This window comes from Glycine soja, chromosome 1 (genome assembly GCF_004193775.1).
Source record: "Glycine soja cultivar W05 chromosome 1, ASM419377v2, whole genome shotgun sequence".
In the NCBI taxonomy this organism is placed as follows: Eukaryota; Viridiplantae; Streptophyta; class Magnoliopsida; order Fabales; family Fabaceae; genus Glycine; species Glycine soja.
The window spans coordinates 37,443,782-37,515,870 of record NC_041002.1 but is presented as its reverse complement, the minus strand read 5'-3'; the positions used below and the strand labels follow the sequence as shown (position 1 = coordinate 37,515,870).

Below are 72,089 nucleotides of genomic sequence, written 5' to 3'. Positions count from 1 at the left end.
TCTCACATGTTTTGCAACTACCCTTTGTCATTTTATAGGCCCCACATGTCAAACTAGTTGTTATCTAGCTGTTTTGATAACCGCGTGACTTCTTTTTGAAGTAGACACACTACTTTAACTTTACATCTATCAGTTCCTTTTTTATCAATCCATTTTGAAGATGTCATTTTGAGCAACTTTCTGATGGTGCCTCAAAAATACATTCTGATGTTGTTGAAGAAGGATCTGTTCTGATGTAGGTTCTTTCTGATGAAGATAACATGATATGACAATGTAGAAAATTCAGCTCTATTAAGCCAAATACTTCATCCAAAATTTTAAGATAAGTTCCTAAACAAATATAGAAATCAATTCTTTCATTAATCTTCTATTAAATTCAGTAATTTTTAATGTTTTGGGGCTAGAACAACAACCTTTATTTCTTAAGTTTTCCAATTCAAATGGCCACCAAGTAACTCAAAATGCACTCAAAACAATTTCAATTAAATAGTAAATCTTTGCAACACATTTCAAATAATTGAATTAACAAATAAATAACTACTAATAGTGACTTTTGATGCATAAATGGTACTGATGCATACCCTCAAAAAGGTGCAAACATGCCATTAAATGTCATACAAGTAAACAAACACATAATATCATGATGTAAACACAATATTCACATCATTCTTCATCATCAACATTTCATATAGGTGAAGTGAATAGAATAACAAAAGAATGGGTCATTAAATTATGTTTTTAAAAACTTAAACTCCTTTTTAAACAAAACAAGTTATTCTTAAGACAGTTCAGGAAGTGTTTGTTTGGAATGAAGAATTTCTACTAGCTTAGTACTAAAACTTAATAGTTTATGGAAAATAGTTGTTTGCTTAAAATGAAACTTTAATCCATTTGTTTAGTTAAAGATGTTTGTTGAGACTCAAAGTTTATGTTTCTTAATATTGTTTGACAAAATTTTGTTATTGAAAACAACTAATAAAGTTAGTGTGCACAAAATAGTAAAAGGGTAAGGGAAGAAGAATAATGAACACAAAAGATTTTTATATTGGTTCATGTCAACTTTAGGCTATATCTAGTCCTCACCCTCCGAGTGAGATTTCCACTAATGACAACCTAACAACTTACTCAAAGCAAAAACAATCACAACCTATCTGTTGGATTGACTACTTGTTGGATTCTTACAACCACTAGCTACCTGCTAGATTTCCAACTACCAGTTACTTGCTGGAATTCACAACTCAAAGGTGTTATGCAGATCGCAACATAAAACACGAATTCTCCTTATAAAAAGGAATTTTCACTTAGGAAATTATAAATCTCATATTTTCTACTTTTACAATGTATAACATATATGAGTTTCATGGAAGTGGATCACTCTCAAGTAAAGAGGCTTGAAGAAGAATGCAGAATCCTTACAACAAGGGTAGCCATTGAAGTAATTTTCCAAGTGATGAACTCTGTAGGTTGTTTAAACTTCTCTTCAAAAGATCCCTTAAGGTTTTTTTAAACACCCTGTGGAAGTAGCCGTTATAAGTGGGGCCCTTAGCTTTGCACCTTGAAGAAGTTTGAAATGTGCCAATTGTACATGACTTGACAAAAATTTGAATTAATTTTGAAGTGTCCATTTTGAGGAACAATTCTGATGAGCTTTTGAAGATACATTGAAATTGTATTATGATGTTGCTAAGGAAAGACCTATTTTGATGTAGGTTCTTTATGATGGAGACTTCATATATATATATATATATATATATATATATATATATATATATATATTTGTAGGTAGCTCAACTACATCATACTTAACACCTCTGCTAAACAAAAATCATTATTAAGTAGCATACTACAATATAACTAACATGTGCAGGTTGTTGTTGTAGATGCAATTGGCTTTGATGTTTTGATGATGATCATGATGATGTGTTGCAATTGATGCAAATGGGCTTTTCAAGATTAAAATTCAAGACAATACTTCAAGATTACAAGGCACAACATCAAGATGATCACTAGAATATTAGGAAGGGAATTCCTAATTAAATTAGCAAAGGTTTGGCCAAGTGATTTAAAATAAAAAGTGTTTTTCAAAGGTTTTACTCTCTGGTAATCGATTACCAGAGGATGTAATCGATTACCAGTGGCCAAATACATTTTATAACAGCTATAAAAATTTGAATTCGAAATTTTAAAAGCTGTAATCGATTACACAATTTTGGTAATCGATTACCAGCAGTTAGTAAACGTTTTAATTCAAATTTTAAAAGCTGTAATCGATTACACAATTACTGTAATCGATTACCAGACAGGAATTTCAGAAAAATAATTTCAAGAGTCACAACTTTTCAAAGGCTTTACTCATGACCACCAATGGTCTATATATATGTGACTTAAACACGAAATTGCTCAGAGATTTTTTCAGAACAACAAAGTGTTTATCCTCTCAAAAAGCAATTTCATTTTATCCTCTTAAAGAATTCCTTGGCCAATTCAATTGCAATTCATTAAGGAATTAATTGAGTGCTCAATCTGTAAAATCCATCTCTTTCAAGAGAGATTTGTTCCTCTTCTTCTTCTCATTCTCTAAGGGATTAAGAGACTGTGAGTCTCTTGTTGTAAAGAATCTCTAAACACAAAGGAAGGGTTGTCCTTGTGTGTTTAGAACTTGTAAAAGGAATTTACAAGTTAGTGGAACTCTCAAGCGGGTTGCTTGGGGACTGGACGTAGGCACAAGGGTGTGGCCGAACCAGTATAAAACTGAGTTTGCATTTTCTCTTCCCTTAATCTCCTTTATTTATTATTGCTTTATATTCATAATTCAAGTTGCTTCATTTGAATTAATATTTAAGAAGATTGTCATTAAGGGAATTCATAACTTAAGTAAAAAGTAAGATAGATTTTTAATTAGGAGAAAAGTTTGGAATATCTTAATTCAACCCCCCCCTTCTTAAGATATCTGAGGCCACTTGTCTAACAAGTGGTATCAGAGCTTCATTCTTGTACAAAGTTTAGAAGCTTCAAGAAAAAGATGGCCTCAGCAAATTCCTTATTTCCAGAAGGGAATTCTATCAATAGACCTCCAATCTTTAATGGAGAGGGTTACCACTACTGGAAAACCCGAATGCAAATTTTTATCGAGGCAATAGATCTAAATATCTGGGAAGCCATTGAAATAGGGCCTTATATACCCACCACAGTAGAAAGAGTTTCAATAGATGGTAGTTCATCAAGTGAAAGCATAACCATAGAAAAACCTAGAGATAGATGGTCTGAAGAGGATAGAAAACGAGTACAATACAACCTAAAAGCCAAAAACATAATAACATCTGCCCTAGGAATGGATGAATATTTCAGAGTTTCAAATTGCAAGAGTGCTAAGGAAATGTGGGACACTCTTCGATTAACACATGAAGGAACTACAGATGTTAAAAGATCTAGGATAAATGCACTAACTCATGAGTATGAATTATTTAGAATGAATACAAATGAAAATATTCAGAGTATGCAAAAGAGATTTACACATATAGTAAATCATCTAGCAGCCTTAGGCAAAGAATTTCAAAATGAAGATCTTATAAACAAGGTGCTAAGATGTTTAAGTAGAGAATGGCAACCCAAAGTAACGGCTATTTCTGAATCAAGAGATTTGTCTAACATGTCTCTTGCCACTTTATTTGGTAAGTTGCAGGAACACGAGATGGAACTATTGAGATTGCACCAAAATGAAGAAAATGACAAGAAAAAGAAAGGAATTGCTCTTAAAGCATCATCCTCAATTCAAGAAGAAAGTGATCAGGATAATGATGCAGATGATGATGATGATCTAAGTTTCTTTGTAAAAAGGTTCAACAAATTTCTCAAAGTAAGAGGAAATCAGAGGCGACCAAATTTTAAATCAAAGAGAAGGACAGAAAATTCATCCTCTACTCTAAAATGCTTTGAATGCAATCAACCTGGACATCTGAGGGTTGATTGTCCCATCTTCAAGAAAAAGATGGAAAAATCTGAAAAGAAAAATCATAGTGAGAAGAAACTAAAGAAAGCATACATCACATGGGATGAAAATGATTTGGAATCCTCTGATGATTCTGAAAATGAAGAGATAAATCTTTGCCTTATGGCAAAAAGTTACGAAAGTGATGAAGAGGTAACATCTTCAAACAACTTATCTATTTCTTTTGATGAATTGCAAGATGCATTTGCTGATTTGCATAAAGAATCAATTAAACTTGCAAAATTAGTTTCATCATCAAAGAAAACAATTTCAAATTTAGAAAATGAAATTTCAAAATTAAACAAAGAATTAGATCTTCTTAGAAATGAAGTTTCAATCTCTAAAACAAATGAAAAAGTTAATATCTCCACTATAAATGACAAGAAAATAACAGATTCTTGTAGTTGTTGTGATAAATATGTAAAAGAAATTAAAGAGTTAAAAAAATTCACTTGCAAAATTTTCATATAGTAGAAATAATTTAGATGTTATATTAAGTAAACAAAGATATGTGTCTAATAAAAATGGACTAGGGTATAAATCTGAAAAACTACAAAAGGTTCATAAAAACTTTTCCACTTCCACACAAAAATGTAATTCTAATTCTATCACTTGTTTTTACTGTGGAAGAAGAGGACATGGCATATCAACTTGCTACTTCAAGAAAAATTACAGTAATATTAAAATGATATGGGTCCCAAAAGGATCCTCAGTTAATACTAACATGCAAGGACCCAATAAAATTTGGGTACCTAAGTCAAAAACTTGATTATGCAGGTATCTTTGAGAAAGAAGTGGTACATAGATAGCGGATGCTCAAAACATATGACTGGAGATGCATCAAATTTTACACACATATCTCCAAAGAAAAGCGGGCATGTAACATATGGTGACAACAACAAAGATTCTTTAGAACATATGAACATTCATGAACAAGATTCCAAAAGAAATGACAAAGGAAACAATGAAGATCCTCCAGAAGAAGGCAAATCCAATGATGTACTCCCAAGAGAATGGAAAACTTCAAGAGATCATCCCCTCGACAACATAATTGGTGATATCTCAAAAGGGGTAACAACTAGACATTCTCTTAAAGATTTATGCAATAATATGGCTTTTGTATCTATGATTGAACCTAAAAATATAAAAGAAGCCATAGTAGATGATAATTGGATCATTGCCATGCAAGAAGAACTAAACCAATTTGAAAGAAACAATGTATGGAAATTAGTAGAAAAACCTGAAAATTATCCTGTCATTGGAACAAAATGGGTTTTTAGAAATAAATTAGATGAACATGGTATAATTATTAGAAATAAAGCCAGGTTAGTAGCAAAAGGGTATAATCAAGAAGAGGGAATAGACTATGAAGAAACATATGCTCCTGTTGCAAGATTAGAAGCCATTAGAATGCTTTTGGCATATGCATCCATAATGAACTTTAAACTTTATCAAATGGATGTTAAGAGTGCCTTTCTAAATGGTTTAATTCAAGAAGAGGTATATGTTGAACAACCCCCTGGTTTTGAAATTTCTGATAAACCAAACCATGTTTATAAATTACAAAAGGCTCTTTATGGTTTGAAACAAGCCCCTAGGGCATGGTATGAACGATTAAGTAATTTTCTTCTTGAAAAAGAATTCTCCAGAGGTAAAGTGGATACCACATTATTCATAAAGAGAAGGCATAATGATATTTTGTTGGTTCAAATATATGTTGATGATATAATTTTTGGATCCACTAATGATTCATTGTGCAAGGAGTTTTCCCTTGATATGCAAAGTGAATTTGAAATGTCAATGATGGGAGAACTAAAGTACTTTCTGGGATTACAAATCAAGCAAACTCAAGAAGGTATATTCATCAATCAATCCAAATACTGCAAGGAATTGATCAAAAGATTTGGGATGGATAGTGCAAAACACATGTCTACACCGATGAGCACTAATTGTTACTTAGATAAAGATGAATCTGGTCAGTCTATAGACATAAAACAATATCGAGGTATGATCGGATCTCTTCTTTATTTATCTGCTAGTAGACCTGATATTATGTTTAGTGTATGCATGTGTGCTAGGTTTCAATCCAACCCCAAACAATCACATCTAAGTGCAGTAAAGAGAATCATGAGATATCTATTAGGAACAATCAATTTAGGATTATGGTATCCTAAGAATTCAACATGTAACTTAATAGGATATTCTGATTCTGATTTTGCCGGATCTAAAACTGATAGAAAAAGTACAAGTGGAACTTGTCAATTTATTGGATCGGCTCTTGTCTCATGGCATAGTAAGAAACAAAACAGTGTTGCTTTATCTACTGCTGAAGCGGAGTATATCTCTGCCGGTAGTTGTTGTGCACAAATTTTATGGATGAAGCAACAATTATCTGACTATGGCATCATTCTTGATCGCATACCTATTAAGTGTGATAATACTAGTGCCATAAATCTATCCAAAAACCCAGTTCAACATTCAAGAACTAAACACATAGAGATTAGACACCACTTTCTTAGAGATCATGTCTTAAAGGGAGATTGTGTATTAGAATTTGTTGATACTAAGAATCAACTTGCTGATATTTTCACTAAACCTCTCCCCAAGGAAGTGTTTTTCTCTATTAGAAGAGAATTAGGTCTCTTAGATGTAAGAGATTTAGAAAAATAGGAATTGATTGGTTGATTGATTGGTTGATTGATTGGTTGATTTACTTTTTACCTTTTGATTGTAGATTATTTTGGTTGATCTTGTTTGAATTCTTGTTTTTATGATAGAATTTATGATTTCTTGTGTATATAGCAATTGAATGATTGAATTTAGTGTATTAGTAGTGAAAATTAGACATATAGGATGTATTTGAGCATAAATATAGATATTCTCTTAGAAACTAGCCTAGGATAGGCTCTGGTAATCGATTACCAATCAGTGTAATCGATTACACATGAACAGGCAGCCTGTAATCGATTACAACATCCTGTAATCGATTACCAGAAGGCTTATTGGGCCTGTAATCGATTACCAATACCTGTAATCGATTACAATGCGTCATCTTCTATAAATACTCACGAAATCGGAGCTCGTGCGCAGCCAAAGCTTCCTCCACGTTTTCCTCCATACCTAGAACTTCAAACCTTCGATTCTCACTCGATTCTTCACCAAATCACGTCCCGTAAAGCCCAATCTTCCTCTTTTTCACTCCTTTTTCACTTCCACCGATCAAAATCCAGAAAAACTTCATCAAATGGCAGAGCCATCAAAGAAGAGAAAGGGATCATCTTCCACCGCCACCGCTGCTGCCCATCGCCGTCACGGCCCATCCGGAGCACCCACAGCACCTATTCCTCCTTCTTTGTCATCTCCAAGATCATCAACATTGTTTTCATCCGATGATCAACGTCTACGGTACCTTTCTCAGTTTTCTTCTAGAATAATCTTAGACCCTAAGTACCTAGACGTAGAGTTCTTTAATGATGAAACGTTTGATTGCTATCAAGTGTTTCAAAATTCTGGTCTTGTTGATTTCATGTCATTTAAATTGCCATATTATCCTGAACTTGTAAAGGTCTTCTACTGCAATTTAAAAATTCAGGATGGTATTATTATGTCTGAGGTGCATGGTACTTCTATGGTCATTGATCAGTCACTTTTCTTTTCTTTGACTCATTTACCCAGTCAAGGTGCACCTTTTGAGGGCACCATTGTTGATGACTGGAAATTCGATTATTCGAGTCATGATGCTCGTCGCATGGTCTGCAATGATCAAGCTGACATGACCGGTAGATTGTTGGCCGGGTCATTAACTTTTGATAATCGCATCATGCATTATATCATTGTTAGAATTTTGCTTCCTCAGTCTTCAAATTTAGCACAAGCCTCTGAGGAGGATTTGATTCTTATGTGGGCTTTTCTAACCGGTCGTCAGATCGACTGGGCCCATTTGGTTCGGTACCGAATGCATAAGGCATTACGGGCCAATGCACCTCTTCCTTATCCACATTTGATTACTCTGTTTTTGCGTCATTTTCAAATTCCGCTTGATGATGAACCCTTTGTTCAAGTCAAGCGTTCCTTTGCAATTGGTGCTGGAGCAGTGACCTCCTTTGGGTATCGTAAAGATCGGAATGGACAATGGCTGAAGAAGGATGCACTCCCTCCTCAAGATGAACGTACTCCTTCACCTCCTCCTCAACGTGAGGATTCCGCTCTCATGAATGAAGTCCTCTCCGAATTACGGGGTCTTCGTTCGTATGTTGGTGACCGCTTTGACTCGTTAGATTCACGCTTTGCCGGTATGGACATTCGTCTTACACAGCTTGAAGAGGATGTCGGATACATTCGTCAGAGTTTCGATCTTCCACCACCTCCTCCGTCTTCTTAGCTTTTAGATTCTGATTATTTATCTTTTATAAGCCGTGTATTTTGACTTTTAGTTTCTTAGAATTTACATTATTATGCTAAGTACTTTGCTTATTTATCTTGTGTTTTTAAATTTCAGTCTTGGATATTTTTGTGGTTGTTGACATTTTATGTTATTTGAATTCTGGTTTGATTATTTCTTGATTATGAGTTTGGCTTATTGTATTTAATACTCTGATACTTATATCTTGCTACTCCATTGTTATAACTGTGTTGATTTCCGAGTTCTTTGGCTTTTTGATGTTGCCAAAGGGGGAGAAAAAGGTTGTAGCAAAAGCTTAAGAAAAAGCTTAACAAACTTAGAAATCAAGTGATCATGTATTCCGCAATATAGGGGGAGAAAAACGGATGCACATTTTATCTATATACAATTGTTTGTTGCTTGCTTGAATCTTGATTTCAGGTATTGTATTGTCATCATCAAAAAGGGGGAGATTGTAGATGCAATTGGCTTTGATGTTTTGATGATGATCATGATGATGTGTTGCAATTGATGCAAATGGGCTTTTCAAGATTAAAATTCAAGACAATACTTCAAGATTACAAGGCACAACATCAAGATGATCACTAGAATATTAGGAAGGGAATTCCTAATTAAATTAGCAAAGGTTTGGCCAAGTGATTTAAAATAAAAAGTGTTTTTCAAAGGTTTTACTCTCTGGTAATCGATTACCAGAGGATGTAATCGATTACCAGTGGCCAAATACATTTTATAACAGCTATAAAAATTTGAATTCGAAATTTTAAAAGCTGTAATCGATTACACAATTTTGGTAATCGATTACCAGCAGTTAGTAAACGTTTTAATTCAAATTTTAAAAGCTGTAATCGATTACACAATTACTGTAATCGATTACCAGACAGGAATTTCAGAAAAATAATTTCAAGAGTCACAACTTTTCAAAGGCTTTACTCATGACCACCAATGGTCTATATATATGTGACTTAAACACGAAATTGCTCAGAGATTTTTTCAGAACAACAAAGTGTTTATCCTCTCAAAAAGCAATTTCATTTTATCCTCTTAAAGAATTCCTTGGCCAATTCAATTGCAATTCATTAAGGAATTAATTGAGTGCTCAATCTGTAAAATCCATCTCTTTCAAGAGAGATTTGTTCCTCTTCTTCTTCTCATTCTCTAAGGGATTAAGAGACTGTGAGTCTCTTGTTGTAAAGAATCTCTAAACACAAAGGAAGGGTTGTCCTTGTGTGTTTAGAACTTGTAAAAGGAATTTACAAGTTAGTGGAACTCTCAAGCGGGTTGCTTGGGGACTGGACGTAGGCACAAGGGTGTGGCCGAACCAGTATAAAACTGAGTTTGCATTTTCTCTTCCCTTAATCTCCTTTATTTATTATTGCTTTATATTCATAATTCAAGTTGCTTCATTTGAATTAATATTTAAGAAGATTGTCATTAAGGGAATTCATAACTTAAGTAAAAAGTAAGATAGATTTTTAATTAGGAGAAAAGTTTGGAATATCTTAATTCAACCCCCCCCCCTTCTTAAGATATCTGAGGCCACTTGTCTAACAGTTGTTGGGTTAGTGTTACGTCATTGGTTCTAAGTTCATAAAGTCTCTTTAATATTCATTTTGATGTTTCACATCAGATTCTCTGAAGGACATCTTTTAGCTTTCAACTTCTTGCATCTTCAAATGTTGTGAACATCATTCTTCTGATGAACCTTCAATGTATCTGATTCATATGGAAGATGCGATATTGTCAAACTTAGTTTTCTAATGAGCCCTCTATGAATGTGGTAGCATATGAAAGACATGATGTTGCTTTGTATGTCATTTTGATGTAGCAAACTCCATTGTTCTGAAGAGCCTTCTATGTTAGTGACTTCATATAGAAGACATGTTGTTGCCACCCCATTCTAATGTTCAGATCCTTCATGGTCTTGTGTTTAACACACCAGTCTAGTATGATCATCTCAAACCATTCTTTGACTTTATTCTAGTTTAACGTCATTATGATATTTTAATTCTCACAATCCTTCAGCATACTATTTTGATGTTATTTTTTCATGTAGCCTTTGATATATTTTCTAAGTAAGGCTTTCTTGATGACTTTGCAATATGCCAAGATAGAATCCTCAAAGGGAAACACTAGCTTCATTCATTTCTTTTTAGGCTTCTATATGACACCCTCTACCCCGACATATGTATAAATAAATAAAACATAAAAATATTGATCAACAAATTCATGTAGGTAAAAGGTTCACATTCACTTCACTATTATCAAATAAAACTTATTAAAAACATATTCAGCTCAAAATAAAGCTGTCAAAGTTTACAAAAAATGTTTTGTTAAATCAGTGAGGCAAAATAAAATAAAATAACACCATGCAATTAAAATAAAAACTCATCCCCAATGTCACATCCTATCAGAGCATTGTGCCCCAACGTCCTCTGGCACGAGGTTCTTTAAAGTCATCCACCTATTCATCTGCTCCCACGAACACAAGGTTTGAGATCATCACATGATCCAAACACAAATAGCACACAAGGAATGAATTATCACAAAAAAAAAAAAACAAAACAAATGAACAAGACATAATCAAAATAAATTATGGAAATATTTATAACATAACTCAACTTAATACAACCCACATCACTTCACCACTTTATCTTTAAAATTTGTTGTTCAATCACTAATCACATTACACATGAATCACACATTCGAGTCAAGACGCAATAACACTAATCAATTTCATAATAAACAATTAGCAAGTGTTATGCAACAATTATGTGCGGAAATGAATCTCGAACCACATATAAAACTTTCACAATAATTCAACGGTTAACGAGTCTGGAATCATAGTTTTACTGAGACAGTTTCGAGTTTCTGCGAGAAAAGAAAAATTATGATGCAAAGGGTATTTATCTCAGCTCCGACATGATTTAGTAATTCCCAACTTTGAGAATGTTCAAAAATGAGTTCCGAACCTGGTGCTCAAATTTCACGACAATACAACTGTGAATGAGTCCGAGATCGTCATTTTTCTAAGACATGTTTGGTGGTATGCGGGGAAAAAAGAGATTTTTGGGAGGAGGAGGAGAAGGGAAAATGAAATTGAGAGGAAGAGGAGGCGTAGAGAGTATCGTTCTCAAAACTGACCTAAGATGCCTCTATTTATAGCTAGGGTTCTATTTTATTTCTTATCAAATGAATAAATAAAATATCATTTTTATTTTCCTTCAAACCATTATTTTAATACATTTATTTCTCTTTTTTTTAATTATAAAATCTCACCATTTTCTAAAACTCTATTTTTTTTACTAAAAAACCTTTTTAATTTATTTACGAAAAATGAGATGTTACATTCTCACTTGATTCACACTTGAGACATTCATTCCGAACTTGTTTTGAACTTATCAAAATGCTTGCTCTGATTTATTCTTCATATATTTCACTGAAACACTTAACAAATATGTTGTTAGTCATCACAACATTCTCCATCGCCTTTTCAATTTGCATTGCTAATGGTTTGTCATGATTAAAACCTTAGGGTGTGGATTCAACAATAAGTACACAACAATAACAATTAAAAACAAGGAAGCCATCAATTTCAACAATAATTCATGAATTTCTTATTAATTTCATCATTAAAACAATATCAAATAAGTCACAATTTTCATCTATTGCTTACCCTGTTTTTCCTAACACTTGGGCCAAAATTTTGAATCATTAAAATTATATTTTGAACACTTCAAAACATCCCTAAATTACTATTTTTCCAGCTGTAACAATTTCTCTAGATTTTAAACAAGAACATAAGGGAAATGGCTAACAACTTAAACAGATTTCACAAACAGGTTTCAACAAAGCATTTAGAAAATAAGATTTACTAGAGATTGTTGGATCAAGTGGTCTTGGAATAATTAAGAAGGGGGGGTTGAATTAATTATTAATGTGTCTTGACTAATTAAAAAAATTTATCCTTCTTAATGTTACTAGATTTAACTAGGCTTTTACTACTAACTTAAGAAAGTAAAGAACACAAACAATAACTTAACCAAAAGTAAAAGCGGCAATTAAAAGTACACAACGAAAATTAATGAGTGTAGGGAAGAAGAAGACAAACACAAGATTTATACTAGTTCGACAACAACCCATGCCTACATCTAGTCCCCAAGCAACCAACGGTTCTTGAGATTTCTTTCAACCTTGTAAAATCCTTTACAAGCCAAAGATCCATAAGGAATGTACCCTCCCTTGTTCTCCTTGAACAACCAAGTGGATGTACCCTCCACTTGAACTGATCCACAAGAGATGTACCCTATCTTGTTCTTAATATAACAACCTAAGTAGATGTACCCTCTACTTGTACCACAAAGGATGTACCCTCCAATGTGTTACGACAAAGAATTCTTAGGCGGTTAGTCCCTTGAATTCTCTATGAAGGGGATACAAAAGATATCTCAGGCGGTTAGTCCTTTGAAATCTTTTGTATAAAGGGAAAGGGAAAAATATATCTCAGGCGGTTAGTCCTTTGAAATCTTTTGTAAGAAATAGAAGATATCTCAAGCGGTTAGTCCTTCGAAATCTTTTGTCAAGAGGGAGAAGGGAAGAAACAAAAGAATTCTCAGGCGGTTAGTCCTTTGAATCTTTTGGCAAGAGAAAGAAGTGAATGAAGAAGAAGAGTAGCACAAGTTTTTGAACAATGAGCTTTTCTTGGAAGAGAAAGTATTGAACAAAAACTCTATGAAAGAAATTTGTTAATCTTGAAAAGAATCAGTCTTTTTTAGTATTTGAAATTCGTGCCATGGTCACATATTTATAATCATTTGATGACTCAAGTTAAAGTTTGTGACTCTTGGCAATTTCTTTAAAAATTGTGACTCCTTTGAAAACTAGTTACTTAAAGGTCGTGACTTTTTTTTTTAAAAAAAAAAACTCTTCAGAAACAAGTCACTTTAAGAATTATGACTTTTGGTAATTTATTTTTCGAAATCAGTCACTGGTAATCGATTACCATCATAGTGTAATTGATTACACATCAATAGATGTGACTCTTCATGTTTAAATTTAAAAATCAAAATGTTTAGAAACTCTGGTAATCGATTACAAGTATTGTGTATCGATTACACAAGTTTAAAATGATTTGAAAATGTTTTATCACTAGTTGTGACTCTTGAAATTTGAAATCTAATGTTTTAAAACATTGGCAATCGATTACAGCTTTGTAAATCAGTTTGAAAAACAATGTTGGCTAATGGTAATCGATTACTACCTTCTGGTAATCGATTACCATAAAGTAAAACTCTTTGGTAAAAGATTTTGTGAAAAATTCTTGTGCTACTCAATGTTTTAAAAAACTTTTTTTAGTACTTATCTTGATTGAGTCTTCTCTTGATTCTTGAATCTTGAGTCTTGAATCTTGATCTTGATTGTTCTTGAATCTTGATTCTTGAAACTTGATTCTTGAAGCTTTTTGACTCCTGATTCTTTGGAATTTGCTTAACTCTTGATTCTTTGGCATCATCAAAATAATCTTGGAAGTCATTGCTTCCATAGAGATTATTCAACAACTTAAACAGTTTTCACAAACAGATTTGAACAAAGACATTGAGCATTCAAGGTGTGTTAAAATGAGCCTTATGGAAAAATAAGTTAAAGCCTCAAAGAGAAAGTATAAAAACTTGTTTTTTTATATTAGTTCACTCAATTTCTTGAGCTACATCCAGTTTTTTTACAAAATCTTTGAAGGGTTCCACTAATCAAACTTATTACAAATCAAGTATTTTACCCCTACCACTTCTAGCTACAATAAGTATTCTATAGGCCACTTTTGGCATGCCCTTAATCTCCCCCTAAGATGAAAAAAAAAAACAAGTTCTTCTATCACTAAGTCATTCCTCGCTTTCTAAACAATTGTTTGAATGAATACAACTAATTCAACTCTCACAAAAAGGATAAACAATTAAGTTTGGTTACAACATAAAAAGTTTGCATAACAAAGAAGAGCTATCTAAGAACAACTGTTTTAGATCATCCAGTCATTTCTGCAAAGTCTTAGCACTTAAAATTTTTGATAGCTTCATTTTTTATTTCAGTGCCTTGATCCTCTATATATAGGCTTCAGTGAAAGTATCCATTGTGGAATTAAAGCCTTCTCGAAAATATCCATTGTCATACAACTGTAATCTTTTTGCAACGTGTTTGCACATGGTGGATGAAGAAAGGGGGACAATAGTTTTATGCTTTTCGTGACACGTTCCACTACTTGTAGTAGCAATGGATTTGTAGAGAATATTTATTTCTGTTGAGCTATTTTTGTACACATTTAAATTCAAATGATGAGAAATTCAAAATTATGAGGAAAATAAAATATTTCAGAGTTTCTTAAACATGTATCAATCTCGTGAAGTGAACAAGAGTACAAACTCATCATTGGACGCTAACTAACTCAGATAAAAATAATTTGTTCAAGTTAGTTAGCTTCTTTTAAATGTTCAACCATACATAAAATATTGAATGCTGGTTTTCATGAAGTCCTTACAAAATTTAATACATTTTTTTATCATCAAAACTATAAAGTTTTGAGGGGTCAGAGGCCATCCAATGTCTTTGGTTCTAGTTGACAAACTATGTATGTCAAACATCTATTCACCAGTTTGGGGGAAAATTGAAGTGACAAAAATACCACAAGAAAGGAGATTGAATTATGTTTTCGCAAACTTTTAAATCCTTTTTCAAAGAAAATAAGTTTATGATAGTTCAGAAAGAGACATTTCATAATGAAGAACTATCTTGAGCTCAGAACAAAAATGCAAGTAGTTATGGAAAATGAGTTTTTGTAGTTTAGAGATATATTTCAAAAAGAGTTGTTTGTTTGTAAAGACTTAAGTGGAAATGTTCACTTTTAAGAGTGTTTGTAAAGCTTCTTTTTGCTTTAATGATTACCAAAAATAGTAAACATATCAACCCACAAAATTAGTGTAGAAAGAGAGTAAGGGAGAATGATGCAAATTCTTTTATACAGGTTCACCCCAACCTTATGCTACATCTAGTCCCTACCCTTCAAGATGAGATTTCACTAACACAACCAGTCACTATAGGACCAACACATCACTAGATTTCTACAACCTTCCAACACTCCAACTAGACTTCATACCTAGCCACAACTAGATCTGCAACACCACTGATAAGAACCTTTGCGAGCCACTATTGGACATTCAACAACAAAAGGGTTTTTATGTTTTTCATTGGACAGACACAGATGTTCACCTCACAAGAAGGTTTCCACTCAAAAAATTACTATCTATTGTTTCACCTAGCCCGTTATTTTTTTTTACTTGGGAAAAAGACTGAAGTAGGAAAAAAAGTACAATACCTTGATTTTTAGTTGAAGTATGATTTCAAATGTGTTGCATTCCAGGTCCTCGAAATGACTTTTCCAACAAGCTTTTCAAGTTAGTACGCTCCATTTTGTAGTGTTATAGTGATTTTGAGGGGTTTTTCCCCGTTCGGAGCAAGATTTCCTTTAACATGATCTTTCCTTGCTTCTTTTCTCATTCTCCATACGATATCACCAACTCGGAACTCCATGCTCTTCAACTTTGCTCATGCTTTCAAGTTGCTCTCCTTTTGCAAGCTTCTTCTTGAATCTGAGCGTGATTTCTCACCTCATCAATCATATCATGTTCCAAGGGTAGATTTTCATTATTAAGTGTTTCTTCAAATTGAGCTCTTGTTGTTGAGGGTTCATCAACCTCCACTGGAATCATGGCATAAGTACCATAAGTCAGTTTGAAAGGAGTTTCTTTTGTTGTTGATTGCGGAGTCCAATGGTATGCCCATAGTATGCTAGGCAACTCAGTCCAAAGACCTTTTGTTTTGCAACCTTTTTTATTCATCTTTGTCAGGATGACCTTATTTGCCACTTCTGTTTGCCCATTTGTTTGTGGATGTTCAACAAAAGACACCAAGTGTTTGATGCCGAGCTGCCATTGGAACTGTTCATATCCTTTCTCTGTAAATTTCATGCCATTATCTATAACTATGGAAAAGGAAAGGCCATGTCTACAGATCAATGATCTGCATGTAAAATTTTTCACCTTCTGAGTAGTGATTTTGGAAAATGATTCTGCCTCAATTCACTTGGTGAAGTAGTCAATGGCTAGAAATAAGTACTTCACTTCACCTTTTTACAACAGGAAAAGGAACCAAGAATGTCCATGCCTCAAAATGCAAAGGCCCATGTTGAATGAATGTTATGTAATTTCTGCGGTGGCATATGGTGAAGGTTGTCGAACTCCTGACATTCTTTGCATTTTTTTTGAAAATTCTGACAATCAGTGTGCATTGTTGGCCAATAATAAGCAGCTTCGAGAACCCAAGCTACCATATTTCTTCCTTCTGAATGCATGCCATAAATGTCTCTGTGAATCTTGTTTATGACATATTGGTTTTCATCATCATTCTAACATTTCAATAACAAGGAAGAAATTCCTCGTCAAAAAATCTCTCAATCAATGACAATATAATGGGCTGACTTGAACTTTACTTTCTTCACCTTGATTTCATTTACAGGTAACTGATCATTCACCAGATAATTCCATATTGGGTTCAACCAGAATCACTACCAATCTTACTTGCAAATATATCAGATTTATCTATGCTTGGTGTAAAAAGTGTCTCTTGTATGAATGTTCTATGTTGCCCTAACTTCTTGAAACTTGCTGACTTTGATAACACATATGCTCTACCATTGTTTTCTTTGAAAATGTGCTTGAGCTCGTACTCGTCAAAGCTATTGAGCAAACAAATCGTTAGATGATAGTGCTTCTGCATTTGAGTATATTTGGCTTGAAAATCTCCATTCACTTGTCTAGTGACAAGCTTGGAGTCAATTTTGCTCCTAATTTTATTTACTCCAATTTCGTTCACTAACTTTAACCCTACAATCATAGCTTCATACTCAACTTGATTGTTAGAAGTTTTGAAATCAATCCTTAATGATTGCTCAAGTGAGATGTCTCTAGGTCCTTAAAAGGAAATTCCTGCTCTGCTTCCTTTGGGATTAAAGGCTCCATCAACATAGAGCATCCACCAATCGCTTTTGTCACTGCTGCTCAATTTAGGAGGAGGCTTTGCCATGAAGTCAGCTAAACATTGAGCTTTAATGGGTCCTCTAGGCTCAAACTTAAATCTAAACTCAAGTAGCTCTATAAACCATGCAACCATCCTAATGGAAGCTTGCTTGAGAAGCTTCTGTGGAGGTTGGATCTTTGAGCTTCAAAGGTGATACATGGAGAAAAAAAATGAAGAAACAACAATGGACGAGAAGGTTAAGCTGAAAATTAATGGAGGTTTAAGGAGCATCTACTTGAAGCTCTTGTGCTCTGATTACCACTTGATGGAAGCTTGCTTGAGAAACTTCTATGGAGGTTGGATCTTTGAGCTTCGATGAGGTCCTTCAATGGTGATTTTCAACCATGGAGATGCAACAGAAGATAAAGGAGAAAAGGTGAGAGGAGGCGCCATCCACTAGCGAATAAGCCATGGAAGGAGGAGCTTCACCACCAAGAGAGTGCCTTGGATAAGAAGCTTAGAGATGAAGCTTCAATGGAGGAAAAGAATGAGAAAGGGGGGGGGGGGGGCACAAAATTGAAGGAGAAAAAGAGGGAGAGAAATTGAACTTTGAAGTGTGTCTCACAAGTTTCACATTCATCAAAGTTATAACAAGTGTTACACATGCTTCTATTTATAGCCTAGGTCACTAACTAAATGAAAGCTTCCTTGAGAAGCTAGAGTTTAGCTACAACCACCTACTAAGCTCACCTCCTTGAGACGCTAGAGCTTAGCTACATACACCCCTTTAATAGCTAAGCTCACCCCCATACCAAAATACATGAAAATGCTTATCTATACACATCCTTCTAATACCTAAGTTCACCTCCATGCCAAAATACATGAAAATATAAAAAAATCCCTACTGCAAAGACTACTAAAAATGCCCTGAAATACAAGGCTAAAACCCTATACTACTATAATGGCCAAAATACAAGGCCAAAAAGAAGGAAAACACATTCTAATATTTATAAAGAAGAGTGGACCCAACCTTGGCCCATGGGCTCAGAAATCTATCCTGAGGTTCATGAGAACCCTAGGACATTCTTTAGCCGCTCTAGCCCAATCCTCTTGGAGTCTTCTATATAATACCCTTGGGGGTAGGATTGCATCACATCCTTTCGATGAGCTCTGGCTTTCGTAGGACTTGTTTGATAGGGTGGTTAGTTTTGACCTTAATCTAATGACTTTGGAAGTATCTGTGTAACCTCCTTGTTGAGTTCAACAGGGATAATGCAAACTTTTCAATCATTTGTTACCTTTTTTTGGCCCTTTGTAAAACTCTACTAGTAAAGTAGATCGATAGTTATCTTTTACTGTGTTCCTATGTCAATACTCAACTAATAGTTGTATTGGAAATAAATAAAGTAGGAATTTAACACTTGGTATAGGTCAACCTAGGATTAGAGGGTTCATAAGAAATTCTTGAATTTTGTAAACATTTTCTCACATTCTTCATCCCAAACAAAGTCATTATGTGATTCCTTCAACAATTTGAAGAATGATTTTGCCTTTTTTGCCATCTCGGGCAAGAATTAAGAGAGAGAGAGAGAGAGAGAGAGAGAGAGAGAGAGAGAGAGAGAGAGAACTCCAAAAATGCATTTTTTTAGTGTTCAACCTCATGTGATTTCTAAGCTCTGCAAAATTTTTAGCTAATTCACAAGCATGCTAATCAGAAAATAGTGACTTCACTACCATATCGTATACATAAACTTCTACATTTTTTTGGATAACCAAGTGGTATAGTCTACTTCACGAATGAAGTTGTCCTTCAACAATTAGTCAATTTCTGCTTCTATAACTTTTCTCCTTTCTTCACCAAGTTTGTGTTTTCTTTGAGCTACAGATTATGCATTAGAGAATTTTCAAGCTTGTAGCAAATGAAGTTGGGGTCCATGCCTGGCATGTCGAACACACTCTAAGCAAATAGGTGGGTATTGCTTAGCAGCACTTGTTCTACTTCTTTTCATACTACATCCTACGCTTGCTTGCTAATTTTTGTGCATTGATGTGATTCCTTGCCAATTTGGAAGGGCTCAATTTCCTCTATAGGTGTTGGTTGTTGATCTTCAGAATCTAATAAGGGATCGAGATTCTCCTAAGTGGTGATAACAACATTGATGTTGGAAATCTATGTCTTTCCTTTATCTTCCTTTTCACCATGTTGTACGACTCAACTTTGCAACTCTTTACATAGCATTCATGAGCGTCGACCTGATTAGCCTTGATAAAGGCAATTTGCCCTGTTGATGAAGAAAATTTCATTGCTAAATGAGATGTAGAAACGATGGCTCATAATTTGTTCAAAATAGGCATGCCGAGTAAGACATTATATAAGATATCTGCATCCACCGAAACATATGGAACCGTCAATGATTGGGAAAGCTTTCTTGAGCCAAAAGTAGTTGACAAGTCTATTTTTCCTCTAACATAAACTCGTTCTCCTATAAAACCTATTATAGGTTTCTCATGAGGTTGTATAAGATCATGAGAAGCATCTAATTTTCCAAAGATGAACCAGTATAAAATATTAGCAAAACTTCCCTTACCAATTAGTTTTTTCCAAACTACCCAACCAGCTATTACGATTGTAACCACCATAGTGTCATCTTGTGTTGGATCATTTCCTATGAATTTTGCATCCGTAAATGTGATGAGTGGTAGAGATTGGGTGGACGATCTTGAGGGCTCACAGATGTCATTTTCTGGCAGAGTTTGTACAACCTCCACTAGTAAAACTATCGGCAATGGTATTGATCATACCTTGGACAACCCCAAAGGGATTTTCTTGTTGTCTTTGCTTACCTTCTCTTGTAGGTTATTGGTTATTATTGTCCCAACCTCCAACATATCCACCTTTGAAGCCACCTCTACCTTCTCCTCTATAACTGCCACGGTTATAGTTATGCCCTCTGACCAAATCGTTTAAACATGCTCTTTGAACCAATTCTTTAGTTTTATCCTTTAGAACTATGCATTCTTCGATAGTATGACCATAGTTTTGATGGTATTTGCACTGTTTGGTATGATTAGTTTGACTATGAGAATTCATTGAGGGTGGCAACACAAGTATTTTTGCGTTGAATGTTTCCTCTAAGATATGTGCTCAGGTTTCAGTGAGCAGGTAATTTTCAAAAGGATACTTGACATGTAACAAAGTGGGTAACATGGTCGATTTTTTTTTGCAAGGTGAATAACAGGTAATCACTACCCAAGTCCACCTTAACTTGTTGCCATTCATAGTTGGGGGACACGAGGTCACTGACCTAGGACCAAAAAATATTGTCTAACAAATTCAAAGAATAAAATTTCCACAATTATGATATTGTCTCACAAATTTAGTCTTTAAATGTGCAAAAAAGTGCGACAAATTAATCTTGCGGACAATTTAATGACAAATTGGTTCCTAAACTTTACAATTTTATGTCAAATTGGTAATATAAAATACAACTTACTGTCAAATTGATCATGGAAGGTTACAATTAAATGACAAAATGGTCTCACAAATTGAACAACAGGATTAATCTGTTGCACTTTTTGTATATTCGAGGACTAAATTTTAATTTTTCATCTTTTTGGAACCAATTTGTCACCACCTCACAATTTCAGGGACCAAATGAATGCTTACCTTGTTTTTTTTTTGGATAAATGTCCACTTTAGTCCTTGTAGTTTGCATTTGGTGACAATTTGTCCTTGAACTATGTAAATGATCATTTAGTCCACAAAAAATGCAAATGTACCAACAATTTAGTCCAATTGTCAAATTATCTTCATTTTTGTTGATATTTTAGTGATGTGGCGCATGAAAGACGATGTGGAAAATCCATGTGACAGAAGTGAACTCCACGTGGACCAATTTGTTAGTGTCGGTGGTAAATCTTCATTTGCTACCCTTTGCAGTATCGGTGGCCTATGGTGATGATGTGTTGGTAGATAGTGGTGTTTCATTTCTGGTCATTGTTTGAAGAGTATATATCCTTGTGTGTTGAAGAAGAGAAGTGATTTCATAAGCTAAGGTTGCAATGTTGTTACTCTGTTGCACCATAAATGCTTGAATGATAATGTTGTGTTTGAATGTTTTTTTCCTGGCACACTGAAGATACTCATAAAAGGTGTGTTTGATGTTGTTAGTGAGCCATTAGTCGTCAGCACAAACGAACAAGTGCTTGATGGTGAGGATGCATGTGTAGATGACTATATTGGAGATTATGAGCTAAATAAAATTAATAAGATAACAAAAAACATTGATGCTCATTATAAAGACAATGATGGTTGTGGCACCCTCTACCCCGACATACATATAAATAAATAAAACATATAAAAATATTGATAAACAAATTCACCTGAGTAAAAGGTTCATATTCATTTCACTATTAACAAATAAAACTTATTAAAAACACATCCTGATCAAAATAAGGCTGTCAAAGTTTACAAAAGAAATTTTGTTAAATCAGTGAGGTAAAATAAAATAAAATAACATCATGCAATTAAAATAAAAACTCATCCCTAATGTCATATCCTACCAGAGCATTGTGTCCCAGCATCCTCTAGCACGAGGTTCTTTAAAGTCATCTATCTAGTCATCTGTTCCCACGGACACAAGGTTCGAGATCATCACAGGATCCAAACACAAATAACACACAGGGAGTGAGTTATTACATTTCTAAAAAAATACAAATATAGAAAGATGTAATCAAAATAAATTTTGGAAGTAATTATAACATAGCCCAACTTAATAAAATTCACGTCACTTCACCACTTTATCATTTAAAATTCATTTTTCAATCACCAATCACATTACGCATGAATCACACACTCAGGTCAAAACGTAATAACACTCATCAATTTCATAATAAATAATTAGCAAGCATTATGCAATAATTATACTAAGACTCAAGCCTATATGCAATGTGGTACCATGTCAGTGAAAAACCACCCTAGGGCGCTTAGGAATACATAACAAGACACAACATACAATGGGTATATTAGGTCACTCTCACTAAGTAAAATCATAAGGTGACCAGTCAGGGTTACTCTATTTTGCGAGAATTCTCCAACCATATGGGATCAACATAGGCTTAAAGGAGTACTCAAACCAAGTGTCTTTACCTGCAAGGCCTAGATTTTGAAGAATCCGTTAGGACCTCACCTTCCTGATTCAGGTCTAACCCTTAAAACAATTTTTGCACGCAAACACTGCTCATGAATTATACAATACGCACGACCTTACACTCGTGTTTCAAACATGTTTAACACATTGTGCTACAATTTAACACTTTAGGTTCCTAACTAGGAATCCTACACTTTTTCTTTAACACTGTGCATAAACACTTTTGTCAAGGTAAACACCAATCGGGTTATTGTATAATTCACAACTCACAACACAAGTATTGTCACATCAAGTGTTAACCACACACTTATTCACAATCAAATCTCATATCCACAATTTAACATCTCTTAATGTCACAATCCACCATCACACGATTATGTGTATCTCACAAATTAACACATGTTTAACTTTACACTTATACTCAATCTCAATAACAATATTATAATCCCAAAGTAACATGTTATCTCACAATTTATCACATATTCAATTTATCATTTACACATAATTTTAATCATAATTTCATGATCTCAATATTACAATTTATCATGCTCACATAGTAAATCTTATCCAAAATAGAATCAATTTATACAAAAATGTTTCTCACAACATATGGAGTAAAACCCCTCAAATAATTTCACATAATCATATCAAAATCAATGAATCAAAATCATAGGTAAAAAAAAACACGAAAACACCAAGTATCACTCAATTTATCAACCAATTCGCATCAGGACATCAATTGGTTCGTCAAACACAACAATATCGTATTTATAATCATAAAGGAAAAATTATAATTCAATAAACATCCCAAAATAAACCCAATTTAATCCTCTAAAAATCCCTACACATGTTCATTCTAACCCCAATAGCGATAAACTCATTCCTTACCTCTAAGCGGGTTCACATGTGTAGTTCGACAATGATAGTACCGTCTCTAGCAGTTCCCTAAGATTTCTCATGCTTTTCTTTTGTTTGCTCTGTTAGAGTTTCTAAGCGTTAGAGAGAAGGAGAATGATAGTATCCTCCATTTTACTGCCAACGTGAGAGACTAATTTCTCTCTACATTATTTCATAAATCCCAATGGTTTTAGACTGTGTGAAAATGGACTCTGGAGGTGGTGTCCAAATTTCACAACAATCTAACGGTTAACGAGTCTGGAATCATAGTTTTACTCGGACAGGTTTTGGGTCTCTGCGGGAAAAGAGAAAACTAAAATGCAAAGAACATTTCTCTCACCTCAATTTTTTTTTTGTAAATTCAAACGGTGAGAATGTTTGAGAATGAGTTTTGAACTTGGTGCTCAAATTTCACGACAATCCAACGGTTAATGAGTCTGGGATTGTCATTTTACTGAGACAGATTTGAGTGTATGTAGGAAAAAGAAAGGGTTTTTGGAGAAGAAGGGAAAACGAGATTGAGAGGAAGAGGAAATGTAGAGACGTATCGTCAGTATAAAAACTGACCTAACGTGTCTCTATTTATAACTAGGGTACTCTCAGCCTATTATTTATTTTATTTTTCTTTATTTTTATTATTTTATAAACAATAACTCTATTTTATTTCCTATCAAATGAATAAATAAAATATTTTTTCCTTCAAACTATTATTTTAATTAATAAAGTTATTTCTTCTTATTTATTTAATTATAAAAATCTCATCATTTTTTTAAAACTATTTATTTTTAAAGAAATAAAATCCTTTTTAATTTATTTTACAAAAAATGAGATGTTACAATGATGGAGTGGGTAATGTGGAAGAAAGAGATGTAGTGACTAACAAATCTGCATAGGTGAGGTTGTTCATCCTTTGTATGATATTGCACTTGATTATGGTGGTCTTAATGTTGAAAAAAAGGAGATGTAACAATTGAAGTAATGACTGGTTTTTCTAGTGATGTTGGGGATGATAATCAAGATGGTGAAGAGAAAAATGAAGATTAGAAAGGATAATGATGGAGATTGTATGATAACAGGGAAGAATCTTTTGATGATAAGATCAATCTGAATTTTATCATCAATGTTTTAGGTGAGTGTTCACTTTTATAAATATTGTGGATGATTTTGTTATTTAGTTACAAATGTTGAGATCAATTTGTTGTGCATAACAACATATTACAAAAACTCTTTAGCAAAATAGTTGTTAGCTTTGTGAATTAAAAAATCAACCATTAAAAAAAAGTATCATTGACATTTTAATCTAGGACATTATTGGCTAGCATGATGCATCACATTGATTTGCCTTGTCTTCAATGTGGATTTCACCTCCACGAGATGGATTTGTCACACTGTTCTTTGCATAAACAGAAGTAGCTTAATAATTGAACTAAATTATTGATATATATAATTTTATGTACTAAATTAATCATTTTTATGACATAAAGCAATAAATTATCATCAAATGAAGACTACACCAAACTCTTTTCACTGTTATTCGATTTTTTTTTGTTACTGCCAGGGGATATTCTCGAGCAACTGAGAAATGGGAGTGCGAAATTCTAGGTTGTTTCTTCCCCGGTTCCTTCAGTTGCTGCTTCTCCTAACAATAACATAAGCTGGTTTGGAATTGAGAATCGTAGCACTCTCTTATTCGCTAGAATTGGCTCATCCTTGTGAGTTTTTCGTTTCCCTTTTGGTTTGTCTTTTCTTGTGCATCTGTAATGAGTTTTTTTTTTTCTTGGTTGAAATATTTTTTTAATATATTTACGTGACATTCATTTTCAATTCATTCCTTATGTGAAAAAAAAAAATCTTAATTTAGGCTAAAAAATATTTCTGAAACTTCGGTTTTTAACCGTGTCGGATGATGTCCTGTGATCCATATCCATGTAACTGACCTCATTTAGTGGGATAAGACTTTGTTGTTGTTATTGAAATTAGTTCCAAGTACTGTCATTTTTAATTTAATAATCCTCTCTGGATATTGTCATTGTAGTATAGTAGTTAATTGAACGTAGGAAATAAGGTGTGTATTTCAGTAAATAGTTTAATTAACACCGAGCGTCGGGATTGCATTAGTAGTGTCAAGTTTGAGTCCGAAATATACAGTTAAATATTTGGAGGGAGGGAGATTTTTGTTGTTCATAGGAATTTTACTGGGCATGAGTAAGATTGTCTCCTGTGGTACTTCTTGTCTTCATCAAAATTAATCTTTTTTTAGCAAGAACTTATATGACATGAGAGCTTATTTTGATAAGCTTCACTGTCAAGTTGATTGAAATTAGCTAAAAGGAAGCTTATGGAAAGGTCATAAGCCACTTTCTTAAGCCAAATAAACTTTGCATAAGTCCTTTCAATCTTCTTCTAAATTTTAAATGAGTGTGATATAGTAAGGACCAGAAATACTATAATTTTTAGTTCTGTGACAGTTCCTATACTCCACAATAACTCCTTGTTAATGTCATGGTGTTATAAAGGCAATTGGCAATATATGGTGAAAATGACATTGAAGATGATTATACACAAATCAAAAGCTTTTTCTGTATAGGAACCAAAGTGAAAATTAGTGTCATTAATAGGGGTAAAAATATTTTAAGTTTTAACTTATTATGATTATTATTGCTGGAAAAAAATGGTCTACTTATTTGTCTCAAAGCTTTAGTCAATAGTCACTGGAAATTTATATGTTAAAATTTCATGAATTTATCATTGTAAGGGGCTTTTAGAATAACAGATTTGGTTGATAGGGTTGAAAGGGAAATATAAAAACAAGATGTTTCTAAATTTTATATAGGTTCATTAATATTGTGTTTTCTTATTTTTTCTTGTAATTGTATCTTTATCAATAGCGGATCATATTTGAATTCTTTTCTCAATGCTTTAAAATTTTGATGAGTTTCCCCCTCTTTTTGTCTTCACAGTGGTGGACACTCTCCAGCACTGAAGAAACTTGAGCGTTTTTCAGTTCAGAAGGTTACAGGGGATGGGTGGTGTCTGTTTCGTTCATTGGTATCATCTTTGGTGCATTATGTTCTAATCACTTTTGTGGTTTCTTGTTAGTAATTTGTGGAATTCAATATGATATCTGCTCTGGCCATCAGGATGCAAAAGTTTGAAAGAATTTAGATAGTATTAACTGGATATTCATATTAAGTTTGAGGTTACTGGTGAAGGACTCTTGTTTTTGAAAGTTGAAACTTTCAAACTGGAATCTAATCCTTGTGGTCATGAATTTTCTAGCATTGATATTTTACTCTAGTGCAGCAATAATTTCTGTCTGTTATAAGTGTAGTGTGTGTATTGTAGTGCTGATAACATAATTGGCCTTGAGATACAGAAGGTTCTTTGGATGACACTAATTGATCTAGAGAAGTTGGATAGTGAATAATCAATAAGCCTGGATATTGTTTGCAAGATAATAATTCATGATTAGTTGTCTTGTCTTTTATGGAAGATCCCTTATTTTTTATTTATTTGTATGAGTTGTTATGTCAAATTCTTTTTCCATATAAATCTGTTAAATATAAATTGCCAAGTCCTTCACTAGTTTAAGTTTTTCATATTAATTTTAGTGGTATGTGGTAACGTTTGGTTCAATAACATTACGTAAAAGGAATGGCTTACAATAAGGGAACAGGTCTCAATCAACGTGAGGAGAGAGAAAATGCAAGTATGTTGATACATTGGCAATCATGTTATCAAAGTAGACTCTGAGTAGACAAACTCGAAGGAAACTCGGTCGAGTTTATCACCTAGTAAATGAGTCGGTAAATTAAAAAAATTAGACCAAAACGTAAGTCATTTTGAATTATTTTTTGTTTGTTTAGTACCTTTATTTAGTGTGTTGTTCTTAAATAAAAAAAAATTCTCACTTCTAATAACTTGAAACCCTTGTTCTCTAATAACATCAAACCTTCGATGGGAATGCTCTTCCACTACTATAACATTTGCAAGTTATTATCTAGTAGTGATGCATTTCTAAACTTGGTTATTTAAGTATTGTGAAATTTATGATTTACTATTTTGTTTTATTATACCGTTAAAATATTTAATTTGTATGTTATTTATAGATATTTTGTTATTATGAGTGGACTCTCATGAGTATATGAGTTGAGTCCAAGAGTCGAGTCTATAGAATTTTTACGAGTCTACGTAAATTCTCGAGTTTGATAATCTTGTTGGCAATAGGTCCGCGAATACCCTTACTTTTGTTTGTTTTGCTCTCTATTACAGAATTACATTATGTGACACAGCTTGGGTATGATAGTTTTGGCTGCTTCTGCTATTAACTGAGCTACTTGTCTTCCTACCATGTTGTTTCTTCCTTTTTCATGCCTTATAACCTTCTTTTCCTTTCTCGTTGTTTTTCTTTTCTTTTCAATGTTTTTCATTGCCCATGATAGCACAGATAGATGAATTAAGAATGGCAGTGAAAGAAGCTATATGTGAAAATGAAGGTGAACGTAAATTATATGAAGAAGCCCTCATTGCCATCACAGTTGATGAGCCTCTAAAACGGTATGTTTTGGAAACATTGACAGAAAATGAAGATCTTAAAATATATTGTTAGTTTGTATTAAATGTCATGATTAAGTGTGTTATATTGTAGTTACTGCCAACGGATTGTGCGACCTGATTTCTGGGGAGGAGAATCAGAGCTACTGGTTAGTGCTTCCTTTTACTTCCTAAATCTTGCTAGTTTTACTTAGTTATATCTTTTATCTTTTAAGGATAATACTTTTCATAGTTGGGTCTCTGGAGTATATATCACTTTAAGTTAAATTTTTCTTGGGGTTTTGTTTAACTTTTTGTGTAATTTCAATGTCATTTACATGTTTTCCTTTGTCACATTAATTTATAATTTATGTTAAGATTTGGTGAGTTCTGTTCTGTCAGATCTTGTATTGTGGATAATTTTATGTTTTCCACATGCATTCTAAAGATGACAATTGAATGAATTCAAATTGAAGTGGAAGTTAATAGACCCAGTGAGGAAATATTTCAGATATTGAAGTGTATTGTATATTGTTCTGGCATGTATAAGTCAACGACTTTTGCACACAAGGTTAATAGTTTCACCTTGAATGTGATTACAGCTGGAGCTTCAAGGTTAATCAGGGATTGGAACCCATAAAACTTTTATATCATCAGAGAATGGGAAAATAGTATTTTATCTTATGCATTGCACGTGATAAATATTTTTTTTATATAATTAAATTTCATAGTAAATAAATATGTTTGAATATATAAATTATATTATAATTAAAATTCATAATAAATAAATATCTTTGAATATGTAAATTATATTTTATATTTACAATGAACAATTTAAATTGTGATATAAAGTTATTTTTAACTATTTACAAAATTTTTAAAAAAAACTATTGAAATTGAATTTAGAGAAAGAGATAAAAGAGGTTAAGTTGAAAGGGATAGGTGGTTGAGAAGATCAAGTGTACAAATAAGAGGGTAGTTTGAGATGATTGAATGAAATTTTTAGGCTAGTTGGGGGTAGAGTGTGAAATGCATATCCAAGGGAGAGAAAAGAGAGACAATTGAGAATGTCTAATTAGATAATGGAGACTGAAAGTCTCATTCTCCTAGTCATATATTCTAATTTATGATATAAAAGCAGATTAATTCAACCTTCTATTTTTCGCTTCTTACACAAAATCCACTTTGTTCTCATGACCTGCACAAAACCCTTCATTTTTAAAAATATGTTATACTTAAGTCCAATTTTTAATGATGTACTTAATCGAACTGTTAGCCAATGGTCAACAGTTATTTTATGTCAAATTGACAAAAACACTTAAATACCCATATTTCAATTTTTAACTCATCACACAAAACCCCTTATAAATAAATTCATCTCAATCTAATTGCTATTATTACATTGACACAAAGTTCATGACATGTGATTGTGTATATTTCATTCAATTAGAAGTGAGTTGTCTAATATCATGGGGTTTGATTACATCCTGGGGTTGTGATCAATGTCCTATTATTGTTTAGCTTTAATTTTGCAACTAAAGCACTAAGTCTGAGCCTGTACTGAATGTTGTTTGAAATTATGATTTTGAGCAAGCCTATTCATTCCAAGTAGGGATTCATGTTTTTTTCAATTTGGTTTCCTTCATCTTGGAAAAATATGCAATTCCTTTCCATATTAATCCATGCATATTCAATCAAAACATTCAAACTCCCATATCCCCAAAACATTTAAATCCCCATTCCTGTTGTTGTTTATAATCCTTGCTTCACCTATCAGAAAGAAGATAAATGAAAAAGAAAATCTCTTTTTTCAAAATGAGATCCCAATAACCCCAAAACTGGAGCCATCAGTGGCATATTCAATGAAAAAAAATAAAGGGACAGCACTAGTGAGGACTGAGGTGAGTGGTGCTGCTGAATTTGGAGGGATGAGTCTGCTGCGTGCAGGGGAAGGAAATGCATGCACGAAGAGGGAAAGAAGAAAACATGTTTAGTCTTCAATTAACAAAATGATATTGCTGGTTTTTTATACAAACAACTTTTTTGAAAATAATGAAAAAAAAATTCTTATACAATATTCTTAACAGAGTTAAGTTAGTTAGGGTTTTGAGTAGGTTTTGAAAATAGTGGTTTTTGTGTCAGAAATGCAAAATAGAGGGAAGGTTAAAGTAATTTACTCTAAATTTTAATATCATATTTGATATTTAACCATTGAGCATAAATGATATTATGTTACTTATTTAGTTGGAGTTTCTGAGAACAACACCCGTTGGAACCTTTCATCATCACTTCTTTGGAGGAGTTGGACATACTTTTTCATTGGCTTTAGGTTAAATGTTTCCACAGATACTGACGAATGACAATATTGTGGCTGGTACTGTCAAAGTTATGTAAGCAGCCAATCATTGTGTACATACCAGAGCATGAGTTATACCTTAAACAATTCTTACTGGGTTGGCATTTATCTATTTTACTTGGGAAGGAAGAATTTGTAGTTAGTGTGCTCATGTCTTTCCTCTGATTATAGTCAAACTGTACTTGCTACAAGGCAGGTCAATTTTTTTTAATGAAATATTATGTGTATGTAAAAGAGTTCTAACAGATCATAGTAGAAGATAGTTTGAGAGAACAAACTTTAGAAAGAAGTGAAAATGATTATTTACCACTCAACTTTGAGTTACAACTCAGTATTTATAGGCTTAGATAGTTAGTTATAACTAACTAACTCAGAACATAAAACTAATTCCTAACTAACTGATTTAACTGAGAGTGCAGTTGAATACTGCAACTCTCTATACATTACTCTAATAGTATGAAAAATATATCTACAGATAGATAAAGGTGCTCATAACTTAGTTGTTGGTAAAATTTAATGTTTGGGGTTGATTGGCCATAAATCTTGTATTTTGGAAATAAAATGCAGAGAGGTGATTTAGAATATTAGTGCATTTGTAATGATAGGCTGTCTAGTGTCTAAGAGTAAAAGATTCTACCATTATAGCAAGTGATTTTCTGCTTAATGCTCAATGTGGTATTGTGTGGAGTCCTGTTCTACGCATATAATAAATATTAGTTGGAAGTGCATAATTTATTTGAAGATGACTAGATAAGATGCTACTTATAGGATATGTAAAAGAGATTGAGAAGTGCAAGTATGTGTTTAACTAACATTGGATGGACATAAACATTGTTTGACCTATGGAAATAAAAGGCAGGATTGCAGTTTCCTTAGGCTGGATTTGGCCTTGAGTAGAAAGACTTCTAGGCTTATTGATTATAAGATCTGAGATTTTGGAAGTCAAAGCTTAAAAGGATGTTTTAAACAGACATGACAGCTGAACAATTGAGGCAGCAGCAAAATTTAACTGTTATGTAGCTCTCTAGGTTTTGTGAAGCTAAAGCAAGAGTTATTAATTAGAGTTATGAAAAAACAAAAGGAAAGAGTTCGAAGAGCAGATATATGCCTTTGAACAACCCCCATTGGCACAAATGTGATGAGTAAAATAGAATGGGAAACAGAGGGAGAAGGTGAGCAATAAGGAAACTTGAGCCTTTAGGCACTCAATTGCCTCTGACTTTTATGTCCACAACTAGAGTAAATTGGAAACTAAATGTGAAAATGTTGGCAAAAGACTGATACTGTCAGACATGGATCCCTTCATAGGATAGCACTGGAGCAAAGTGAGCATTTTGAATCTCATAACGTAGGACATTATTATAGCTCACTGTTTGACCAATATGTTTTTATTGGGCAATTATAGCCTGGCCTTGTGCTTCCAAAAGAGGCTAAAATTTATAAAAAATAGTCCATGGTTTCTAATCTGTAGCTGTGAAGATGCTTTTATATTCTAACCATACTGATAAAGGGTTTCCACTGATCAGACTTTGACTTGATTGATCCTTCTAATGGCCAGTTTGATTTTCGAATAGGGGATCCTAATCATTTTTATTGTATTTATTATTTCATTCAGTAAACTCACAGAATTTGCTTGATATTAAGCCGTGTTATGATTGTATTCTTGTACCTACTTTATAAAGCTTTGTACTAGCTCATATTTGAGTATATCCTTTGATCTATGGGTTATAAGGTTGTATAACTTATCCACTAAAATTTCCTGCTGTCTCCTGTAAACCACATGCAGCATTTAGGCGGTGGTTTTGGATCTGGTTTTATTCCCATTGCAGATTATGGAAGTGAGTTTAGAAAGGGTTCTAGCCGAAAAGCTGTGAGGCTATTGTACAGCGGTAAGAACCATTATGATCTTCTACTATGAGGAACCATATCAACGAAGGAAAAAGAAGAAAAAGAGTGGGAGATTCAAATGCCATTTTGTAGCGATTGTGTTATGTTAGAACCCACATATTTTATCAAGGGATTTAGCTTAGTTGGATGAGCTGTGAATTATTGTAAACCACATTATCTTCGATTCCCGTGGATTAAAAAAAGATTCCAGATATTTTTTTTCTTTTCTTTTTGTTTTACCCTTTTGGTTAGAATCCACCGTGAATCCCTTGTTTTTGGTACTTAAACGAAGTATGTCAAAAACAATTTGAGGTTTTCTTTGAATAGGAAGCAATATAGTGGCTGTTCTGTTTTCTAGTGAATGCCTTTTTAAGTTTTGTTAATTCAATATAAAAAATGTTATTTTGATGGTGGAGGTTTTATTATTTATTTATTTAACTTGCGTGATATTCTTGAGTTACTTAGGATTAGACTATTGGAGAGTCAATGCTTTTTTTTTATCTCTTCTTCAAAAAGTCATAATCTTAAGTATCAGCGAGAAAAGAATGAAGCCTATGAAATGTCGAATACCCTAGATAAAAGAGTGGTGTGATGTATTATTGTTAGGAATTAGAGTATAAGGAAACAATGAGATAAAGACAGTGAGATAGTGCAAGGATAACAGAGATAGAGAGACCACGAGAGGTATCATGGCTAAAGGGCATAGACCCGACCATAGAAGTGATAGACTCAAACAGAGGCCTTAGTAAGGGTAAAGATAGAGTTAGACGGCAGATTGTTGGAGAGAAGAGTCTAGATCATCCGTAGAGTTCTTAAAGCATTCATTGAGATACTGTTAGCCCATATTTTTTATGAGCTAAAAATATGCTCTAAATACGAATTTTGCCAGATTATGCTCGAATCGAAAAGAAAGAAGAGTCTATTGAAATGGATTCACAGGTTCAAGGAAGTATTTACGAAGTATAAGGCTAAGACAAGAAAGAGGGCTTCGAACCATTGGGCGAATCGAGCTGGCATATGGTCGAATCGAAGTCAAGGCAGCAAGATTTCTGGACTTAGCGCACTTTCTGACAAAACTTCACAAAATCAGTTCGACTTCGAGCAATATGGATAACCGTTCTAAGGAGCAGTTATGTGCATGCAAGGTGTACGTAGCAGGACACTTGGCATTAGGATAGTGTTCGACCGTTAGGGCAGTTTTATTTTCGAATGTCTATATATAGTAGTTTGTTAGTCAGATTTCAGGGTCGCAAATCATTTCTACAAATCCTTATATACTCAAAGTACCCAGCGCAGAGAGAAACGAGTACGCAAGGAGAATGTATGTTTGTGAACCATTTTAAGTTCCTGTAAACTTTACATTTCGAATACAATGCATTTTTCGTTTCACTTTAGAATTCCTATCTTTTAAATGGTTCATTCGATCGAATGAACTCGTTGATCCTTTAAATTCTGCAATTTACCTTTCCCTTATCAGTTTAATTCCAGCATTTTGATTCTTCCAATGAACTCGTTGCAATGATGAACATTCAAAGCTTTACATTTAAATGCAAACACACAAATGACATGCTCCTGAGATTCACTAGTTGGTCTCGCAAGCAATTAACTTAGACTAGCGGTTGTTTACGAAATTCCAGCGTAAACAAATTGGCACGCCCAGTGGGACCGGTCAATTGTGTGTTTCTGCTTTAAATTATTATTAAAGTTTTATTTAGTGCAGTTGGTTCATTGCATTCTTAATTGTTTTGATCTTGTATGCATTTAAGAAGTGGGAAATCTGTTCCACACTTAACAGAATTTAAAACTCGTACAAGGATGGCTAGACCACCCCCAAGTAATCGAAACAATGACCTTCCAAATATGGAGGGGCAACCAACGCAGACATCTGTCAGTAATGCCAATATAAATTCTGGCATAGGAGCAATTCCTGAACAAACTGTTGGCACGATAAGTTCGACCGCTTCGACGGTTATGAATCAGACAGGGGTAACTTCTCCCATGACCAACATGACGTTGGCAAGTTCGACCACGTCAGCGTCTGCTTTTGCCCCATGGAATAACCCTAGTTTAGGGAATCCCAGTGGAAGTCCCTTTCGACCGCTTCAAAACCCTCTATATGGCATGCCTACATCTTTGATGGCAGGGTTGCAAAACTCTCAACCAAATATAGAGAATCTTAATATGTCCTCTCCATCAGGGTCTGTAGCGGGTAATCAAGGTAGGGTAATTCCTCAACATTTAACCAATACATCCGTTTTGTCACTCAGACAGCAAATGGATGAAAGTAACCATGATATGGTTAACATGTTAACACAACAAATAGGAACTGTCATTAACCCCTTAATTCAAAATACAAATGATAGTTACCAAATGTTAACGAATCAAATAAGTCGAATTGCTGACTTTTTTGGGGCACCACCTATACAGCAACCACCAATTCGACAGATCCAAATACAGGCGCCTGTCCAAGAGATATAGATGCCTAACAATCCAGGGATGCAAATGGCTCAAGCACCACAACCAGTGGCACGCATAGAGCCACCAGCCCAACAGGTCGAACCAAACCCTGGTATAGTATTGGTAAATAGAAACCAAAATGCTGATGAAGTAATAGGGAATATTCAACAAAACCGTTTCGATAGGCAGAATAACCTGGCCCAAATGGTCGAAACAATTTTAGTACAAAATGGTTTGAACTTGGGCTTACACAGGCCGAATTTTGTGTCTCCATTATCTGAGTATGTGTTACAGACAGAATTACCAAGGGGTGTGAAAATCCCTAAGTTTACTAAGTTTGCAGGAGAGACAAATGAGTCTACTGTCGAACATATTGCTAGATATTTGGTCGAGGCAGGGGATTTGGCTAATAATGAAAATTTAAGAATGAAATATTTCCCTAATTCCTTAACTAAAAATGCTTTCACATGGTTTACAACTCTTCCTCCTCATTCTATACATAATTGGAACCAATTGGAGAGGATTTTCCATGAGCAATTCTATATGGGACAGTCTAAGATAAGCCTTAAAGAGTTAGCCAGCGTTCGACGTAAGGCACCTGAATCAATTGATGATTATTTGAACAGATTCAGACTCTTAAAGGCAAGGTGTTTCACCCAAGTCCCTGAACATGAATTAGTCGAAATGGCTGCTGGTGGCCTAGACTTAGTTATTAATTTGGTCTCCAAATTATTTTAAAGATTTAATTTGGTCCTCAAGTTTTTTTAAAATGCATTAATTTGGTCATTTCCGTCCAATTAAATTGACGTTGTTAGGATTGTAAATTCCTACATTTTTTGTTAGTGATTATTTTTAACCACCACTATATTTTTTACCACTCTTCACCACCTCTTTTTCCTCATTGTGATGATGGCAGCAACGCTCCCTCTTCTAGCCATCAAGCAAGACCGTCGTGCACTAGTTTCCATTGTTGATGCATGGCAAATGGAAGCCACTGTCGACGCAATCCGCCATCGAAAACAAAGAGAGAGAAACCATATTCAGATCGGGATATGGAAACATTTGGGTCTAACTATGTGCTCCATCTCGGTGGTGAACCTTGCTAGGAATAGTGCCTCATCGAACCTATTGGTGAAGGTGAAGTCAAACGTGCCATCGAATTTGTGTGGGTTGTGCGGCGGACAAGAGAGCAGGGATTGGAGGATCTCGACGTTGATGATGTTGTGAAGACAGAGGCAACGGAAAGTCACGACCTCGTGGTCGGTGCCAGCTAAGGCGCATATGACAGAGAGTGGTTAGAGGTGCGAAGGAAGAAGAGGTCACACAAGAGGAGGGAAAAAGTGAGGTCCATAGGCGTGTGGACTAGAGGTGCTCTCCACCTAATCTTTTTTTTAAAATAATAATAAATATAGTGGCGGTTAAAAATCATCACTATTCATATACAAAAACTATTGGAATTTGCAATCCTAATAGGGTCAATTTAATTGGATGGAAAGGACCAAATTAGTTCATTTTAAAAAAAAAACTTGAAGACCAAATTGATTTAAAAAAAAAAAACTTGGAACCAAATTGAATCTTTTAAAATAATTTGAGACCAAATTGATAATTAAGTCCCTTAATTTTCACATTTTAGAAAAAATAAGCATAGCTACAGTAATAGCTCTTAAGGAGTGTTACAAAACCTGTCTAGGCTTCCACAATAAAATGTTTGATTACAACAAATCAACTTACAAAATGAGGATATGAGCAATTAAGCACAAAATACACTGACTTTGCAAAGCAAAGGTTATGAATCTTTAATAAAGGCTTGAGAGATTTTAAAAGTTTAAGGTTTGGAGTTTTTTTTTGTGTGTGTGTGGAAACAACTAATTGTAAATATCATAAAGACAAAATAAGTTACAAAAAAGAGGATATAGGTACTAGTGGTACTAATCCATGTCACAACAATTGCTCAGCAAGCCACAATTTAAGCCCACTCTTATATCCTTTCTCCCCATACAAAAGTTTGAGTCAACATACCCCCCTATGTAACCAAAGAAAACCTTCAATCCCAAAAACAAACCACCCATGTACATATCCAACCCTTATCCTATTGGTCCCATGATGTTCACCTGACGTACAAGGTTTGGTGTATTCATTCTACTTCTTCAATCTTCAAGTCTTCTTTATATAGCTCTGGAGATATATTTGTTGATAGAGAGAGCTTCATCTTCATATTTTTGTTTTGAGAATCCACAAATGCATGGGAACATATTCATGTTTCTCCTTTGTATGTGTCTTCATCAAAGTAAAGAGAGACAAAACAATTGTCTAGTTTATCATAAAAAAGTGTTTGTATATCTATAGTTAACCAGGACCTTCACATTGTAGTGATTGACTGGTCTAAATTCCCTTATAGAGGTGGGATTATCTTTTTTAGGAAATATGACCATTAAAGTTTCAACCAACCTTATGTCAAATCCCTTATTTCAAAAGCCTTCTTTACTAAGCACCAAACATCATCACCAACATTGGCCCATTACATCTTAAAGAAGATGGGTTGAAAACCATCTAGACTTAGGATTTCATACTTTTGAATGCCTTGAAAACCTCCTCTTTTCTCACCATTTTAACAAGAGCTAGTTTGTCTTCCTTTGATAGCTTGTTGGGGTTGGTGTATATAGATTGGAGAATTTCCATAACTTTTTTTTATACTCAAGATAGATCATTGAAGTACCTTACACCTTTCTCCCTACGTATGTCCTCATTTGTACACCTAATTCCCAAGGGCAAGAAGAGTCAATGCATTTTCTTATGCTTCCTCCAAATCACGGTTTAATCATGGAAAATGATGTATTTATGCTTCCTAGAAGAATTCATTTAGCCCTAGATTGTTGAAACCACAATGCCTCTTCTCGAAAAAGGATATGTTTATACTTTCTTAATAGGTTTTGTTGAGTATATAGAAAACTTACAGAGTCAATATTCTCCACAACTTTCTAGATACCTCACAAACAAGCTTTAATAGTCCTTTTCTTGACATAAATATTGTGAAAGATAGTTTTATCAAAGACTATTGAATCCTCCATGACATTAAGAATGGATTGAACAACATCATATGGACTTTTCTTCCAAGCATCATGGGCCATGGTAGATTAGTTGATATGATCACATTAAGTTTTCCTATAAATAGAAAGGTCACCTTCTCTATAGGTAGGTTAATCTACAACACAATAGTAAGTGATTATGGTTGGAGTGGTGTCATACTAAGGGCTCAACATTTGCTTAATTGAAGTGCACATGACAAGAATGATTTCTCATCCCTCTATCGATCAACCTAGAAATCAAAGTACCTCTACAATCTCTTTGCTATGTGGAATAACTCCCAAAGTAATTCAGGTCTAACATGTTACAAACATTTATAGTTGTTGCAAACTTGTTGGCCCTCAAGGTAGAGAAAACACCTCCTTGTTTTTCAAAATCCAAAATGATCTAATTAAAGTCACCTATCAATAACCATGGATTAGAAATTGGTTGATACAAGCTCCCTATATACTCCTAGATTTGACAACGGGAGGAGTATATCAAACTTGCATAAACTTTGTACACATTCGTTATTAGTTACCCTTGGCAACTAAGATAAATACATATTCAGGCAACAATTCCAACAAACCAATGGTAAAATTATTAACAGTATTCTGTAGTCCCCTAATATCACTTGCATACCTATAACCCTCCTTTAACCTAATAACCTTAAATCTTGTTTTATCCCATAAATTTTTGGTTTTAGCAAATTGGGTATGGATTCCATACAAAAAAAGGTCTGACTTATGTTTCATGATAATGTTGTTCTAGTACATATGACTCTTCTTATTTGCCTAGCCATAAACATTATAAGAGAAAATTTCAAAATAATTAAAAAGTTATCATGATACATAATGGAAATGAGGGACCAAGACACTTGAGTCATTAATACCATGTCCTCCTCATCCTTTAACTCGTCCATGTCGATGACCACATAATTTGATCGAAGAACTCTTTTCACTCCTATAAGGTTAGACAAGTTGTCCTATTCTAGCAACAAAAACCTATTTGCTAATAATTCTTGGACATTCATTGTTGTTTGAGTGCCAAATAAATGTGTCCTAATATCATTGTTTTTTTGCCACAATAGTTAGTAGTGTTGTAATGTTAGTAGAGTCCTTTAGAATCATGATTATATGAGCAAAATGGACCCCATTATTACGAGTGTTCCCCGTAGGCACATTGATTTGCAAGGAAATAAACTTAACTCTCTTACCAACTTTTATATAATTGCGAAATCTTTTATTTCTTGTCGTCATCTTTCCTTGATCATGGGCTTCCTTTTTAGCATTAATTGAGACATTATTCACGATAATTGTCATAGCTTTCTTTATTGTCTCTTGATTTGTATTAAAATTAATATGTTATTCTTTGAATCAACTCCCTTTGACTGACTCTCCACACTATTAATCATTAATTACAAAATTTGCAAGTTGGTGGGATTTATTTTCTCTTTTATGATGAGTTACCACCCACCAATTCCATAAAGGTCATGATTACCTTAATTGGTTGTTGTCATGTGATCAATGTTGGGGTTTATAGGTTGACTTTGGGATTTCAATGTCATTGTATTTTGTTTAGTTGCTTAAGGAGTTTTGGTAATGTATTTCCTTCAATGGATGCATAACTTTTGTTGTAAGGCCATAAAGATCACATCGTTTACAAATGAGATGCAATCCTTCAAATTCTACGTGAAATAAGTGATTTTGAACCATTTCCTACCCACAATAGGTTGATCTAAAATTATTTCCACAAAATACTTTGTCAAATTTCCCACTATTTTTGTTAGAATCAAGATGACACTTTCATTGCAATATTCCATACCCAAACTTGGAAAGTGAATCCAAACCAAGGTGTTATCAATATGAATATAAGACGAAATAAAATTCGATAATGAAGACCTCATTGCCAGATAGTGATTAAAACATCATCCAAGGACCACCCTCAATGGCCTTAACTGTAATAATTTCTGGTCCTAACATTTTGAAAACACTTGTCAGTTTTGGAAGCCAAATTGAATGGCTGTTAATGGGTGGTAATGACCACTAATGAATTGTAACAGTCAATAATGAGTGGTAATGACTACTAAATACATTCTTGATGGTAGAATGTCTATATATAGCACATGAATTGAGCTCATCCCTTTTCGAAATCAGTTTGATACACCATCTAGAGAAAGAAAGAAAGAGAGCTTGGAAGAACCAAAAATAAAAAATTCTTCATGGCAATGGCTGGAGGTATGATTTTATTTTATTTTCCACATTTTGTTAATAACCTATGTTTCTTTTGTAGTTTGTAACATCACAGGTTAAAAGGTTTAGTCTAACATTTGGTATCAGAGCCACAGTTGCCTCTGCCTTGTCCATTTTTGGTTTTCGGTATTTTTTCGATTTGATTTCGTTTATGGTATGAAGGGCCTTGTTTCTTAAAATAAGATTAGAAATCTATTTTTTTTATTTCCTTAATTTTGGCTTTTGAATCATGTAAAATGGTGTCCAAATGACTTAAAATCGACTGGGTCTGCATATGGGTCGGGTTTGACCCGCTAGAGGTTGAAGATGATGAATAGTGTTTTTAAAAAAAAACGAACAAAAAATCCTACGTTTTGTGCTAGCTGGGTGTCAAACCCTTGACTCCGAGAAGACTGTAGTATGTGCAGACCACTAAACTAGTAAAGCTTTTCTAATATGTAATCATTTTTCATATCTTATATACTCATTTTGCTTTACAATTTTTGGAATTTTGATTTATTTTATGCATGAATATATTCTGGAAAATTTTATTCTATGCATATATATATGAAATCAAATGCATAATATTATGTTTCAATTATAAAATTATATGAGAATCTTATTCATAATTATATTGTATCTTGATTTTGAAATGCAAAATACCATTTATTCTCATATAATAAAGTTTTATGTCTAAGTGATCTTTATAATTTTGATTAATTATGGATTAGCCACATCATCTATATTTGATTAAAATTATATATTAAGTTGGTTAAAGATCATATAAGGAATTAGACATAATATTATAATTAATTATACTTATATGATGAATTTTATCCCACAAGAATTTTTTATTATATCTGTATAATTAATTGGGATAAAATAACGTTTTATTTTTCATGATTTACCCACAGGCATCATGATGTATGTATAATTTGTCGATTTTATCATAAAGTAAATATTTACGATAGAAATTAAATTATTTTCATGTTGTACCCATAAAACATGAATTTGAGCAAGTAATTTGATTATTCTATCATAAGGTTTAATTGTTTATTATTAAATTAAAAATTTAGCCCACATGCAATTTTTATGTCACAAGATTCAATTTTATGGTATGTTTACATTGGTAAAAGATACAATTAAGATTAGTATGCCTCAAATTTTGACATAAGCCTTTGAATTTTGCAGCTTCTCAAACTATTAGTTTTTCTGATATTCAATGTGATGTTCCCGAACTCAAAGGAGATAACTATAAGATATGGAAGGAGAGAATTCTTCTACAATTGGGGTGGATGGACATAGACTATGTTATAAGGAAAGACGAACCACTTGTAATCACTGATGAAAGTAGCCTAACTGACGTTGCGCTATATGAGCGGTGGGAGCGATCCAACCGACTTTGTGTGATGTTCATTAAGACCAAAATCTCGGCTGGGATACGTGGTTCTGTTGACCAGTATGAAAAGGTCCGAGACTTGCTTAAGTCCATTGATGACCAGTTCATCACTTCAGATAAGAATTTAGCAAGCACCTTGATCATGAAGTTCTTTTCTCTTCGGCTCACCAATGTGAAAGGTGTGTGTGAGTACATCATGAAAATGCGAGATATTTCAGCTCAACTTAAGAAACTGGAGGTTGATATGTCTGAGTCCTTCCTAGTGCATTTCATTTTGAACACCCTTCCGCATGAATATGGGCCATTTAAGATATCCTACAACACACATAAAGATAAATGGTCTATCAATGAATTAATGACCATGTGTGTTCAGGAAGAAGAAAGGCTTGTAATGGAAATGGGTGAGAGTGCATTGCTGACTACTGCTTATGGGAAGAACAAAGCAATTAAGTCTCAAGCTAATCAGAAGGGGAATGGTAAAATACCACCTCAAGCTGATATTAAGAAGGTGACAAAGTGTTTCTTTTGCAAGAAGAAGGGACACATGAAGAAGAATTGCCCCGGGTTCTAGAAATGGCTTTAGAAGAAAGGTAAATCAATCTCATTAGTATGTTATGAATCAAATATGGTTAGTGTTAATATTAACACCTGGTGGATTGATTCTGGATCTACTATTCATATTGCAAATTCTTTACAGGGTATGCAAAACCTAAGGAAACCAGTGGGAAGTGAGCAAAGCATTTTATCAGGCAATAAGCTAGGCTCACATGTGGAGGCCATTGGAACTTGCATTTTGACTTTAAGTAGTGGCTTTATTTTAAAATTAGAAAGGACCTTTTATGTACCAAGTTTTTCCCAAAACTTGATTTCTATTTCAAGACTTGTACCGTTTGGATATTCCTTTAATTTCAAAGACACATCATTTGAGTTATTTTATAATTCTGAATGTGTTGGGAATGATATCTTGTCTGATGGTCTTTATCTTCTTGGTTTACAAAATAATGTCACTTATAGTTCTATGCATGTTCAAACTGGTATTAAAAGGTGTAATATTAATGAGAATTCCTCTATGTTATGGCACCGGAGATTAGGACATATCTCCATTGAGAGGATTAAAAGGTTAGTGAAAGATGGGGTACTCAATACTCTAGATTTTGCTGACTCTAAGACTTGTGTGGACTGCATTAAGGGTAAGCAGACCAACATGTCTAAGAAAGGTGCTAACAGGAGTTCAAGCATATTAGAAATAATTCATACTGATATTTGTTGTCCAGATATGAATGCACGTGGTCAGAAATATTTTATCACCTTTATAGATGATTATTCACGATATATGAATGTTTATTTGCTTCATAACAAATACGAAGCATTGGATGTCTTCAAAGTCTTTAAGGCTGAAGTTGAGAACCAATGTGACAAGCAAATAAAAATAGTGAGATCGGATAGAGATGGAGAATACTATGGCAGATATACAGAGAATGGACAAGCACCTGGTCCTTTTGCAAAGTTTCTTCAAGAACATGGGATTGTTGCCCAATACACTATGTCTGGTTCTCCAAATCAGAATGGTGTGGCAGAAAGAAGGAACCGGACATTATTGGACATGGTGCAGAGTATGCTTAGCAACTCCAATCTTCCTAAATCCTTGTGGGCTGAAGCACTAAAGACAGCAGTGTATATATTAAATCGTGTTCCAACCAAGGTTGTCCCAAAGACATCTTTTGAGTTGTTTAAAGGTTGGAAACCGAGTTTGAAATATATGCGCGTTTGGGGTTGTCCGTCTGAGGTGAGAATATATAACCCACAAGAGAAGAAACTTGACCCGAGGACCATTAGTGGGTATTTCATTGGATATGCCGACAGGTCTAAAGGTTATAGGTTTTATCATCCACATCATATTACTAGGATTGTGGAATCAAGAAATGCCAAATTTATTGAAAATGATTTTATCAGTGGGAGTGATCAATTGAGGGACTTAGGTTCTGAAATTGATTATATAGAATCTCAACCTTCCACATCAAATGAAAGATTGGTTGTAATTCATACCCCTCAAGTTCAAAGGGATGATGAACAACACATGATTGACATTCCACAAACTGTTGTTGATAATCCAGTAGATCAAGTTGATAATCAAATTCATGAAAATGATGAACAACCAGTTGAACAACATGATCCCTAAGAAAATGTTGATGCAACATTAAGGAGGTCTACTAGAGTAAGAAAATCAACTATTCCTAGTGATTATATTGTATATTTGCAAGAATATGAAAATAATATTGGAGCTGAAAATGATCCTGAAACTTTTGATCAAGCCATGAGTTGTAAAGAGTCAAATTTATGGTATGATGCCATGAAGGATGAGATGAATTCCATGCAGAGTAACAAAGTTTGGAACCTTGTAGAGATGCCTAATGGGGCAAAGGCCATTGGATGTAAATGGGTCTTTAAGACCAAAAGGGATTCATTAGGCAACATTGAGAGATACAAGGCAAGACTTGTTGCTAAGGGATTTACTCAAAAGGAAGGAATAGATTACAAAGAGGCTTTTTCTCCAGTATCTAAGAAAGATTCTCTTCGTATAATCTTGGTATTAGTTGCTCATTTTGACCTTGAGTTGCAACAAATGGATGTGAAAACAACTTTTCTTAATGGTGATTTAGAGGAGGAGGTTTATATGAAACAACCTGAAGGTTTCTCCTCTAATAGTGGTGAGCATTTGGTTTGCAAGCTTAATAAATCTATATATGGTTTAAAACAAGCTTCCCGTCAGTGGTACCTTAAGTTTCATGGGATAATTTCTTCATTTGGTTTTGATGAAAACCCCATGGATCAATGCATATACCACAAGGTCAATGGGAGTAAAATATGTTTCCTTGTTTTATATGTAGATGATATTTTACTTGCAGCCAATGATCGAGGTTTGTTACATGAGGTGAAACAATTTCTCTCTAAGAATTTTGACTTGAAGGATGTGGGTGATGCATCTTATGTCATCGACATTAAGATTCATAGAGATAGATCTCGAGGTATTTTGGGTTTATCACAGGAAACTTATATTAACAAAATTCTAGAGAGATTTCGGATGAAATATTGTTCACCAAGTGTTGCTCTCATTGTGAAGGGTGATAGGTTTAATTTGAACCAATGTCCAAAGAATGACTTTAAGAGGGAACAAATGAAAAACATTCCTTATGCTTTAGTTGTTGGAAGCCTCATGTATGCTCAAGTATGCACAAGGCCTGACATTGCATTTGCAATTGGAATGTTAGGAAGATATCAGAGTAATCCAGGTATTGACCACTGGAGAGCTGCTAAGAAAGTGTTGAGGTACCTTCAAGGGACCAAAAATTACATGCTTATGTATAGACAGACAGACAATCTAGATGTGATTGGTTATTCAGACTCAGACTTTGTTGGTTGTGTTGACTCTCGTAGATCAACATTTGGGTACATTTTCATGATGGCTGATGGAGCTATTTCATGGAGGAGTGTTAAGCAGTCTTTGACTGCTACTTCTACCATGGAAGCTGAGTTTGTCTATTGTTTTGAGGCTACATCACATGGTGTATGGCTTAAAAGTTTCATTTCTGGGCTGAAGATAGTTGATACTATTTCAAGGCCTTTAAGAATTTTTTGTGATAACTCAGCTGTTGTCTTTATGACTAAGAATAACAAAAGTGGAAGTCAAAGTAAGCACATCGACATTAAGTACTTAGCCATTAGAGAAAGAGTAAAAGACAAGAAAATGGTCATTGAGCATATAAGCACTGAGTTGATGATTGCTGATCCTTTAACTAAGGACATGCCGCCGTTTAAATTTAAGGATCATGTAGAAAGAATGGGACTTGGTTCCACTTTATGATTGTATACTTATATGTTAAAATTGAAACTTTTATATTATGATATTTTCTCATATTTGGGTGCACATTGATTTATTTGAGAAAAATTATGTTTTGGACCAAGAATAAACATTGGGTTTATTCATTAAGTTTTATTACCGCTTTGAGTATACTGCTTGGGAAATTGAACATATTGTAATACATGGATGATATTACTCATTATAAGAGGAACTATCACTATGATTTGTATATTCATTTCTTAAGAAGATTAAGCATTAAGTCAAAATGTTTGGACCAAGTGGGAGAATGTAATAATTTCTGGTCCTAACATTTTGAAAACGCTTGTCAGTTTTGGAAGCCAAATTGAATGACTGTTAATGGGTGGTAATGGTCACTAATGAATTGTAACAACCAATAATGAGTGGTAATGGCTACTAAATGCATTCTTGATGGTAGAATGCCTATATATAGCACATGAATTTGGTCCCTGAGCTCATCCCTTTTTGAATTCAGTCTGATACACCATCTAGAGAAAGAAAGAGAGAGAGCTAGAAAGAACTTAAAACAAGAAATTCTTCATGGCAATGGCTGGAGGTATGATTTGATTTTATTTTCCGCATTTTTTTAATAACCCGTGTTTCTTTTGTAGTTTGTAACATCACAGGTTAAAAGGTTTAGTCTAACATTAACTTTATCTTCCACCAAATCAATTTTCATAATCAGAAAACCATTACCAATATCAACAACATTGATAGCTTCCTATGATTTTCAAACTACTTTGAGACAATATCTTTTAGAGATGAAACCTATTATCTTCCTAAGTAATTTAACTATTTTATCTTTCAAAGCTAACTAGAGTTCCTTAAGGAACTTTTCATTTATCAAACATTTAGGCTTCAATATATCACCATCCCCAAACTCAATCTTAAACACATTTTGATCAATGAAATCAATGCAATCATGTCTTGGTAAAGGTTGTTGAATAACTAATAGCTTCACAACTTGAAACTTTAGGAAAATGAGTATTTTCCCCATCGTCTAAAAGCTTTAGGATGAGGAGCATTCACACAAAGTTTACTTACAAGTTACAATATAAAAAATATATAAATTTAAATTTTATATTTTATTCTTTTTTATCCAACTATCACTCTTGAATCTTAACACAAAAGTTAATTTTATAGTTATGCTTATGAAACATATATTTAGAAGATAAATAAAAGAATTTAATGCCTATGCATTATTAGAGTGAAAATTTTACATTGCCAATTAATTAGAAAATACTATTGTTATGACTTTCATATATGATTATTTATAATTGGATAAAATTATAAAATTAATTGAAACAATCAATACATACCCTCTTTCCTCAAATACTACCTTTGGTCTTTATTATAATGTTCAAAACATATCCTATTTAAGGTAATTAATTAATTCATCAACATTAAGAAATTTGATTAATTTAGTTGATAATGACATAATGTTAAGTTTGTCTTTAATTATTTTAATAAGCAGACAAGATTTGTTTCTCAAAGTAAATAAAAAAAATAGTTTTTTAAAAGCAGTTTAGACAAACACTAAAAAAAAATCAAAAAGTTGCTTATTTCATTAAAATAAATACTTTTTTCAATTAATAAGTTTAAACAAACTCACCATATATCTCAATTAATTTGATTGCTTTTAAAAAGGGTAACTTGCATTTATAATTAATTTAAAGTTTTCTAAAAAATATACAAAAAAAATCATATTTTTATTATGTAAAAGAAATGTATAAAAAGTATATAACAAAAATATGATTCTGTTGATAAAATACACACTGAAATTATATTTCTAATATTTATTTTTACACCCTATTTATTTTTTTACACCCTTTTTACACAATAAGAACATAATTCCCTTGTGTATTTTGCCACAAAATCAAATTTATGTAAAATGAGTATTTATGGAAAAAAAAATGTATTTAAAACCGACATCAGTAGTGTGAATAGCGGTTTTGTCAGTGCCAATAGTAGCTCGCAATGAAATTCGGCCTCCAAAGTACTCTAAAACTTACCCTTAACAATTGTCCCCGTGATAGATCACCATTCCCGAAATCCCACGTGGCATCACCACACGACGACACACAAACACCGCATTTAACACTAACATCCAACCAACCAAACACTGCAATAAAAGAAACAAACAGTGATGAAAATCTACAACCTTTATTTCCATTTATCATTTCATTTGTTGTCTGTTACGTTAACGTCCCTGCCTCCGATTCTTTCCATTTCTTACTTTCTTTCTAGTTTCTCCCTTCCCTCTCACACAACACAAGAGAACACGAATAAAACGCACTGCACGTGAATCGCAATTATTAGGGTTTACACACCCTCGCAGATGGTTTGAGATTGCGAATTCGACGACGATGATGGAAGGAGCGAGCAATGGAGGGATGCTGTACCACGAGGTGCAGGAGTCGAAGCTCTGCGCGGTGCATTGCGTGAACACGGTGCTGCAGGGCCCGTTCTTCTCGGAGTTCGATTTGGCCGCGCTTGCCTCCGATCTCGACCGCAAGGAGCGTCAGGTCATGCTCCCAGCGCTCGCGTCGGCGGATTTCGAGTCGCACAATGTCTCGCTCGACGGGGATTTCAGCATCCAGGTTCGATTAGGGTTTCTCTTTCCCCAATTTGTTTCTTTTTTTTACTCTTTGGCACCGTTGATTGTAGCTGAGTCCGTGAGAATGTGATGAGCTTCTCGTCGTTTTTGGATGGTTCGGATTTTAATTGAATAGAAACGGTTTCTAAGGGTTCTTTTGTTTTTATATAGTAGTTTGAGGATTTTTGTTTTTTGGTGCTCTTGTGGTGCTAGCTACTCCTTCAATTGTTAAATATTAGCTTATTGACTGTGGTGCTTGCGTGAATATATGTTTTGGTTTGGCTGGAGTTGACTTCATGGATGCGAAGCCTTATGCTTTGTTAGGATAAGGAGGAATTGAGTTTTGTGAAGAGTTATTATGTGTAGGGATGCCTGGAGCTTGGTTTATGCACTGCTTGTTTGACATTGGATAGGATGGCCTTGTGCTGTGTGGTGCAACGTGAAAACAGAAAAAGACTCAAAATTCATGCATTAATCATCATTAATAATAAAAACTCATGGTACTTAAAACAAAATATAGTACTGAAGCAAAATATAAAGGAGAAAGTCAAGGAAAGAAAAGGCAAAGTCTTAAACAATATTGTTGCTGCCATCAAGAAATAAAAAAACATGCAAAAAGAAAATAAAACAAAATTGCTGCTGCCTGCAAGCAATAAAAAATAGAAAACAGTATAGGGCAAACAGATAAAGGGGAGAAGATATAGCAAAGAAAGGGGAATGGAAGTTTAAACTTCGTATGCAGAAGAAAGGGAAGAAAAAATAGGATGCATTGATGTTAATAATGGTGAAGTAATTTTTTTGTTTTCGGATTTTCTTTCTGATAATTGTTAATGGTGATTAATCCTGTGATAACATAGACAATGCATGTCTCTAGAATCACAATCCCATTTGGAGGCTGCTATTGATACATTTCCATTTGTCTGACCTCAATTTCCATTTTGCTTGGCCTTCTTACATACAAATAATTTGTTTTAGTAGTACACCTTTGGCTCTGGTGTTTCACTGTGTAATTAGTACAGTAAATTTACTACTTCAACAGTTTTATTATTGATATTTTGATGCTGTTATGCTTGTGCACTATTGACAAATTTTGGTTCTGTTTGGATGACATGTTAGAATTATGTTTTTAATTGCAGTTCTAATTCTGTCAGTAATTGACTTATTGGTTCAAAATCATAAATATTATGTTGGGGTTGTGTAAAGAATATGTGCATAGACTTAGAATTCTAAATTTACTTTCAATTTTATTAAGATATTGGAAAAGGAGTGAATATAAATAATTAATTAATTATAGGATAGAATGAATAGGAATGAATCATTTTGAAGATTGTGGTGTGAATAAGAAAGAAAAATTATACAAGATGATATGAATAATTACAATAATTATGATAGTGTTGAAATTTCAACAATTGAAAGAATAAGAATTTAATACATTATCTCAATTTTTATTCTTAATCAAATAGGAATGGAAATAATTATAGAACTAATGGGAGTCATCAAGATCAGAGGAAGATTAATATGTGAGTTTTTTTTATCAACAAAGAGATCAAGAGATGATTTATAACATAGGAAATCCATACCTTGTCAAATCCTGTTGAATGTCTTTGAACTTTGAAGGAGTAGGATTTGAGTGAGACATGTCTTCTATGTTTAAGTTGAGCACAATTTTAAATCCTGTTGGAAAGGACTTGGACTAGTTATTTTGTAATTCTATGGAATTGATATAGGGAATGATGATTCTAATTCTAAAAGTGTTTCCAAATATAACAATTTTGAAGGTCCAATTCCACGCTCAATTCTAGACATCAAATAGACACTTAATGTCTTTTTGCACTAACAGCTGTCAGAAGTAGAGAAGGGATGTATCATAGGCTATGGATATATGTTGGAAATGATATTTGATCCTTTTTTTTTAACATGCTTTTGTGTTTTGCATCTATAAGGTTTTGCTTTTGAAGCCTCCTCCCTCTAGTCACTTTTATCTCAATTGTATTTGTACCCCTCCTTGCCTCTCCCTCCTTAGAGAAGACAAAGCATAGAACTACTTTAACTGCATTGGTTCATTTCCATAGAGAAGTCAAAAAATATTTTACCTCTAAATTTTCCATAGACAAAGCATAAAAATATTTTGACTGTATGGTTAGGGGTGTATATATCCAATAGCAATACAATCCAAATCTTTTGATGTAATGTGTTTGACGCACCACCAGGAAATTGTTGTTTTATCAGATTATCAAATGAATAATTTTAAGATTAAAGTTTGTTCAAATAAATGGTTTAGTTAAATGATGATTGATCTGAGCATGCCAATTAACTAAAGAATCCTAAATCTTAGTTCTTTGGACAAAACTTGAGTAAGTTCTGTAGGTGTTTGCAGTGTTATTCTCCAACAAAAGTATACCATAAGTATTATATTTTTTCAGCCATGAAAGTATTAAAAAGGAGGATGAAATAGCTGAAAAACTAATACATGTTATGTTTTTATTTGAAAACAACATCACAAGAGCTTAAAGAACTTTATCTATGTTTTATTTATTTGTTCTGTTTGGGTCCAGGGCTGTGGGTATGCAAATAGTGGCTTCAATGGGAGAAAGGGGATGGGAAAGAGGTGTGGGGTGCAATATGGGGATCTGAATCTTCTCACTCTACTTGTGTGTCTCACAACTCTACAAAGTGTGCTATCTAAAGGGGACATTTAACTTTTTTTTTTCTTTCAGTTTACCAGATAAATAATGTAATTAGGTTTTTAAAAAGATATTTCTAACATTTGATTCCTAACTGTTTTTATAATCCTATTGTTCCAGTTGATTTATCATATATGCATTATTCAGTCTTTGGATTTCATTTGATCTTTTCCTTTCAAAATCCAAGTACTGCTATTGTTTTGCATATTGCCATCCATTATTTGTTGTTACACCTATCATTCAAGTACTACACTACCCTTAGCCTTGAAGGATTTGGATTCTGGGAAAACATTATTGTTGCAAGCAATGTTTTTAAAACTTGACTGGTCATTGATCTAGTGAAGTTACTTGCTTATGGTTCATTAGTTTAACTGTGGTTGAATAGAGGTAGAATTGTAATAATAAATATAGTATATATTAGTAATACACTAATATAAGATTGTAAGAAGATTAAGTTAGGTATAATTTTAAATTAGAATAAACTATATCACATGTCCTATAAGATGAAAGATTCATAATAAATAGTTAAATAATAGCTATCTTTATGTAGATATCATATATGAACCTTTATTTTAAAATATTTTAGAATCTAAAGTTTAAAAATTAACTAGAAAAAAATTCAGTAGGTTTTCTGCACAAGTTCTTGTCTTTAGTTTTTACTGCTTTTCATTGCTTCATGATCAGTTTGACTGGTTTCCTGATCCATCTGTTTTCTGGGTTGTCTTGACTGGTTCTTGGACCAGCTATTCCAGCCTGTTTTTTATAACTATGGTTACAAGTAATTTTTTGTTTTGTCATTTGTGAAATCACTGACAAGTTTGTTGCATGCATCAAATATTAATTTTCTGTAGGTTTTACAAAAGGCTCTGGAAGTTTGGGACCTACAAGTTATCCCTCTTGACTCTCCAGTTGCTGAGCCTGCCCAGATTGACCCTGAGCTGGAAAATGCCTTCATTTGTCATTTACAAGACCATTGGTTTTGTATCCGCAAAGTGAATGGGGAGTGGTATAATTTTGACAGTCTCTATGCAGCCCCACAGCACCTTTCCAAGTTTTACCTCTCTGCCTATCTTGACTCTTTGAAAGGCTTTGGGTGGAGCATATTCCTGGTTAGAGGAAATTTTCCAAAAGAGTTCCCCATCTCCTCATCTGAAGCTTCTAATGGATTTGGGCAGTGGCTTTCACCCGAAGATGCTGAGAGGATAACTAAATCTTGCAACTCAGTACAGGCTCCACACCCGAGAGTTAACGAGCACCAACAGCATTACGATCAGTTTCTTTCTCATGGGGAAAATGAAATGCTATTAGACATGGAAGATGAGGATCTAAGGGCTGCAATTGCAGCTAGTCTGATGGATTCGTCCCCAGCTGTGACCAATGCTGAAGCCAGTACTCCTCAAAATGATAATCATAGTAGTAAACAAGTGGCAACCACTGAAGCTACCCCTCTAAATGATCAACACTCCAAACAAGTGGAACCCATTGAAGCCACTCCACCTGTCAATGCTCTAAGCAACAAACATGTGCCTGCTATTGAAGCTTGTTCTCTGAATGATCAAAACAGCAAAGAAGTGGCATCTACTATAGGTGATAATGCTCAAGATGAAAACCAGAATAAAGAAAAAACAGCCTAAGAGTGTGTTCTTATTTGCTCCTAATTTGTTTTTGCAATTGAGGACAAAAATCTTTTCCGGTTTAGGTGATCGAAACATACATCAGTGGCTTAAAGTCATGGTGCTGTGCAGTATACACATTCTCATTTCAATTGCATGATGTATAAACTGTAAGGAAAACCCTTAAGCATTTCCATCGATTATATGATAGTTACCAAGTTTTGACAGTGTTTTGGAAAGCCCTTTCGGCATTTCCATGTGCTTGTGATTGATACCAAGTTTTGACCATGCTGCATGCTGGTACTACTACAATAAATTTGCTTATGGTGGTGATTACGAGAACTCTTGACTCATTGAACGGAACCCCTCCCCCAATTTGACACTATTATTAAGCTCTAGATTTCAAGGTCACTTCGATAAGTACATAAGAACTACCGGCTGTGTTTTTGTCGTAATCAACATTTTTTTTCGTAAGGGTTTAGGAAAAACATGAACAAAAAGATGACAAAGGACGATTAACTAGGACTTTTTTTCTCTCCTTGATGTCGACTTTCTATTGGGTTGGGTTCAAAAGACTTCGATCAATATTATGAACCGATCATCGATATGGTCTGCATAATCAAAATAGGCGAGTTACTAATCAATGTTATGAACCGATCATCGATATGGTCTGCATAATCAAAATAGGCGAGTTACTAATTGAAACATATGACCTGATTTTTATTAAAAAAGTTCTAAAATTTCATGTCTTGCTTTAACAAAATTATAGAAAAAATACATAACAAATTAATACAATTTCATCTTAATTTCATTCTAAGATGGATTAGTTTAATTTTTTTTGTTATTGTTCTTTTGTTTATCTTTTTTTATGTAAGATGTAATTTATATTTCGGCATATTGCCAAGATTAATTACATCAACTTGGATCAAAGGTACACCAAGCGAGAGACATTCTTTATCCAGTTTGAAATTTGGAGTGGATGAACGGATCGGTTCGGTTCGTTTAAGTCGCGACCCATGAAGTTCACGGTCTAGACGGATCGGATAACTCCGGTTCATGAAATAAAAGGACATGGTTTCAAGGTCCATATCCGGTGTGCAAAAACTTGCGGATAAATGGACTAGTTTGCAAACTCAAATAATAATTGATTTTTTTTAAAAAAAGTGAAAAATAATTTTTTTTAAATTGACTTCATTTTTTAACTAAAATTTATCACACTATAATATATCAATATTTTAAACATAAAAAAATAACAATAATAATCTAAATTAAAGATCAAAATCTAACATAACAAATTAATGATATTTGCATATTGGACTTAAGTAGGTTAAATAGGTAGTATGTTAGTCCACAAATAAAGTCTGCTAGGTTTGCGAATTTAATAGGTCGGACTCAAAAATTCAATATAATTATACATACTTTAAAAAAAGAGGTATTTTATCCGCTCGGTCTCAGGACCTAGGTCGTATACCCACCTTTACTTGAAATCAAAAGTAAGATCAACTAATTAATCAACAACCATATTTCCTCCTCTCTTAGTGATAAGTAGGGAGGTGCTCCAACCCCTCTGTGTTAATGAAGAACACTCTCACCAATTCCGCCATATAAGAGCAGTCCTTTAAGGCTTTTCTTTTCTAGCTTGAAGACAACTTCTAGCAATTTATCTCAAAGATTGTCTATGGTAATGCTGAATGAGCAGCGATTTGAATACTCCACTTAAAGGCCATAGTTCTTGCAATGGATGGCTCAAAGAAATTGGGCCAAAACATTGTTGTTGCGGCCAGAATCTCCCCCATGTTGTCTCTGCAGATAAGTCCAACACCAGTGCTTATACTTTTCTTGACAAATGCGTCAAAATTAACCTCTATGGGTCCAAAATCAAGTGGCTTCCATGTGGGTTGTGAAATTTGAGTAGGTTGCATAATGTTCATACCCTGAGGTTCCTTGTAGCAACTCAAAAAATTAGTTATGGCCAGAGCTCTTTCCACTATAGTTGTTTTGTTAGAGAACACTGTATCATTTCTTGTCTTCCAAATTACCCATAGTAACTCAATTGTTTTTGCCGCAAGCTCATCATCCTTAAAATAAAAGACTTGGCTGATCCAAGCAAGTAAGTTAAGCATTTCATCATCTTTGGGATGATAATCTACTAACGAGGCAAACCAAAGGGGCTTTACCTCAGGGAAGGAAATGAGGGCATGCTCTATCCTCTCATTATCGAATCTGCACATGGGACAACTGGGATCAATATATATTCCTTTTCTCTGTAGATTCGAATGAACTAGGATTATGTATTAGCATGCCCTCCAGACCAGATACTTGCATTTCAGAGCTATCTCCACCTTCTAGATCTGCTCCCAAAAATGACCAGTGATGGAGTTCGTAGAGGCTTGAGACTCCATGTGATTTCCCATTCCAAGATTGTAGCCTTATTTAACTCAATAAACCTCATCTCTTGTGAATTTCCAGATGATGCGACCTGGATAAGGTCTACTTTTCAAGGGGATCTTCATAATTTTTAAATAGCAATCCTCAGGAAGGAGTTGTGCTAATGTCCCTGCATCTCACTTACATGAATTAGGGTCCATAAGGTTCGCCACTAGCAGTTCCATATGGTTTTCCTCTATTGGAGCCTACCTTAGTAGACTATCACCTATATTGGGTATCCATTTATCTTTAGTTCATAAAACTTCATGAAGATGAGATTCACTTTAGTTGGGTAAGTACGATCTAGACGACCACATTCTTGTTGGGCTAACTCGCCCAATTAATCCAATGGCTTTGTCGGTTCCAGTCCCGTTAAAAGGATCCAAAACTAGATATTTGGAGCATATTCGTTTTCTGACCAGTTCCATATATACGGACCACATTCGACCGATAGCAAAACAACTAGTGGTCGAATCCAATGCAGTCCCACTAGTGGACTCTATTAATCGAGTGTATTCAATTAGTTAGGACTTGTTTAGTTTTAAATTGGGATCAAGGCTAAAAAATTTCTTTTATTGAAAATACACATGCTTCTTTGTTGAAGTATAAATGGTCTGGCTGCCCATAATATAATAGATAGGCAAAGCATTCAATAGCAATTTGTTTTAGCCTATCGATAGATAGTGGGTTGCTTCCGAGCTCAAACCATTTGAAATTGAATTGCTAATGTATTCTTGTTATTGATAGAGTGATTTTGTCCACCCTTGTGAAAAAATAAGAGGGAGAGAATTGGAAGAGAGAAGAAAAAAGAGCAAAAGATTGCGATCCCATAAGGGTGAATTGTAGGTTGCAACTCGCCTACATGAAGCTGGAATTGCTAGTAATCGTTGGTCAACCATATGATTGTGAATTCGAGAGAGAATCACATCTAGGGAAGTATTTAGCCTTCAAAACTTCGGCCATGAGAGAGTTTTTGTGATTGACCAATCTCTACCATTTCTTCTCAAGCATCGCTTTATTAAATTCTCTAGCTACATGAAAACCAAGATCACCATGCTTTTTGTTGTGGGTCATCTTCCTCCAATTCAGCAAGTGTATCTTCTTGTTTTGCATATCTCCATCCCAAAAAAACCTAGCAATCCTATTTATGATATTTTGGCAAATAGACTATGGTAGTTCAAAGTAACTCATTACATGTGTAGGTGTTGGGAAAAGGATTGGACGACACTGAAAGAGGTGACTAGATGACACTGTCTGTATCATCCAGTTTAGCCCTCTATCTTGGAATCTATCTTTTATCTAGTGATGCATCCAGTCTAGTCTACCTATGCATCATCTAGTTTGTTTAGATGGTTCATTAACAAGGTTCTATCTTGTAACTGTTTTAAATATGTTGTAACCATTTTTCAATTATTCTATTATATTTACCCTCCTATAAGAGAAGTTAGTTAGTAGGGTTCAAGTATACAAGTTAAAGAGAGCTTTTGAACCCAATTTCTTTATATTTTTTTATTTATGTTATTCACAATATAATTTCCATTAATGTGCTATCTTTCTTCTTCTTCTATCATCTATTTTCCTTATTTGTTTGCGTATTTCTCAATCTTAAACCCAAAAAATTGGTATCCAGAGCTTTAGTTCTAATCAGTTCCACATCTATTTCATGGTGGTTTAAGTCATAAGAGATCAACCATTATGTTCTAATTGTCTTGAATCTTCAAGTTTGATCAAGAAGATGGTCAACACAATCAAGATTGAGAAAGTTACAAAGAATAATAGCTTCAACCTCTGACGCATCAACATATGTGCCTTGTTGAAAGAACAAGGAATCTCAGCATTTCTCTCCGGTCAATCGTCGAAGGTTGATAAGTCAATCCTTGAGTTGCAAGATGAAAAAGCTCACTCATTGATTCTCTTATTGCTGTCTAATCAAGTTCTTCATAAAGTTTCTGAAGAGAAAATTGCTTCTGTGTTATGGCTCAAGTTGGAGAAACTCTTCACGACAAAATCAATCTACAACGAGTTGCTTCTGAAATGACATTTGTTTGGCCTCCACACAAGAGAAGGTACACCACTGAAAGAACATCTTGATGAGTTAAACTCATTGATGGAGCTCCGTGACATTGATGTCAAGATAAAAGATGAAGATCTGACAATGATTCTATTAGCCTCTCCCCTTCTTTCATATGAGAATTTTGTGAGTTCTCTTAGTGTTGGCAAGGATTCCATTACACTTGAAGAATTCAAGTACAATCTCTATTCCAGAGAGCTTTAAATGAAAACATCTGGAATGGTAATGAAGTCTCTGCGTTCGAATTATCGGTGGCTGATTCTGTTAAAGGACAGAAGAAGAAGAAAGGAAAAGGTAGCAAGAAGAGCAAGGTTGATCCCAAGTACATTTGTAATTACTTCAAAGAACTTGGTCATTGGAAGAAAGATTGTCCAAAGAAAGCAAAAAAAAAAAAACATTTTGTTGCTGAAATTCATAATGATTCATCATCAGAAGATGATTTGGTTCTGGCATTGGTGAACAACCACAACAACATTCTGAACAATGGGTATTGGACTCAGGTTGTTCTTATCATATGTGTCCATATAGATGCTGGTTCCTAACATATGAAATGTCTGGCGGTAATGTTCTAATGGGTAAAAATACTCCTTGCAAGTTAGTTAGTATAGGTTCTATACAAATCAAAATGCATTATGAGATTATTGGAACCTTAATTGAGGTTCGTCATATTGCATGACTTAAGAAAAATCTAGTCTTTATGGGTGCCATGGATTCAAAAGGTTTTTCTTGTTGGGTTGAAGGTGGAATTATGAAAATCAAATGGAAAGGGAAGTCTGAGGTAAGTAGGGGACCAAGCGAGGCAATATGTACATCCTTCAAGGGTCCATTATGACAAGATCTGTCTCAACTATTTCACAAGTTGGGAGCCACGCGTCCAATGACTCGTCCAATGATAATTCTTTGTGGCATCTAGGTTTGAGTCATATGAGTGGAAAAAGATTTGATATTCTAAGCAAGTAAGGCTTACATGGAAATCATAAGATGGAGCCTTTTCAGTTTTGTAAGCACTGTGTCTATAGGAAGCAACTGATAAGTGCCAAATTTCATTTATTTTTAGGATTAAGTTGTTAGCACTTATCCTTTGATTATAATAGTTTTCTTATAAACTACCCTTAAATCTAGTTGTTTATATATACATGTGTGTGTGTGTGTGTGTGTGTGTGTGTGTGTGTGTGTGTGTGTGTGTGTGTGTGTATGTATTGTACATTTTCTAATGTTTTTTTTTTAAATATGAATGATTCATCCATGATTTTGTAGGTTTTGATGGTTGCTTGTTAGATCCAGAAACAAAGCCAAAAGGAAGGGCAAAATGGTCTTTTCTCAAATATTTCTGATTTCAAATTCGCCAGTTCGTTTGGGCTAAAATGTAACTTTAGCCCTAAGCAAGCAACTTGCCTGGGCGAGTGGATGCCTTCAACAGTAAGCAACAAATTTGCCTGGGCGAGCTACAACTTGCTTGGGAAAATTTGTTTGCTCTCTTAGGCTATTTTCTATAAATAGCCATGCATGTTGAAGGAGAAAATCATCCCAGCTGAACCAAAAACCATAGAAAAATGCAGAAAAAGAGTGAAGAAGAAGAAGAAAAGGAAAAGTGGAGTCAAGGCACTGCAGAGTTGTGACCGTGGATCACTTCCTTCGTCATTTCTCTTGTTAGTCTTGTGCTTTGCACAAATCGGTTAGTTTTTCTTAAGGATTGGATGTAATCTTTGTACCATTTTGTATCCTTTTTGATATTATATATGTATGAATCTTTTCTACTCATTATTGGTAATTTCGTTCTACTCGTAATGCTTGATTCTATTTGATTACTAGTGTCATGAAATTGGATTTTAAGTGAGACTGGAAAGTAATCTTAGAATTGAACTGAATAATTTTACTTTTTATGTTACATTACTAGGAATAAAGCATAATGTTTTGATTGCAAAAGGCATGAGAATATAATTGTAATGCTGGGATATTTACTGCATATGCGAGGGATCGATATTTAGTAAATATTCTTAGGTTTCAAGTGCGAGGGATCGACTTGGAATAATTTAATGTGTGCATCAGTAATGTTGGAAAATGATTCTTATATTTTAATCTTTTTAGGATACTAAGGGTATGAATGATGAAATCCAATCCTATGTTTTCTTGAATTAATTTAAATCGTTTCTGCAATTTACGTATTTCTGATGCACTGAATTCCGTTATTTTTGTATTTCCGTTATTCTCATAATTCCATTATTTTCACTATTCTTTTACTTTAAGTTGTCTTTAGTTAGTCAAACCAATGATATTCGATTAAATTTGTAAATAACTATTGAATTGATAACCTTTATCTGAATGAAGTAAGTAAACTCAAGTCCCTGTAGAGACGAACTCTTTTATAAATGTGAAACCTACAACGTCAATTGGTATGTTTGCCAAAAGTCTAACAGCAACATCGAACAAAATTTCCAAAGGTTATGCACACTACAAAGGCCATATTAGACTATGTCTGTTTTGATTGCTGGGGGCCTTTGAGAGTTCCATCACTAAGAAGGGCAGGGTAATTCCTCTCCATCATCGATGATTACTCTAGGATGACATGAGTATTCATGATGAAGCAGAAATCTGAAGTTTTCAAATGTTTCAAGCATTGAAAAATTCTTATAAAGAATTAAATAGGAAAGACAATGAAGTGTCTTATGACTGACAATGGCTTGGAAATTTGTTCTACAAAATTCAATTAATTATGTAAAGATGAAGGCATTGCAAGACAACATATTGTACTCTATACTCCACAACATAATGAAGTAGCTAAAAGAATGAACATGACCTTGTTGGAAAGGGCAAGATGAATGTTATCCTATTCAGGGTTGAATAGGAGTTTTTGGGTTAAGGCAGTCAGTACTACATGCTATCTCGTGAATCGCTCCCCGCCCATTATCATAGATTTTAGGACTGCTATTGAGGTATGGTCTCACAAATATGCTAAATACTCAATGTTGAAGGTTTTTGGATGTCTAGCATACTATCACATAAGTGAAGGTAAGATGAAACCTAGAGCTAAGAAGGATGTCTTTATGGGTTATGGAGATAAAGTCAAAGGATTCAAAATTTGGTCTCTGTCAGAAAAAAAGGTCATTTTTAGTAGAGACGTCATCTTTAATGAACTCTCTATGTTGGATTCTAAATCTGAAGAAGATTCAAACAAGGCTAAGGGTGTCACTAAGTAGGTGGAGTTTGAGTGTCCCACAATTAGAAACTTTAGTGATTAGAAGCAGTTTGAAGCACCTAATGAGACTAATTAGAAATTTCAAATGCAACCTCAACATTAGAATTAAGCACTAGTTGAGGATTCTAATTGGATGAATTAGAACAATACAAAGCAGTGAAAAACCACAACACCCAGAAAGTCTCAAAGACAAATCAAAGCACCTAACAGATATGACTTTGATAATATAGTGTTTTATGGGCTATAGCTAGCAGAAGAAATCGATTCATTCAAACCAACCAATTATCAGGAAGCAATTTCTTATTTTGAAGCTGAAGAGTGGACGATAGCTATGAATGAAAAGATTGAATCCCTTAAAAAAACAAGACATGGGATTTATTTAAAGGTAGATAAGTAGTGGTGTGCAAGTGGATCTTCAAGATGAAATCCGGATCGTCTAGTGGTGAAATCATCAAGTATAAAACACGTTTGGTAGAAAAAGGCTACAATTAGAAAAAAAGAGTGGAGTACAACAGGATCTTCTCTCCAGTAGTTCGACATACTTCAATATGTGTTTTACTGGTTCTTGTATCATCTTTGGACATAGAGTTAGAGCAACTTGATGTCGAAACAACCTTTCTCCATGGAATATTAGAGGAAGACATTCTAATGCAACAACCTTAAGGTTTTGAGGTGTAAAGGAAGAAAAATTATGTTTGTAGGTTGAAAGGGTCTCTCTATGAGTTGAAGCAATTGATGTGTAAAATATGTTATGCTCGGATAAGGGCAAATGTACCTTACACAATAGTAGGCAAATGTACCTTACACAATAGTAACAGTGGACTCGAAAGTTCGGATATCGAATCCAAAGGACTAGTTGTATTTCTAATTAGTTAAGTTTATTAAACTAATAATAGAGATGATTAAGAATTTAAATATTTTTGTTGTTTTGGTTTTTATAAGAAAGAAATTAAATGAATATAAAGAGATTTTGAGGTATGATAAGAATGACTAGGGGTTATGACTCACAAGTACCAATTTTTCCCCAATCCTAGTCTTAGTGAAATTCCTTCCCCAATTAATTATCGATTTCCAAAATCAACTAAAACCTATGATCAAGGTCAAAAGATGCTCTTTGCCTTAAATCAATATGCCAATGATCATGGATCTATCAATTTAAGTCAAAGGATAAGATCAATTCTAGGGATGATTAATTAAAGATTAACTAATTTATTTGAGATTACCCAAACAACTTGATCAGGAAATTTGGTGCAAAACATTCTCTACTTAGCTATATCAATTACATGCAAATGATCACTACCATGCAATCAATTGAGTATTAGAATGACTGTTCCAAATAAACATTAAAGTAAGGAAGAAAATTACATTTGGATAGTTACATCATAACCCCCACACTAGGGGGACTAGCCACTCATGATAAGAGAAAACTAGTAATTCTATAAAGAGTAAACATAGACATACCAATAGGCAGGAATGATGATCACGATCCATCCTAACGATGTTGTCCATGATCTTCAACTCTTAAAAGCCTTTAAGGTTCTCTTAAATTCATAAAAGGTAAGAATAAAACTGAATGAATCCTCTTTGCAAAGACAAAGACCTTTATATATAGTTTCTCAAAGATATTTTATGAAAAGGCACACTACGACCATGGTCAATTCACTACAATTGTGGTCAGAAGTGATGCTAAAGCCTTAGGCCATTGTGGATTTACCATGACCCTCATCAATTGACCACGACCCTCATCAGATTTTGACGTTGTTCTAGAGGACTGCTATCACTTTATTATGGCCATGTTGATCATCACAGTCGTGGTAAATGTACCACAATCATGATGTGGAAGCAAAGATTTCCAAGTTTATTTTAATGATGCCAAAGACTCAAGTCAAGAATCAAGAGTCAAACAAGTTTCAGGAATTAAAGAGTCGTTCAATCAAGAATCAAGATTCAAGTGAAGATTCAAGAGAAGACTCAAGATATGCAAGAACTTCAAGAAAAGTATCAAGATAAATATAAAAAGATTTTTTTTCAAAAGGAAAGATTGAATAGCACAATTTGTCCAAAAGAATTTTTCAAAGAAAAATATTTTACCAGAGTTTTTACTCTCTGGTAATCGATTACCAGAAGGCAGTAATCGATTACCAGAAGCCCAAATAGTTTTATAACTGTTTTACAAAGTAGTAATCGATTACCATGGGTATGTAATCGATTACCAATATTTTTAAACGTTGGATTTCAAATTTCAAAAGTCACAACTTGTGATAAAACATTTTCAAACTTGTGTAATCGATTACACAACATTTGTAATCGATTACCAGTATTTCTAAACATTTGTTTTTCAAATCTAAACATGAAGAGTCACATCTGTTGATGTGTAATCGATTACACTATAATGGTAATCAATTACCTGTGACTGATTTTGAAAAATAAATTACCAAAAGTCACAATTTTTAAAGTGACTAGTTTCTGAAATTTTTTCAAGAGTCACAACTTTTAAAGTGACTAGTTTTGAAGAAATTGCCAAGAGTCACAACTTTTAACTTGGTTTTTCAAGAGCCATCAAATGGCTATAAATATGTGACCGTGGCACAAATTTTAAAAAGATGATTTTCATTCAATTATTCTCAACATCTTTCTAAGAGTTTTGGTTCAATACTTTCTTTGTCAAGAAAAGTTCATTGGTCAAAAACTTGTGCTATTCTTTTGATTCATTCCTTCTCCCAAAGGAATTCAAAGAACGAACTGTCTAAGAATTCTTTTGATTCATTCCTTCTCCTTCTTGCCAAAAGAATTCAAAGAACTAATCGTCTGAGAATTCTTTTGATTCCCCAAACAAAGAATTCAAAGAACTAACCGTCTGAGAATTCTTTGCCCAAACACTGAATTCAAAGAACTAACCGTCTGAGAATTCTGTGTAAAATGCGGGTAGCTTCTTGGTTGTAATAGTGAACACAAGGAAGGGTACATCCTTTGCGGTTCTCTTTAAGTAGAGGGTACATCTACTTGGTTGTTCAAAGAGAACAAGGGAGGATACATCCTTTGTGGCTCTTTGCTTGTAAAGGATTTTACAAGGTTATTGGAAATCTCAAGAACCGTGGCTTACTTGGGGACCAGATGTAGGCACGGGTCGTTACCGAACCAGTATAAATCTTGTGTTTGCTTTCTTCTTCCCTACACTCTTTACTTTTCCGCTGTGCACTTTTTATTTCCGCTTTACTTTTGTCTAAGTTATTGTTTCTGTTCTTTACTTTCTCATAAATTAGTAGTAAAGCCTAATTGAATCTAGTAATATTAAGAAGGATAATTTTTAATTAGTCAAGACACGTTCATAATTAATTCAACACCCCCTTCTTAATTATTCTGAGGCCACTTGTTCCAACACATGATCAAGTGTAGAGTCTTCAAATCTTCATAAATTTGTGAAATTTCTGACTCTTTCACTCAATTGAGCGGTTTTACTTTTGTAATACAAAACTAGTGTCCAAGTGTGATTTCTGCCAAGAAAATACATACAAAATGGCACAAAAGCTCACACAAAATACCACCCAGAAAGTGATTTATCAACAATCTCCATGGCAATGATACAAGAGATTCAATAAGTTCATTTTTCTCATGGGTACAATAGAAGTCCCTAGGATTCATGTGTATAACTTAGTAAGGTGGAGGATGGTTCCCAAGAGAAGTCTAAAATTCAGAATCTGAAGTCACTACTCAATAGTGAATTTGATATGAAAAATATGGGAGTTGCAGAAAAGATTTTGGCCATGGAGATCAAGAAAGATCGAGTCCAGAAGGATCTTTTCTTATGTCAAAAGGAATACATTTAGAAAGAGTTGAATCATTTTGGGATGACATCCATAAAATCAGTTTGTACTCCTTTGACAACATCCAATTGTTTCACTAAAATCAATGCCACTCAGTCGGAATAAAAAATGGAATACATGTCTCATGTCCTTATGCAAGTGTTGTAGGTAGTCTCATGTATGCAATGGTGTGCACTAGATCGGACCTAGCACAAGCACTTAGTGTGGTGAGTAAGTGTATGGGTTAATGTTGGACAAGTGGCCTCAGAAATTTTAAGAGGAGGGTTGAATTAAGATTTCATTGACTATTTCTAATTAAAAATTTCCCTTACTTAGATATTCCCTAGATTTAATTATTTCTTTAATTATTAGTTACTTGAATAACAAATAAAGAAAAGTAACCTTAAAGAAATATAAACACAACAGAATGTAAAAGAGATTAAGGGAAGAGAGAATGCAAAACTGGATTTGTACTGGTTTGGCCACAACCCGTGCCTACATCCAGTCCTCAAGTAAATCCCACTTGAGAGTTTCCACTCCTTGCAAAATCCTTTACAAGCAATGAACCCCAAAGGACGTTGGTCCCTTGTGTCTAGTGATTACAACCAAGAAGTTATTCCCACTTCTTGCAATGAACCCCAAAGGACGTTGGTCCCTTGTGTCCAGTGATAACAACCAAGAAGTTATACCCACTTCTTGCAATGAACCCAAAAGACATTGGTCTTTTGTGTCCAGTGATCAACCAAGAAGCAAATCCCGATTCTTGCAATGAACCCAAGGAACGTTGGTCCCTTGTGTTTAGTGTTTCAACCAAGTAGACCGTCTCTTGAAAACTTTTACAACCAAGAGTCGGTCTCTTAAAAAGCTTTTTGTAAGAATGGAGGAGAGGAAGAAAATGGAATAGCACAACTTTTTGCCCAATGAACTTTTCTTGACAAAGCAAGTGTTGAACAAAAACTTTTAGAAAGATGTTAAGAATTCTGTTTGAAATTCGTGCCATGGTCACATATTTATAGCCATTTGATGGCTCTTGAAGAAACCATGTTAAAAGTTGTGACTTTTGGCAATTTCTTCAAAACTAGTCACTTTAAAAAAGTTGTGACTCTTGGCAATTTCTTCAAAAACCAGTCACTTTAAAAGTTGTGACTCTTGGCACCAGTCACTATAAAATTTGTTACTCTTTGCAATTTCTTTAAAATCAGTCATTGGTAATCGATTACTATAATGGTGTAATCGATTACATAGTTTATTTTATAAAAAATTGTGACTCTTCATTTTGAAGTTTGAAATCCAACATTCAAAAACCACTGGGCATGTAATCGATTACAAATATTGTGTAATCGATTACACTATTTTGAAAATATTTTGTCACAAGTTGTGACTCTTGAGATTTGAAATTCAACGTTCAAAAAAATTGGTAATCGATTACATGCCCATGATAATTGATTACTACTTTGTAAAACAGTTAAAAACTGTTTTGGGCTTCTGGTAATCGATTACCAGAGAGTAAAAACTCTAGTAAAAGATTTTTCTTTGAAAAATTCTTTTGGACAAATTGTGCTATTCAATCTTTTCTTTGAAAAAATTCTTTTTAACTTACCTTGATGCTTTTCTTGAGATTCTTGCATATCTTGAGTCTTCTCTTGAATCTTCACTTGAATCTTCTTGATTCTTTAATCTTGTTTGAATGGATCTTTAATAATCTTTGACATCATCAAAATAATCTTGGAAGCTTTGCTTTTACAATTAACATAAGAAGGAACATGACTAAGCTATGAAACAAGTATTTAGGTACCTTAAGGGTACAATTGATATTGGACTTGTCTATCAAGGTTAGACATCTTGTGCCCTTGCTGAATATTTGGATTTTGACTGCACTGTAGGTTTGGATGCAAGACAATTTGTGACTGGGTATGCATTCATAATTGGAAATTCTTTTGTCAGTTAAAAGGCTACACTTCACCCCATAGTTGTTTTGTCCACTGTAGAGGCTAAATGCATGGCTCTGGTAGAAGAAACAAACGAAGGTATCTGACTGAAAGGTCTTATTGGAAATCTCGAGTTTCCACAAGATAAAGCTATTGTTTTCTATGACAGTCTGAGTGCAACTTGTTTAGCTAATGATCAACTCCATCTTGAAAGGACTCAACATATTGACATCAAATACCACTTCATCCATACTGAGAAGAGGTTTATAGTCTAGAAAGTTGATACGAAGGATAATCCAACCAATATGTTCAAAAAGCATGTTCCTCGAAGCAAGTTCATGCACGGTCTAGATCTACTTAATGTAGATTGCTAGGAATAAAATTGTTACTTCTAAATCATAATTGTTATTGAACCAAGGTGGAGAATTTTGGAAGAAGGAATGGACGACACTAAAAGAGGTGACTGGACAACACTTTTGTATCGTCCAACTATCTTTGCTGGAATCTGACTTCTATCCAATGATGTGTCTAGTCTAATCTAACTATGCATCATCCAGTTTGTTTAACTAGTCTGTTTAGATGGTTAATTAACAATGTTTCGTGTTGTAATTATTTTATTCAATTGTATTCATTTTTCAGTTATTCTATTATCTATATGCTCCTATAAGAGGAGTTAGTTAGTAGGATTACAATAAGCGATTTAGATAGAAAGCTTTTGAACCCAATTTCATTGTATCTATTATTTCTATTATTCACAATATAATTTTTATTGTTGTGTTATCTCTCTTCTCATTCTATCATCATTTTCCCTATCTATTTGCATATTTCTCTATCTTAAACCCAATAATAGGAATGGCTTGTACCACTGACTTGATTAGAATTTCTCTCCCCACCTTTGATAAAGCCTTTTCTTTCCACCCTTTGAACTTCTTCCACATCCTCTCTTCAACGAATTGGAAAATTTGTTTCTTTGATAACATGCAATTGTTGGTATTCCAAGGTATTTGGAATGACTTTCCATCGTCTTCACTCCAAGCAACATTTTGAGTTCATTTATTCTAGAACAAGGCATATTTTGGCTACAAGAGAGTTTTATCTTCTGGAAGTTGATTCTTTGACTTGAGGCCTCTTCATAGGCTTTCAAAATTGAGGTTATGGGATTGGCTTCCTCCAGTGTTGATCTTGCAAATATTATACTATCATCAACAAATAGAAGGTTGGAGATTTGTGGAGCACACGAGCAAACATTTATTCCATTAATAGCTCTAGCTTGTGTAGCCTGGGAACTCTTAACATATAAAGTTTTAACACATAAAATGAACAAGTAATGGGAGAGAGGATCCCTTAGCATCAAGCCTCCATGGGGTTTAAACTCTTTGTGTGGCTCTCTATTAATGATCACACAGAAAGAAACTTCATGATTAATTTGTTCCATCGTTTAGAGAAACCCATGAAATGTAACACCCTACTCAGAAAAATCCATTCCACCCTATCATAGTCCTTGGACATATCAAGCTTCAAAGACATGCATCCTTGTTTGCTTGCTTGCTTGCATGTCATGTAATGAAAACATTCAAGGCAATAATAACATTATCAATGATAGCTCTATCAAGAATAAATGTACTTTGGGTTTCATTTACAATAGAAGGAAGGATATCCTTAAGCCTATTTGCAATAGTTTTTGTTATCAATTTAAAAACAACGTTGCCCAAACTGATAGGCCTAAATTCATTCACATGAGAGGATTTTTTTTACCTTTGGGATAACAACAATGAGTGTCTTTTTTATGTCTAAAGCATCTCATCCACCATTCAAAACTTGTCAGACTAGGCTAGTCACATCATTTCCCACTATGTGCCAAAACTTTTGATAAAACATTGTAAGGGTCCCATCCTCCCCTAGCATTTTTTATTAGTGAATCTGTTGGAGAACATCATAAACTTCGTTGCTGGATAAATCTTTCTCCAAGAATTCATGCATGTCTTGGTCAACTCTCCCCTCCACCAATTTAGCAATATTTTCCACTTGTTGAGGGTTGGACAATTGGAATAGATTAGAGAAGAAAGAAGTGATGACATCTCCAATATCCTCCCAACCATGATGGATCACCCACCATCATCCTTTATCCGTTTGTTTATCATATTAAATATTTTGTTTTTTTTAGTTTATTATTACTATTATTATTTAGTTTATTATATTATATTATTATATTTTTTATAGCATATTATTATGTTTTAAATCAATATATTATTGAATATATGATTCTTAAATTAAAAGTATAATATCAAATTTACTTTTAGCTTAAGTAATCAAACAATTGATGTTGGTGTAGTGGTTAGTTCTCTCTTTAAGAAACCCAATGTATTGGGATCAATTTCTCTCCAATAATTGGGACAATGTGCAGTAGGCAACAACAGGTGTAATGTGTGGGATAACATGTAACAATCCAACTAGTTTGATCAGTCGATCTGAGTCGATTTTAATAATTATGCTTTAGTTTGTTCAAAGGAAGTAGGGCTAATTAAGAAATCATAATCCTCACTACTATGAAAAACACTTTCTATGTCGATTGTAGCTTTCTACGACAGTTCCATATAGAATTGTCTTAAAAAATATATCACTCAGTCCAATTATTAATTTTGAAATTAAGATTGCCACACAATCATGCAGCTTGTCAAAGCCAATAAAAAAAGCACAATCAATCTTAAATGCTTGCCATAAAGTTGTCATGTCCACTGGGCATTGCAAACATTCTATGTGAGGTGCACCAAACACTCCTATTCTCCTTGCCCCCAATCCATATCATTCCTATATATAAAATAAAAAATAGTCATCACACATTGTTTAAATTAAATGGTTAGTTATTTAACCTCATACATATATAATATATACAATTATAATTTATGATGGGAAAGAAGGGTAGTATAGGGTGAGATTACCTTAACAAAAGAAGAGGCTTCTTGCACCAACATATCAATATAATCGGTAACATCATAACTCACTTTCCTAACTCCAGATGCAAAATAAGTATTGGCAATGTCATTGCTGCTTGATACCACAAGTACTAAACTTTTGGACAAGATGAAGTTGGTTTTTGCTTCTCCAAAATTTCCCTTGAGCTTTCCTATGTATTCTTTGAATTACTCTAGTTGCTCAGATAATGGTGTGACGGACTGTATTAGCAACAAAGTACGATTAAAACAATTTATTTGATAAGAGAAGATTGTTAGTTAGCTTCTAACCAAATGATGGGATAATATCAAAGGATGGAGAGAAGAAGAAAATTATATATATATATATATATATATATATATATATATATATATATATATATATATATATATATAGATATATTTGAAGATGTCATGATGTAATATAGAAACATATGAGAAATAAATAAAAATAGAGAAAAAATATTGTATGAAATAATGCAAGAGAAAGAAAATATAAAAATAAATGAATATATAATTTAATGCTAATAGTTTTCACTTTTCAAGCTGAAGAATAACCACGAGGACAAATAATGCCAAATTAAAAAACAATATAGTGGCAGAGAAAATCCGTTTCAAACAAAACACGACACGTTACACGTTTGTTGCCCACACGTAGTTGTCATGCACTGTATTTTTATAATAATTTATTAATTTTATTTATTTAATAAATATTTTATATTTTCAAAGCATTCGATATATTATATACCACAACCACAAAAAAAAGCTTTCAATATTTATTTAATTATCTATTATGTTTTTTGCAAAATACTAATGAAAATACTTTTGTAAGAAAATACAAGGTTAGTGGTGAAAGAATAATTGAATGAAATGAAATGCATGTATTTACAAGTATTTGTGTGGTCAAAGGATCATCTCTGCACACACACACACACGCACGCACACACACACACGCGCACACACATGTAAGGCCACAGGATAAGGAAAAAACATACATTATAGCACTGGATTGCTTCCTCCACTCTGCAAACATCTTTTAGAGCATGCCATATAAGTAAATCAAATAAAATATTATATAATTGCACATAAAATTGCATGTTTAAGTTTTTTAACCACCAATTATGACACAAGAAGAAACCAACCAAGTTATTGTAAGCTTCCAAAAATTTGGGGGCACATGCAACAACTTGTTTATAGTGTAGAATTGCCATGTCTAGTTGACCTTGCTCATAATATATACTGGCCAAATTACCCGTGCATCATTTGAAGTGATTAGTATAAATTGGGTTCACTATATCAGCAATCGTAAAGTAGCATAATTTGAATAAATGGAAAGTAAATTTGGATTTTGCCAATAGGCAATAGTTATCTGCATATAGGTTGGCATATAGGACACATTTATTCATTGCTCATAGGTTGGCATAGAGGACACATTTATTCACAGATAAAGATTCCATCACCTCTTGTGCTATCAATTCCACTAAAAGCGGGAAAAAGATATATATTGGTGGTACAGAATATAGCAAGAAATGCTAGATTTTCTTGCATAAATTGCCCAAGTCAAAGGGTACTATGTTTTAATCTAGAATAGAAACCCAAAAAAAAAAAAGAAAAGAAAAGGCATGCAATTAATTTATATATAGGACGGGAGATAGTACTAGACATGCATGTCACGACTGAAGCAACTTATTTAATGCATAGAGTTCTAAGAATGAAGCAACAAAAGAAGGAAAAGCTCATACCTTCATGACTGTGTTCATTGGCAAACTAAACTCTGCTTTTACCCTTATTTTTTGTTTTAATATATTAATTTGAATTGTAATCAAATTTCTAATAAACTTTGCCTATTTATCATACTTTATGACTTGAACTAACTAATGCAATAAGAATTATCGTTTGTTCTCCTAAGCTGTGTGGTATTAGAGTTGTCATGACTAGACTTATCATTACTTCTCCTTAGCAAATGTTGAAGCAGAATCTGAGTTCAAACAAACTCAAGCATACCATGAAGATGTTATGAGTAGACTAAATAAGATTGTTATAAATTACAGAGAAAGACACAGGAAGCAGAAAACAATGCTGATATAGGTCACCATTCTCTAAATATGTAAGGGGTTGTTTGATTTAGGAAAATATTGTTTTCATTTTCTGTTAACTTTTAATTACAAAATTGCTTTCTTGTTTGTACTTTGATTCTTGATTTGAAAGATAAGTAAAAGAAAAGTGAAAACAATAAAAAGTTATTTTTTCTGTTTCCTATACAAATCTCAGACAAAATCAGTTAAGAGAGCTATTAACTCTTCTTTACAACTGCAAAATTTATCTGCAAGTGCACTGAGTCATACAAGTAGTATAAAATGGTAAGAACCGAGTACCGTATCACAGGGAGTTTGTTTCATTTAGAAAAAAATTCATTCAATAAGTAAACATTTGTGTAACATCATGAAATGGAAATAAAAACAAGATATAGTTGCAATTCTAGAGATAATTACAAAATTAACTAAGTAAATGCGAGAATAAATAGATGATTAAAACGTTGGGTCCTTCTACTGAGTAACTTGATGCAATTAAGGGTTTTTCTCTATCTAATGTTGTTTCTGTGTTCTATGTTGAGGACAATTATCCCAAATACTGATGTCTCGCGTGAATGGGCTAATTCTAATTAAACTTTATTCTCAGATCCCTCATCGAACTTAGCCTAACCGAACAACATTAAGATCACAACATATTAAAAACTAAAGTCCTTGCACTCCGTGTCCAGAAAATACAGTTATCTAGCCCTGCTCTATCCAGTTCTAAGGATTCAAAACATTTCCCAATGCTAAAAGTCCTAACTTTACACACAAATGGATTCAAACCAAAAGCATGCAAGAATTAAGTGCAAATAGAAGCAGTGAACACATCAAAAAAACATTAAATAGATAGTAAATAATATATACATCAAGACTCAGCAGAAATTCCCAACAAAAGCTTTAGCCTTCCATGGCAAGTTACCACCTTTCAGTTACAATAGGAGGTTTTGGAAGCAAAATTCAGATTACACAGTGGTAGGGATGTCTCCTCCACCTCTAAGAACCTAAAAATCACTCTAAAACCTAGAATCCTCTTGAAAGCTGAGGTTTTTGGTGCTCCCTTGCCCTGTTACGTCGCTTTATTGCATAGGCTCTCAAGCATATCCCTATTTTTCACCAACTTCAGCTTTTAAGGGCTTTCTGTCCTCGAAGGCTCACTTAGCGCCATTTTCGTGCTAAGCACAAGTAAGCAATTTTCCACTGAGCGAGCTGGGTGCGCTTAGCATGAGAAAAGACAAACGACTTGCTGAGCGAGTTGATGACACGCTGAGCGTGCAGATGCTTGACAGATTCTCCTCCAGATTCTCCCAACTCGCTAAGCGGGCTAAGTACCTCGCTTAGCGAGACACCAGCCACAACACCCTTCTTATTCTTCATCTTTTTACTTGAAACTGAAGTTGAAAACACATTAATTCACATTAAAGGGAATATCTCTACATAAAAATCAA

At 33.9% G+C, this 72,089-nt stretch overlaps 3 protein-coding genes across 4 annotated transcripts; all 3 read left to right on the top strand.

Moving 5' to 3' along the window:
- The first annotated feature begins 25,024 nt into the window (after positions 1-25,024).
- LOC114415496 lies at positions 25,025-32,630 on the top strand. Of its 2 annotated transcripts, XM_028380219.1 has the most exons (5): positions 25,025-25,209; positions 26,458-26,545; positions 27,945-28,054; positions 28,146-28,200; positions 32,173-32,630. In XM_028380219.1, exons 3-5 carry the CDS (start codon positions 27,960-27,962, stop codon positions 32,302-32,304), a joined length of 282 nt encoding a protein of 93 aa, XP_028236020.1. In that variant the 5' UTR covers positions 25,025-25,209; positions 26,458-26,545; positions 27,945-27,959; the 3' UTR covers positions 32,305-32,630. The 2 variants fall into 2 exon arrangements, with proteins under 2 accessions (XP_028236020.1, XP_028236013.1); XM_028380212.1 differs by lacking the exons at positions 25,025-25,209; positions 26,458-26,545 and having other exon boundaries at positions 27,595-28,054.
- Positions 32,631-34,751: 2,121 nt separating this feature from the next.
- On the top strand, positions 34,752-35,468 carry LOC114370676. The gene has a single exon (XM_028328104.1). It carries the CDS (start codon positions 34,752-34,754, stop codon positions 35,466-35,468), a length of 717 nt encoding a protein of 238 aa, XP_028183905.1.
- Positions 35,469-47,444: 11,976 nt separating this feature from the next.
- LOC114415487 (ataxin-3 homolog) lies at positions 47,445-52,535 on the top strand. Its single transcript, XM_028380199.1, has 2 exons — positions 47,445-47,900; positions 51,432-52,535. Exons 1-2 carry the CDS (start codon positions 47,667-47,669, stop codon positions 52,212-52,214), a joined length of 1,017 nt encoding a protein of 338 aa, XP_028236000.1. The 5' UTR covers positions 47,445-47,666; the 3' UTR covers positions 52,215-52,535.
- The last annotated feature ends 19,554 nt before the right edge of the window (positions 52,536-72,089 follow it).

Bases quoted from the DNA above. Each gene is read 5' to 3' on its own strand.
- LOC114415487 (XM_028380199.1), top strand. From the start codon at position 47,667: ATGATGGAAGGAGCGAGCAATGGAGGGATGCTGTACCACGAGGTGCAG. The intron at 47,901-51,431 runs GTTCGATTAGGG...AATTTTCTGTAG, and splicing joins ACGGGGATTTCAGCATCCAG to GTTTTACAAAAGGCTCTGGA.
- LOC114415496 (XM_028380212.1), top strand. From the start codon at position 27,933: ATGATAGCACAGATAGATGAATTAAGAATGGCAGTGAAAGAAGCTATA. The intron at 28,055-28,145 runs GTATGTTTTGGA...GTTATATTGTAG, and splicing joins GTTGATGAGCCTCTAAAACG to TTACTGCCAACGGATTGTGC. The intron at 28,201-32,172 runs GTTAGTGCTTCC...AACCACATGCAG, and splicing joins GAGGAGAATCAGAGCTACTG to CATTTAGGCGGTGGTTTTGG.
- LOC114370676 (XM_028328104.1), top strand. From the start codon at position 34,752: ATGCCTAACAATCCAGGGATGCAAATGGCTCAAGCACCACAACCAGTG.